Below are 72,089 nucleotides of genomic sequence, written 5' to 3'. Positions count from 1 at the left end.
CACACACCGCTTCCCAGGCCTTCTTTTAAATAACACAAATATGTTTCATGCAGCTACGTATCGAGCATATCGTCTAACGCTGACCTCTGTGTAGGCGTGAAAAAGGCCACTTCTTCGTTCCTGAGTCACCAGGAAAAAAAATGTGAAAATAAAGGCTTCAGATGTCCTTGGTTGTTCTGATGTTAATGGAATATTTCCACCTGGATTTCAGCAGGGTTCAAGGCAGCCTCAAAGGATATACCATAGAACAGGGGTGGGATTCACATACTGTGGCAACCGGTTTGCCCAGCACCGGAAATGCACACGCGCGCTATGCATGCAGCATCACAAAACACGGCAATTCGCTCACACGCACAGTCCACACATGTGTGCGATGTCAAACAACACGGCAATTCACTCGCATGCATTGTCCGCACACGCATGCAGCATCAAAAACACAGCGATATAGGACGGGATTGCATCCGGGCAGGTCGCCCCTACCAGTTCGCCCGAATCGGTCTGAACTGGCTGAATACCACCTCTGCCGTAGAACCTATGGACTTTTGTTGTATATTAGCAGCAATGTCTTCAGGTTGCAGTCAGAAAAGTCATGATGGTGGCCAAGATGCGGTAGTCAAAATTCTGCCAGAAATGCACCTGAAACAACAGGTGTAGCTTTAATCACACCTTGACCATTATCTTGAGTTTTTGGGCCGTACGGGTAGTCCTCAATTTATCACCACAGTTGAGAGCAGAATTTTAGTTTCTAAGCAAGGCGGTTGTCGCTGTGAGTCACACCCAATTATGCGACCTTTTTGCCATGGTTGTTAAGTGAATCACTGCAGCTAAGTGAATCAAGTGGTCATTAAGCAAATCTGACTTTTCCCCATTGATTTTGCTCGCTGAGAAGGTCACAAATACAGGTAGTCCTCGACATATGACCACAACTGAGCCCAAAATTGATGTTGCTAAGTGAAAAAAATGTGTTAGTGACAAAGTTGCAACGGTACTGAAAAAAGTGACTTAGGACCATTTTTCACACTTACGGCCGTTGCAACATCCCCATGGTCACATGATCAAAATTCAGAAACTTGACAGCCAAATCATATATATGACAGTTTGAGTATCCCGGGGTCAATTGATCACCTTTTGCGACCTTCTGACAAGCCAAATCAATGGGGAAGCCAGATTCTCTTAACAACCTTGTTATTCACTTAACCACTGTGGCAAGAAAGGCAGTAAAATGGGGCAAAACTCCCTTAACAACTGTTCTGCTTAGTGAACAGAAATTTTGGGCTCAATCGTGGTTGTACATCGAGGACTACCTGTACTGCAGTGGTTGTAAGTATAAGTCAAAGTCATTTTTTTCAGTGCTATTGTAACTTTGAACCGTCGCTAAAGTCGGTTCAAAGTCACGGACGACCTGTAGTTGAGCAAAAAGTGTGACAGTGCACAGCACCGACATTTTTGAATCCTCGCTCGCCTTGACACGCTCTTTAGGATGAAAATTTGACTGCCTGGCACAGGACCTCCGTCTCTCTATGTGTGTGTGTCTGTCAAATCTTTGTCTCAGGATTGCATTTTCACATTAGTTCTCACAAGCCGGCTGGATTAGCATGGGAGTTCTTGGCTAGAAAGGGTGTCTTGCAAACTCCGGCAAAATCGTTGTACAAGGTGCGTTGAATGGAGTTCTTTCACAATTGCATTCGTTAAAAAACTAACCGCAAGGAAACACAGTTTTCTACTCATACGCTGGCTTTTAAAGAAGAAGGAGGAGGAGGAGGAGGAGGAGGAGGAGGAGGAGGAGGAGGAGGAGGAGGAGGAGGAGGAGAAGGAGAAGGAGAAGAAGAAGAAGAAGAAGAAGAAGAAGAAGAAGAAGAAGAAGAAGAAGAAGAAGAAGAAGAAGAAGAAGAAGAAGAAGAAGAAGAAGAAGAAACAACTTGTGGGTGTACGCGGCAAATCTTGGCAAGCAGATGTTGGCTCCAGGTGTTCTTTCCAAAAACAATAAGGAAGAAAAGGACTGGCTGAGGATTGGTGGTAGTGAGGAAATATATATCCTGGTCTTTTGTTGTCAAAAGTGGATAAAATCATCAAGCGAGGGTGGGGGATGGGGGGGAATGAATGAAAAAGTGAAGTCGAAAAGCGAAGTGGAGAAGAAAGCCTCCTTTCCGAGCAGAAGCGCAAGGGTACAAGCAACTGTACCAATTGTTAAAAGTCAACACTGGTTGATTTTGGGCAGCTTTTCAAAAGACGGAAATCTTCAGCATGTACAAGCCCTTTGCAAGGTGGGAGGTTTCGGGTGGGGTTTTCCCACCAGGAGCCAAGATTTGACTCATGGCTCTTCATGCATGGCGTGCGACAAGAGTTTGAAGAGCTCTCGAAATGGGCTCACTTTTAAATCCACAGTCTAAAGGTTGTGTCTAGGAATTAACTCTGTGCTGTCCTAACGTAGAATCATAGAGTTGGAAGGAACCTTGGATGTCTTCTGGTCCTCCAACCCCCTGCTCGAGCAGAAGATCCTATACCATTTCAGATAAATGATTGTCCAGTCTCTTTTTGAAAGCCTCCAGTGATGGAGCACCCACAACTTCTAAAGGCGGGTTGTGCCATTGGTCGATTGCTCTCACCATTAGGAAATTTCTCTTTCGTTCTAGAGTTGCTTCTCTCCTTGGTTAGTTTCCATCCATCGTTTCTCATCTTGCCTTTTGGTGCTTTGCAAAATAGTTTGACACACACACCCTGTCAGGTTTCGATGTCATCTCAAATAAATTGCACTCCCAAACAATTAATCTTTGCTGAAATCTTCCATTTATTGAGTACGACAGATCTGGCCCCAACTTTGTCATAGCCGATACTAACCCTCTGACCCGCAAACCCTTCCCTTTCCGTTCCCCAATTCTCATCTTCTCATTGGCCATCTTCCAAGTCAGTCTCCCCAGCTTCTGACCTCACCCCACAGGAATCTTCCCTCCTCCCATCCCATCTCCTAAGGGATATTATCTACAGAGAAAATAAGTAGGTGAAAAGTCAAGCCTCGTCTTTTTATGGCAGCATCAGAATGCTGACACACCCCTCGTCTTCGTAGGAGCTCTCAAATTGGAACACTGCTATCATGTCTCCCCTACTCCTTCTTTTCATTAGACTAGACATCCCTAATTCCTGCAACCGTTCTTTGTACGTTTTAGCCTCCAGTCTCCTAATCATTTTTGTTGCTCTTCTCTACATTCTTTCCAGAGTCTCAACATCTTTTTTATATTGCGGTGACCAGAACTGGATACAGTATTCCAAATATGGTCTTACTAAGGCTTTGTAAAGCGGTAGTAAGACCACCCTTGGAACACTGCATCCAGTTCTGGTCACCACAATATAAAAAAGATGTTGAGACTCTGGATTGTTTCAGAATAATAGAGTTGAAAAGGAATTTGGAAGTCTCCTGGTCCAACACCCTGCTCAAGCAGGAGTCCCTATACCAGTGATGGCTAACCTTTTTGGGGAACAGAAGTTGGCAAACGGGCCGTTTTCGGCCTCCGGAGGACCTCCGGGGGGTGGGGACAGTGGTAGGTTTCTCCCGGTTCAGCCCAGTTCTGCCGAGCCAGTAGCAGTGACGATATGACGTCACCGAAATGGTTTTGCCCCCCCCGCCCCCCCCACCCCCCCACCTACCCCCCGCGTTATTCTTACCTTTTATTTGGCCCAAGCCCCAATCTATTGCTGCCTCCTGAGTCCCAGCTGATGGCTAGAGGGAAAAAAACTGTTTAAACTCTTGCCGCGGGGCTTCAAAGGGCCACCCTACAGCTGATCACTGTTAAAAGAAAACAAATGAGTAGACCGGTGCCTGCAAAAATACATGAGTAGATCAGTGCCTGCAAAAACAAATGAGTAGACCGGTATAGCTCTGCAAGCAGTTAAAAGCCTGGTAGACCAGTACCTCTGCTAAATCCTAAATAATTGTCACATGACCATCAAGCTACATCCACAAAATAAGCCACACCCATAGAACCGGTAGTAAAAAAATTCAGAACCCACCCCTGGGTGGGGAAGGCCATTTTTGCCCTCCGCAGACTCCTAGAGAGGCTCTGGACAGCAAAAAATGGGCCTTCCGGTCCCACAGGAAATTGGCAAATGGGCCATTTTCAGCCTCTGGAGGACCTCCGGGGGGGGTGAGAAAGGCCGTTTTCTCCCTCCCCAGACTCCTAGAAAGGCTCTGGAGCCAGGTGAGAGAAAAAAATGGGACTTCCCCACCACCCCTGAGGCCTTCCAGAGGCAGGAAACAGGCTATTTCCCTACTTCTGGTGGGTCCAGAAGACCTGAAAATCAGCTGGCTGGTGCGCACATGCGCGCCAGAGCTGAGCTCATGTGCCCACTGATATGGCTACACGTGCCACCTGTGGCACGCGTGCCATAGGTTCGCCATCACGGCCCTATACCATTCTGGACAAATGATTGTGCAATGTCTTCTTAAAAACTTCCAATGTTGGAGCACCCACAGTTTCTGGAGTCAAGCCATTCCACTGGTTAATTATTCTCACTGTCAGGAAATTTCTCATTAGTTCTAGGTTGGTTCTCATTCATTGGTTCTTGTTCTGCCTTCTGGTCCTTTGGAAAATAGGTTGACTCTCTCTTCTTTGTGGCGGCCCCTTAGGTACTGAAACACTGCTATCATATCACCCCTACTTCTTCTTTTCATTAGGCTAGACATATCCAATCCCCACCACCGTTCTTCATATATTTTAGCCTCCAGTCCAGTGGTGGGTTCCTCCCGATTCGGTCCGGTTCGGCCGAGCCAGTAGCGGTGACGATATGACGTCACCAAACCGGTTCTTCCCCCCCCGCCCTCCCACCCCCCCCACCCACGTTATTCTTACCTTTTATTTGGTCCCACCCCCAATCTATTGCTGCCTCCTGAGTCCCAGCTGATGACTAGAGGGGAAAAAAACTGTTTAAACTCTTGCCGCGGGGCTTCAAAGGGCCGTCCTACAGCTGATCAGTGTTAAAAGCAAACAAATGAGTCGGGTCATAAGTGCGAGGACTGGTCGTAAGTGCGAGGACCTTCCAGAAATGACTCTGACCAGCTAGCCATGCCCACCTAGTCACATGACCTCCAAGCCACACCCACAAAATAAGCCACGCCCACAGAACCGGTAGTAAAAAAATTTAGAACCTACCCCTGCTCCAGTCCCCTCATCATCTTTGTTGCTCTCTTCTGTACTCTTTCTAGTCTAGTCTTTCAACATCTTTTTTGTACCATGGCAACCAAAACCAGATGCAGTATTCCAAGTGTGGTCTTACAATTTGTTGTTGTTGTTGTTAGTTGCGAAGTCGTCTATTTCAAACCCCAAAGCTGCCAATGCAGGGAGATGCAAGGAAGAATGTGTAAAAAAAAAAAACAACAACGAACAAGAAAGGAAAACAAGAAAAAATATATATGATTTCATGCTAATTTTCTTTTTTGCTGAATTTGCAAACAGATGTGGAAATGGAAAGGAATCAACCCTGTACACTATTAAGACTGTTCAAGCAATTTTGCAGAGAAAGACACGAAATCAGATGGTTATGAGATATTGTTATTCTGTAATGCCATATCTATTGATGTCTTTGACACGTTTTTATATACCTTTTATTTTTATAATGGGTTTATAGTCAACCAGGCATTGAGTGCTTTTTGAAACCTGTGCTTTATGTTTCCATATATTCGGACAAAATGGCCATTAGCGTTAGTGAAGGGTTATAAAACTAATAATAGTTCTTATATATCGCTAGGTTTCTTATTCTGTAAGAGTAGTAACCATCCATTAATATTCTCTGACTAAAAGCATAGATTATTCAGATATTTTACAATGAGAAGAATGTAGAATTGTTTCTGTGAACAAAAGCCATTTTTAAATCTTAATTCAAGTTAAATTAATTAGGTAAATATTAGGCATACACACACATACATACACACTTACGAGGGAGGATGTTAAAAATTAAATGATAAATCAATCTTAAATATTTCTGATTTAGTGACCAAAATAAGGATATTGAGAAGAGAAGAGAAGAGAAGAGAAGAGAAGAGAAGAGAAGAGAAGAGAAGAGAAGAGAAGAGAAGAGAACAGAACAGAACAGAACAGAACAGAACAGAACAGAACAGAATAGAATAGAATAGAATAGAATAGAATAACAGAGTTGGAAGGGACCTTGGAGGTCTTCTAATCCAACCTCCTGCCCAAGCAGGAAACCCTACACCACTTCTAACAAATGGTTATCCAACATCTTCTTAAAAATCTCCAGTGTTGAAGCATTCACAACTTCTGCAGGCCAGTTGTTCCACTTATTAATTATTCTAACTGTTGTTAGAACTTAGAACTGTTGATGTTCTAAGGAAATTTCTCCTTAGTTCTAAATTGCTTCTCTCCTTGATGAGTTTCCACCCATTGCTTCTTGTCCAGCCTTCAGGTGCTTTGGAGAATAGTTTGACTCCCTCTTCTTTGTGGCAGCTCCTGAGATATTGGAACACTGCTTTCATATCTCCCCTAGTCCTTCTCTTCATTAAACTAGACATACCCAGTTCCTGCAACCGTTCTTCATTCAAATAAAACAAATATTTCATTTATTTGTTTACTTATCAAACCTGTATGCAGCCCATCTCATCAAAGGTGACTGTAGGCGGCTTACATTGAATAAATTGAACTGAATAAAACACAGAATAATGCATTAAAAGGAGTACAGATTTTAAATTTAAAAATCCCATGAAAATACAAGCAGGATGGGGGTGGGGAACAAAGAGTGCAGAGCAGTGGTGGGATTCAAAAAGTTTTACTACCAGTTCTGTGGGCGTGGCTTGGTGGGCGTGGCAGGGGAAGAATACTGTAAAATCTCCATTCCCTCCCCACTCCAGGGGAATGTTACTGCAAAATACCCATTTCCTCCCGATCAGCTGGGACTCGGGAGGCAGAGAATAGATAGGGGCAGGGCCAGTCAGAGGTGGCATTTACCGGTTCTCTGAACTACTCAAAATTTCCACTACTGGTTCTCCAGAACTGGTCAGAACCTGCTGACTACTACCTCTGGTGCAGAGAGGAGCTGGGATGTGTCTAGACATGGGTCTTGTGGACTTCAACTCCCAGAATTTCTCAGCCAGCTATGCTGGCTGGGGAATTCTAAGAGTTGAAATCCACACGTCTAAAAATTTCCACATGTCTTAAAGTCTTAAAGTAAAGCCCTATCCTACTCCATTAACCACCCTCAATGTGCCACACACCCATTAGAGCTATAGGCTAGTTGGCACAGCCATGTCTTCAAGACCTTTGCAGGATTTCTAATCATCCCTTCAAGGCCTTTCAGAAGGCCCGAAAGCCAAAATATTGTCTTAACTCCCTTGTTGCTACTGTTGTTATTATTTTCATTTATAAATCATCAAATCCGGAAGGACTCTGTGAAGTTTACAATAAATTCGCTATGTGCAAGTAGTCCTCAACTTATGACAAGTGGCTTAGCAACCATCCATACAACAACAGGCCTTTACTTGTGGGGGGTTACTTGTGATCAAGATTCAAAGTTCTAATGGCCAGGCCTTTCCCGCATTATTCATGCGACTGTATTTCGGGTGCTTAGCAACCGGACCGCATTTACATCCATTTTATTGGCGTGATAGAAGTATCGCACCAATAATTATTTTAAATTCTGCAGGATTTCTAATCATCCCTTGAAATGAAATTGACAAATTAATTCAGTGTGTTGAATGAAACGGCAACGGTTCAGCCATTTGATTGACTTTAACCCATGTATACATATAATTTTATTAAATCAATGGTTTGAATTGGTTCAGTTTGATGCCTCTAATAGACTCTTCATAAACCAATCAACTCATTCTATTAGATCAGCAATCTGAATCGGAACTAAGATGATTTAACGGAATAACAGTGTTAGAAGGGACCGTGGCAGTCCTCTAATCTAGGCCAACCCCGTGTTCAAACAGGAGACCTTATACTGTTTCAGACAAATGGTTGTCCAGTTTCTTCTTAAAAACCTCCTTCTGAAGGCAAGCTGTTCCACTGATTAATTGTTCTGTCAGGAAATTTCTCCTTAGTTCTAGGTTGCTTCTCTCCTTGATTAGTTTCCACCCATTGCTTCTTGTCCTACCCTCAGGTGCTTTGGAGAATAGCTTGACTCCCTCTTCTTAGTGGCAGCCCCTCAAATATTGGAAGACTGCTATCACCCCTAGTCCTTCTTTTCATTAAACTAGACTTACTCAGGTCCTGCAACCATTCTTCATATGTTTTAGCCTCCAGTCCCCTATAACACACGAAGCATCCAAAACATATAACATACAAAAGCATATTTGCACACCTTTGTGGAACCTGTACTGAGTTCATTCATTTTTACTTCCATTGATGGAGATAGGACTCCATCAAGTGATATGAACCTATGACACGTGACACCTGTCCTCCTGGCACTATTTTCTTTTCAAATCTGGGTCATGGCCAGTAGGGGCCAGCTTGGAAGCTATGCAGCCTGACTAACACTTAAATAAGGAGACCATCACAAATATCAGATTGTGTACAAAAGAAAAAAAATGCAATGGCAAACCACTTTCACATTGTTGTCGAGAAAACCACACGGTTATATTCATATGGTCACCAAAAATCAAGCTCAAATCGATGCTTTTTTTTAGCCTTTGTGTTCTCGCATTTCAAATCTGTCCGTTTTATTTGATAGAATGCTGCCATGACAATAGATTAAGGTAAAGGTAACGGTTCCCCTCGCACATATGTGCTAGTCGTTCCCAACTCTAGGGGGCGGTGCTCATCTCTGTTTCAAAGCCGAAGAGCCAGTGCTGTCTGAAGATGTCTCCGTGGTCATGTGGCCGGCATGACTAAACGCCAAAGGCGCACGGAACATTGTTACCTTCCCACCAAAGGTGGTCCCTATTTTACTACTTGCATTTTTTTACGTGCTTTCGAACTGCTAGGTTGGCAGAAGCTGGGACAAGTAACAGGAGCTCACCCCGTTACGCGGCACTAGGGTTTCGAACCGCTGAACTGCCGACCTTTCGACCGACAAGCTCAGCATCTTAGCCGCTGAGCCACCCCATCCCCTTATTACTACCATGCTATACAGATAGTCCTTGACTTTCCACCACAACTGAACCCCCAAATTTCCATTGCTAACCGAGACAGTTGTTAAGTGAATTTTGCCCCATTTTACCATCTTTCTTGCCATCGTTGATAAGTGAATCGCTGCAATCATTAAGTTAGTAAGATGGTTGTTAAGTGCATCTGGCTTCCCCGTTGACTTAGCTCGTCAGAAGGTCACAAAAGGGGATCACGTGGCCTGGGCCGCTGCAACCATCATAAATGCCAGTCCGTTGCCAAACATCTGAACATTGATCCCGTGACCACGGGGGGGAAGGGGGGTGCCACAACAATCATAAGTGTGGAAAATGGTCATAGGTCACTTTTTTTTCAATGCCGTTGTAACTTCAGACGGTCACTAAGTGAACTGTTCTAAGTTGAGGGCTTCCTGTACCGCTAATTGCTCTGATCTACAAACCAAAGTTTTGAAAGGTGAACCTGGGATTATGTAACTGATGAGAGAACCCGAAGGGACAATAGAAGAAGGAGCACACATGCCTGCAAGATCTACCAGGAAGAGGAGTGAGGACATGTACGCTAATCTACACAAACTTTCTATTCCTGTTCTCATTTATCTTTCCCTTGTAGATCAAAGAGCCTTTTTTTTTAATCCATGACATGACAGGGTGTTGTTCATTTCTGGTGCCACCTCAAAGCACTGGCATCGACTCAGAAAACTCTTCCCAGCCTACGACCACAGTGTCTGAAGAAATGACTCTCCCCATATGTATCTACCCATACCCTAAGGTCATCTTCAGAGGTTCTGCTGAGGGATGGTGAGGGATTACATGTACTAGGAGGAGACAATGGAATGCCCTCCCTGGAGAAACCCACCTGGCACCGACTTTCATATTCTTCCAAGCTTCGGGGCAAAGAAATGTTGATCCTCCCAGGCCTTTGTCAGAGACTGTATGGCGGCTGAGAAAAGAACGCCGTGAAGGATAGATCTCGTTTTGACAGTCTCTTTGGATTTGGAGAGTCGCTAGAACAATCATGTTTGTGGGAAGGGAGGACAACACACAGTTTGTGTGTTCGTCTTATCACATCTCTTCATTCAGGCGCTAGGTTTTTAATTTATTTATCAAATTAATAAATAATAAATTTATTTATATTATTTATTTTATTAATTTAATTTGTATACCGCCCTTCTCCCAAAGGGACTCAGGGTGGTGAACAGCCAAAATTAAAATACATACAATACAAAAGTTAAGATAATTAAAAGAGATTAAATCAATCGGCCACCCAATTTAAAACCCCAAGTCTATAAAATTTTAAAATCCCATTAAAAACCATTTAGGCTAGGCCGGCTTGCTGGAATAAATAAGTCTTCAGGGCCTTACGGAAGGTCCGGAGGTCCGGGATCAGTCGTATTCCAGGAGGTAGCTCATTTCAATTGACTTCTTTTTGTATGGTGGGAATCCAGACATTAGTGTATAAGCCCATACTGTACTGTAGGCGATCCTGAATAGAGTAGGTGCTATCCAATTAGATGAAAGGTTTCATTATCTTCTAAGGCAGCGGTCACCAACTGGTCATCTGTGGACCAATGGTGATCCGCGAGAAAATTATGGTGGTCTGCGGAAAAATTAATTGCATTTTTTATATTGCACTAAATCAGTCCTCAAACTATGGCCCCTGGGATTGATACGTGCAATGAACGTTTGTGTTGCTGCAGAGAGTCTCCCCCTTCGAGGTCTTTTTGTGTGGGTCGGAGGGAGGCAGAAATTTCGACTTGGGGTCTGCTTCAGCCTCCTGGTGTGGGGCTTTGGGTGAAGGCTGGATGGAAGCACCACTGGTGGCAAAGAGCCGGAGGACCTTGTTCCAGTGGGACTGCATCATGGCCTGGAACTGGCTGACCATCTCAGTCCATTGAGCCTCCAGGCGCTGGTACCTGGCCTTGCACTCCCACAGGTCTTCCCTCTACTTGGAAAGCCTATGCTCGTAGTCCTCAGTGAGGTGCTTCTGCTAAGCCTCCTTCTCGGTCAGATCCAATCTGAACTGAGCTGTTTTGTCAACTCTTTCTCATGGTGGCTGCTTAGCTCCAACCACTGCTTCCTGTTGGGGCCCTAAGGAGCCTGGGTGGGGAGGCGAGGAGTTGGCCATGCCCACCCAGTCACATGACCATGCCTACTCAGCTGATCGTTAGGTCATATTAGTGGTCCGTGAGATTTAAAATTATGAACTTAGTGGTCCCTGAGGTCTGAAAGGTTGGTGAGCCCTGTTCTAAGGGGAGCAACAAAATCATAGGAGGCCATCTTTAATAAGGGGTAAAACAACAAAGTCAGGATGTCAGTTGCACGCACACAAACTTCTGAGGGGATAGCAGTCTTCTTGACTTTGGTGGGCCCCATCTTGTGGACAACCCCACAGAGACAGAGACAGAGATTTGTTGCTCTTGTTCACAATCGATAGTTTCCCACAACACGTTTCCTCTGCTAGATCTAATGGGATGGCTTGATGTAACCAGGAGAGGCAGTCCTTCAGATTGTAATACATTCAGCTGTCCTCGATTTAAGACCACAATTAAGTCCAACATTTCCATTGCTAAGCAAAACAGTTAATGAAAACATGTCCCATTTTGCAAGCTTTCCTGCTCCTGGTTGTTACGTGAATTGCATGCAATTGTTCAGTTAGTAACACCACTGTTAAGTGAATCTGGCTTCCCCATTGATCCTGTGAGCAAAATTTGGGCGCTTGGCAACTGACTCATACTTATGACGATTGCTGTGTCCTACGATCATGTGATCACCTTTTGAGATGAGCCAGATTCAGTGAACAACCCGTGTTACTAATTTAACAGCTGCAGTGGTTCACTTAATAGCTGCGGCAAGAAAGGTTCTAAAATGGGACAAAACTCACTTAACCACTGAACCCACTTAGCAACAGAAACATTGGACTCGGTTGTGCTTGAAAGTCAAGGACTACCTGTACAGTGCATACTCCTCCCTCAAATCTGGACCCTTTTGGTTTTACGAAAAATAGCTTAAGCAAATAACTCCTTATATCGAAAGACAGATGCCAACACTTCTCATTGCAAAGTTGTTTTACGTTCATAAATATATCCATCCAAGCCAGGGATGAAATGTAAAATTTGTTACTACCGGTTCTGTGGGCATGGCTTGGGGGGGGGGGGGGTAATGTGACTGGGTGGGCGTGGCCAACTCTTTTTTTAAAAAACTTTTCAAAGCATTTTTTCTAATGCTTTGAAAAGCCACTGCCGATCAGGCAACTCAGCTGGGGTCGTCAGAGAGGCTTTTTAAAAAATGCTTTGAAAAGCCTCTCTGACGATCAGACAACTCAGCTGGGATCATCAGAGACTTTTCAAACCTTTTTTTTTACCACCTCTTCGGCCAAGTGGTTGCAGAAAAAAATGCTTTGAAAAGCCTCTGACGATCCCAGCTGAGCCGCGTGATCATCAGAGGCTTTTTTTTTTTTTACTTTTAAAAGCATTTTTTCGTCGGAAGAGGTTGTAGAAAAAATGCTTGTAAAAGTAAAAACAAAAAAAGCCTCTGATGATCATGCGGCTCAGCTGGGCATGGTGGGAGGGGAGGGCGCAGGGATTTTTGCTACTGGTTCTCCGAACCACCTGCCACCATCGCTACCGCATTGGCTGATCCGGTCCAAACCGGGAGCATTTCACCCCTGATCCAAGCCATTTGGCAATGGAGATCTTTGTGTGACCGAGCTAAATTTGATCAATGACACCAAGATTAAGTTCTTAAGTGCATCTCAGTTTGTTTGTACAATCAAAATGCATCACACTCTCATACATGTTCCGGCATTGTCTGTTTCCTTCTCTTCTCCAAAGGTTTCACACGTCAGTGAAAGCAATACACACGCACAAACAAACACACACGATGTGGTATTAGATACTATGACCATTCTTTTATGGAGATTTGGATAAAAGGCTGCACGGTAAGAAAATCGAAGCCCGCAAAAAGCACTTCCCTTTCCTAAATTATTTTGTAGCGTGCAGTGTCCAAAAACAAGGGAAAAACACCCATATTCCTGATGGCCCAGTTGCTTCTTCTGATCCCTGGAGAAAGAGAGAGAGAGATTACCAAGAAACCTGTTGCACTCAATGGGGATGTGTTAAACAACAGGGGTACTTTGGCTATTGTCTAATTTCATGCGCAAACAGATAAAATGGAGCCCTTTCTCCGAACAGAGCCATTCAGTTGTTTGGTGGAAAGCTCACACGGTGATTAAAATTGGGTCACGGAAGATGTCATTAATTATAGGTGACTGGTTTCCTCCTGCGAGGACAGCTCGGGCACCCGCCCCCCCCCCACATCTCCCCCCCTTCCTCCCCCCCTCCTTCCATCCCAGCTCATCTTAGAGCACTGTTGAACCTTTTTCTTCATTCATCTCAACTTGAGTTGATGGGAACGGCTTTTATTCCACCTCTCGGAGAGGTAATGAAATACTTCTGTTGTTCCCCTGTTCTTGGCCGAGCCGGTGCGCACAACAGAAAGAAGGAGGGCGAGAAGAAGCCCAAGGGCCCTGATTAATGGCTACTAATTAGCAATGTTAATGACCAGGTGTCCAAGAGCACGGCTCGCTCTTCGCAGCATGGGGCCCGATTCTCAATGGTGACCCTTCGCCTGAGCTGCCAATAATGCAACTCGGGCTCCCTCATTACACCCAGGGGAGAAGCAGGGAGGCCGAAAAAGCTTAAGAAGGGAGAGAGATCTCTTTCTTTTGGCTCTAGTGAATCTTCCATTAATTAAGGTCAGCATTTGGGGGCCCCTCTCACGTTCCACCCCTCCTCCTCCTCCTCTTCTGTCACCACTTTCCTTCTGCCCCAAAAGAGCTTAGAGGTGAAGATACGGAAGGAGAGTTGGGAGAATGAAAAATACTCCAGTTTGAAGTCTTTGAAGTCCCTCTGTTTCTCTGATTCCCCCCTCCCACTCCCTTTCCATCCACCAGCCCCTCTAAAAAGCAGGAGCTGATACCCCCCCCCCCCCCCAAGGTTTTGAATGTTCTCGTTCCCTCTTTTTTTTTTTTTTTTTTTTTTTTTTGTCAGCAGGGTAGGCTAACTAACTTGCCTATGATTCCACAATGTGCTTGCAAAATCTGGGAAGCAAGGGGTCATTTTGAAGCTGAAAACATTCGCAGGCCTGCGAAAGAAAGTTTGGAAAAGTAAAAGCGTTCAACAAGCGCTAAAAATGAAACCCCTGTGAGAAGTTTCGTATCCAAATAGATTTTATTCTTTAGACCGCTTCCATCTTCCCTTAAACTATTTTTTTTTTAATTTGATTTATATGCCACCCTTCTCCGGAGACTCAGGGCGGCTTACAATGCGTTAAGCAATAGCCTTCATACTTTTGTATATTTATACAAAGTCAGTTTATTGCCCTCACAAACTGGGTCCTCAATTTACCTACCTTAGAAAGGATGGAAGGCTGAGTCAGCCTTGAGCCTGGCGAGATTTGATCTTACTTTAATTGCAGACAGCTGGTGTTAAATTACAGTGCTCTGTCTGTTGAGCTATCCAGGCTCCTATTAACAGAATCCACAAAGGTCTAACGGTTGGTTGTCTCCAAGTTAATCAAGTTAGCAAACTTCCTCAAACCCAAAGTAAGTTAGTAATTGTAACAGTAACAGAGTTGGGAGGGACCTTATTTATTTGTTTATTGGTTGGTTGGTTGGTTGGTTGGTTGGTTGGTTTATTGGTTCGATTTATATGCCGCCCTTCTCCGGAGACTCAGGGCGGCTTATAATGCATTAAGCAATAGCCTTCATACTTTTGTATATACCTGCTTAGTAGGGCTTTCGGGCCACCCCCCCTAAGCGGTGTTCTTTTTTCTATATACAAAGTCAGCTTATTGCCCCCACAAACCGGGTCCTCATTTTACCTACCTCGGAAGGATGGAAGGCTGAGTCAACCTTGAGCCTGGTGAGATTTGAACTTGCAGTAATTGCAGGCAGCTGGTGTTACTTAACAGTGCTTTAGTCTGCTGCGCCACCAAGGTTCTTGGAGGTCATCTAGTCCAACCCCCTGCTCATGCAGGAGACCTATACTAGGGATTCGAACCACCGAACTGCCGACCTTTCTGATCGACAAGCTCAGTATCTTAGCCACTGAGCCACCTAGCCCGGTTACCCAGACCTAATCCACATATCAAAAGATAAGGTCTGCAAACACAAATAGAGGACATTAAATTGAGTCTCTCAGCAGAACTGTTCACAAGAATACACACACACACACACACACACACAGAGAGAGAGAGAGAGAGAGAGAGAGAGAGTCTTCAGCACGTAGACACTTCCACACCCCGGACAAAGCTCCCCCTATAAAAGTTTGCCACTGTACCCCATTTCTCTGCAGCCTGCCCCTAAAAGCAAACTGTTTCATTTTTAGGAATAAATATTTCTTCTTTCCTTACAGTTGTCTGGATCTCATTTTTTTATTTATTCTTGTGCAACCCCGGCTCAAGTTGGAACCACAAATTCTTCTGACACCCCCCTCTCAAAAAAAAACCCCATCTAACCAAACCAAATCCACTGATTTGGGGAACATCATCCCCAGTTTTAAAAGTACCAGCTTTTAGCGCACAATAATCTGATGGTTTAATCAAGCCCAGGTAAATTAAAGGGAAAACCAAATGCCCTTTCTTTACAAATAAACCTTCAGTTTTGGATGTTTCCTCTCGTTTGCTTTAAAATGAGACGTGGTGGGCTAATTCTGCACACAACTTCTTTGCTTTTAATTATATGCATGGCTGATTAGTTTTGCTGGTGTGGCATGGAATATTTGGGGTTATCCAAAAACTTAAGACTATTGCAGGAGCTGTTTCTGCCTTTCCCTTCTTTACGTCTCGTTCAGGCTCCAGGGGTCTGCAATCTTAAACACTCAAAGAGCCATTTGGACCCGTTTCCCACAGAAAAAAAAACACCGGGAGCCACAAAACCTGGGTGGCTCCCGGTGGCCAACTCAACATCACTCACTTTCACCAGTCAAATGACAGCCCCCCCCCCCCAGCCACGCCTACTCAACCGGTCATTAGGGCAGAGAACCGGTTGTTTAAAAACACCGGGAACCACAAAACCCTTTTGGCATCTCTCTCACTTCCTCCCTCTTTCCCTCCCCCCTCTCTCTCTCCCCCCCTCTCTGTATCTCTCTATGTCTCTCTCTCTCTCCTCTTCTTCATCCCCTGCCAGTTGATTGCAACCTGTAGCCAATTCCATCAGATTCTAACTTGTAATTGCAAGGGAGAGAGGGAGGGAGGGAGTAGGGGGGAGAGAGAGAGAGGGAGGGAGGGAGGGAGAGAGAGAGAGAGAGAGAGAGAGAGAGAGAGAGAGAACATTATTTTCTAATACTTATGTCTAGTATTAGATGGACACATTTTTATAAGCTGGGAAGCCAAATAGGTCATCTCAAACATCTCTTTATGTCATTTCTAGAAAGATTGTGTAGGTGTAGTGGGTTTTGTTTTTTTTTTTTCCTTTAATTTATATGCCGCCCTTCTCCGGAGACTCAGGGCGGCTTAGAATGCGTTAAGCAATAGCCTTCATACTTTTGTATATTTATACAAAGTCATCTTATTGCCCCCACAATCTGGGTCCTCATTTTACCTACCTTAGAAAGGATGGAAGGCTAAGTCAACCTTGAGCCTGGTGAGATTTGAACTTGCAGTAATTGCAAGCAGCAGATGTTAATAACGGTGCTTTAATCCACTGTACTACAGGCTCTTAAAGGTTAAGGCGTTCTGCTTGCTTGCTTCTCAGTCACAGGAGCCCTCTGGACGACTCTGGTTCTTTTGTTTTGGTTGAACCTATCTCACAGGAGAAGCTCAAATATTTTGATCACCAGAGTCTGATGACATTTCCAACATATCATATTACCATATTCATTTCATTTTATTAGATTTCTATACCGCCCTACTCCCGAAGGACTCAGGGCGGTGCACAGCCAAACAATAAAAACACATACAATACAAAATTTAAAAATAGAATAAAATCAAATTAAATAATTTTGGCCCCGACAAATTTAAAACCCCAAACTTTTAAAACCAATTTAAAATTGAATATATAAATACTAAAAGAAATCTAATAAAATGAAAATGAAAATGAATTGTGAATGTTTTAACAGCGGCTAGAATTGTTTTTGCTAAAAATTGAAAAGGTGAGAAGATACCACCTACTGATGATGATGTTATTAAGAAAATTATGGACTGTGCTGAAATGAGTAAGCTGACATTTGAAATTAGGGAACAGGAAGATAAACAATATTATTTGATTTGGGATTTGTTTTACCAATGGCTAGATAATAAAGCATGGGGATGAAATATGAAATTAATGTAATGATAAAATATATGAAATGTTTTCTCATGTTAAATAATGGTTAAATGAGTATAATAATATAAAGGGATATATAAAACTGTTAAATAAGAGAAATTAAATCATTGGTAATTTTGGATATGGGATTGTGCACAAAAGAATTTTAACCGATCGACACACTGTCTGTGATTGTATTTGAATGATGGTGGTTTTTTGTTTTGTTTTTGTTTTAAATAAAAAAAAAATTCAAAAAAAATTTTTTTTGATCACCGGATGAGAAGAGGGGACTCATTGGAAAAGACCCTGATGCTGGGAAAGATGGAAGGCAAAAGGAGATGAGGATGAGATAGTTAAATAATCTCATTGATGCAATGAAATTTGGTCAGGAGACATTGGAGGACAGGAGGGCCTGATGTGCTATGGTCCATGGGGTCTTGATCAGTGGTGGGTTTCTACCAATTCACCCCAGTTCGGGCAAACCGGTAGTGGTGGTGGCGAGAGGCTCTGCCCACCTGCCCGGATGTCATCATGGATGCTCTGCGCATGCACAGAAGCTCCGCACGCAAGCGAAGCAAGTATGCACACGCTCACAGTTCCGAACCAGTAGCGAAGGTAAGTGGAACCCACTACTGGTCTTGAAGAGTCGGACACGACTTTGCGACTGAATAACAATCTCACAGATTTGTTGATGCAACTGAATGAAAATAAAGATCCCTTGAGGTGAACTCGGCTCTTGCTGAGTTCATGGATGTCAGTGTAATTGTGAGCTGGGATCAGGGGTGAAATCCAGCAGGTTCTGACAGGTTCTGGAGAACCGGTAGCGGAAATTTTGAGTAGTTCGGAGAACTGGCAAATGCCACCTCTGGTTGGCCCCAGGGTGGGGTGGGAATGGAGATTTTGCAATATCTTTCCCCCCAAGAGTGGGGAGGGAATGGGGATTTTGCAGTATCCTTCCCCTGCCACGCCCACCAAGCCATGCCCACAGAACCAGTAGTAAAAAAAAATTGGATTTCACCACTGGCTGGGATAGTCATAACAACAAGTCAGCCAATGGGAACTGTTTGGTGACTAAGAAACGGGATCTGTTGTGAGCTATGGGTAGACGGCTCAGAGCCTGGGCATGGCTTAACTTTGCTTTACTGGACTGTATATAAATGCAATCCCAGCAGAGTTGCCTGATCAGCAGAGGCTTTTAAAAGCATTTTTTTACACCCTCTTTGGCCGAAGAGGATGTAGAAAAAATGTTTTAAAAAAAAAAAAGCGTCTGATGATCAGGCAACTCAGCTGGGATCGTCAGAGGCTTTTAAAAGCATTTTTTCTACAACCTCTTCGGCCAAAGAGGTTTTTAAAAAATGCTTTTAAAAGCCTCTTACAATCCTAGTTGAGCCACGCGATCATCAGAGGCTTTTTTTTTTACTTTTAAAAGCATTTTTTCGGCCAAAGTGGTTGTAGAAAAAATGCTTTTAAAAATAAAAAAAAAGCCTCTGATGATTGCGCAGCTCAGCGGGGCTTGGGGGGGATGGGCAGGAATGTTTGCTGGGGTCGTACCACATAGTAAACCCCAAATCCTTAGACAATAGTACCATTGTGCATTCTCATAACGTACAGGTAGCGCTCAAATTATGACCAAATGGAGTTTAACCAGTATGATTGTAAATCAGAACGGTCATTAAACAGGTTGGTCGCACGGATTTTATAACCTTTTTTACAGCAATCATTAAGTGAAACTGGTGGCCATTAAGTGAACGTAGAGATCATGTAAAGCAAATGATTGTAGGTTCACTAAGAGAATTCTCTGAGGCTGAAAAGAAAAGAGAGTATCTTAAAACTTCACTGAGAAAGAGAAATGGATGTTTCAAAGTCAGGATTATCTCAAAATAGGGCAGCTAGTCCTTCAATTTTGCAATCCAGAAAAAAAAACCAAGGTTCAACAATTCACTCCACTTTTAATACGTCCGTTCATAAACTAGGGTGGGGTGGGAGGATTACCCATTTAGTTGCCCATTCTGAATCCCAACCCTCACTTCTGGAAATGAAACCTAATTAAAAGAACTTTCTATGGCTCTCTCTTCCTTAATCCTGCTCTGCACTTAAGGATTTGACAAATCCCTTATTCTTTCATATCACTTCCCTTTGAAGGAACAGCACTGGAAAGTGTCTCTTGAACATTTCTCCTACTCTACGTGGCGTTTCTAACTCAGACTTTACGTTACAGAACAAGGCAAGGATTGAAAAACTCTAGGTTCGCATCACAAAACAGTTCTATTTCTTAGCTCTTTTATTTCCATCTTCTGACTGGCCGTGGATGAAAGTTGCGCTTCAAGTTATTTTTGTTTCATCAGCAGCTAAAGGAAGGAAGGAAGGAAGGAAGGAAGGAAGGAAGGAAGGAAGGAAGGAAGGAAGGAAGGGGGAAGGAGGGAGAGGAGGGAGAGGGAAGGAGGGAGGGAAGGAAGGAAGGAAGGAGGGGGGAGGGAAGGAAGGAAGGAAAGAGGAGGGAGGAAGGGAGGAAGGAAGGAAGGAAGGAAGGAGGGAGGGAGGAGGGAAGGAGGGAGGGAAGAAGGGAGGGAAGGAAGGAGGGAAGAAGGGGGGAGGGAAGGAAGGAAGGAAAGAGGAGGAAGGGAGGAAGGAAGGAAGGAAGGAAGGAAGGAAGGAGAGTGGAGGAAGGGAAGGGAAAAGGGAGAAACATAAAATAATGAAACTGGGGAAACCGCTGTTTGTTCATAACAAGATTAAAGTAGCCTCCCTCAATAAATTGAACATTGTTCCCAGAATTATAATCTGGAGATAGATAAAACAACCATAAACTATAAGGGGAGGAGGGAGGGGAGGGGAGAGGAGAGAAGGGATGAGAAAGAAGGAAGGAAGGAAGGAAGGAAGGAAGGAAGGAAGGAAGGAAGGAAGGAAGGAAGGAAGGAAGGAAGGAAGGAAGGCCCAAATCTTTTGGAGTGGAAAAGGCCCAAATCAGTCTATATGTTGAGCTTGATTTTTAAGACCTGGTACTTCCCGTCCACTTACGCACAAAAAAGAAGAATAAAATAGTTTCATTTCAGCTGATGATTTTTGATGACAAAAATGAGCCTTGGGGTTTCTGAACTCGTCTGTGCTCTTTTGCCTACCACCTGGCTTACCTGTTTGTCAGAAATGCTGGCTTGTCAAGGATTCTCCCCAGGAGGAACAGATGCTTCAGCCAGACTTTGCGGCCATGAAAGACACTCATCCAAAAATATTCCCCTGCCTGGACCACGATCTGCTCCACTGGTGTCAGAACTAAAAAGTTAGATGGAGTGACAGTTGACATTCCAGCTAATTGCTACCTGTCAGAATATCCCAGAATTTTCTTTGCTTGAGTGACAAAGGTGGATGTGTTCAGGTGTTGGATTGACTTTTAGACATTGTGATTTGCCACATCTTAAGCTAGGGCGACTGTAAGTGCAATCATTGAATGGTCAAAGTGCTTGAATAAGTCTACCACTAAAATCAAGACTTCACCTGGACATGAGAATGATAAAGCCATTTTTAACTACATATAATCCCAAGAGGGTTGAAATGTGGGGTCCTTGGTCCTCTCTGAGCTTGGTGGTTTTCTTAGAGGTGTTTCTGTCAGGTTTTGAGGTTGTCTCGAATAAATTGCATTTCAAACAAAGACTTTGAAGAAAAAAACTCCTATTTATTGAGCACGACATTCTGACCTGACTCCAAACGAAGCCAACACTGACTTCCAGCCCCAAAACCCTCCTTTTCTGTTCCCCACTCCCCTGCACTCATTGGCCATCTTCCAAATCATTCTACCCCTAATCTACTCCAACTCAAAGGAATTCCCCCCTCCCATCTCATCTCCTAGGGGATATTATCTTCAGGGAAAATAAGTAGGTGAAGAGTCAAGCATCCTCTTGCCAGCTGCCCCCTCTTCTCCTCCTTATGTCAGCACTGGAACGAATGTAGTTTGAAGTGCTGACAGTTTCATTGCCCAACTATGTAACGTCATCAGAATATTGATGATGTTAGCTAGTTGAGTATGAATGCAACCATAGTTTTGGATACCTTGAAGATTCCACCAAACGTGCAGAAATCGGTTTGGGTTTGGAGAATCCAGTTTTGCCACCAGAGTGACCAGTAACCATCCATGAAAAGGAATCACACCTAGCATTTTTTGTGTGTTTTTTACCAGGGGCATCTGCAGCATTTTGTAATTTTGGCCTTTTGGCAAAAGTAACATTGCATCATAGGGACATGGTGGCTCAGTGGCTAAGATGCTGAGCTTATCAATCGAAAGGTCGGCAGTTCAGCGGTTCGAATCCCTAGTGCCGCATAATAGGGTGAGCTCCCGTTACTTGTCCCAGCTTCTGCCAACCTAGCAGATCGAAAGCACGTAAAAAAATGCAAGTAGAAAAATAGGGACCACCTTTGGTGGGAAGGTAACAGCGTTCTGTGCGCCTTTGGCATTTAGTCATGCCGGCCACATGACCACGAAGACGTCTTCGGACAGCGATGGCTCTTCAGCTTTGAAACAGAGATGAGCACCGCCCCCTAGAGTCGGGAACGACCAGCACATAGGTGCGAGGGGAACCTTTACCTTTAACATTGCATCGTTTCACAGTAAGTCCATCCCTTTTCTATATGCATGCAGTGACACATTGCATAAACAAGTTTGTGTTGCAAAAGAACGATATTGCTTTCTTCATTCCACACCCCCTTCTTCCACCTACCCCCACCGTCAATGCTTCTCTGCTCGATCTTTCAATCATCTCCTGTCTATAACATCTATATTTATATCTATATGTCTCTGCTTTCATCCCCATCAAAAAAAAAACCAGTCATTAAGTTCACCTTGCAATACCTGTGCATTGCAATAATCCAGTCAAAACATATTAACCAAAATCTATCCTCTAAATCATGTTGGTGTACATGAGTACATGAGTGTCTACGTTCACTTTAAAAAGAAGCACTTCTTAAAAAAAAAAAAAAAACAACCACCATCTCTAATTTCACATTACAGGCAAGGGTGTGGCTGGAGGTTCGCAGGGGTTCGGGAGAATCTCTAGCTAAGATTCTGTGCAGTTTGGAGAACCCCCAAATCCCACTCCTAACCCTAACCCTAACCCCTCCCACCTTGCCCCGCCCCTCCCAGGAGTCCCCACGCAGCCTGTTATGATGCAGGTAAGTGCAGGGTGCACACGGAGGCTCGGGGAGGGTGAAAAACAGGCCTACTGGAAGTTCGGGAAGGCCGGAAATGAGCCTCTGGAGCCTGGAGAGGCGGTTTTCGCCCTCCCGGAGGCTTGAGAAAAGCCTCCAGAGCCTGGGGATGGCAAGCCCCCCTGCCCCCCCACCGTGGTATAGGAGGCTGACTAGGCCACGCCCACCATGGCCACGCCCACCCAGCAACCAGGCAGAGAACCCCTTGCTAAATTTTTTAAAGCCCACCCCTGAATACAGGTAGTCCTCGACGTATGACTACAATTGGGACTAGAATTTCCATTGCTAAGCAAGACAATTGATAAGCTGGTCACACACACACACACACACACACACCAATTTTACAACCTTTTTTTACCATGGTTGTTAAGCAAAACATTGCAGTTGTCAAACGACTCTAGCTTCCCCCATTGGCTTTGCTTGTCAGAAGCTGTCTGGGAAGGTTGCAAATAGAAATCACATGTTCTCGGTACCCTGCAAACATCATCAATGCATATTGGTTACCAAGAGCCCAAATTTGGGTCACATGACCATGGGAGATACTGCGATGGTTGCAAATGCAAGGACCAGTCGTAAGTCGCTTTGTTCAGGGCTGTTGAAACTTTGAATGGTCGCTAAGAGTTGTAAGTCGAAGATTACTCGTAGGCTGCGAAATCTTACAATTCCATAGATTTCTGAAATAAGCTGACTGCCTGGCTTTCTGAGCACGGGAGAATTATTTTGGGACATGTAAAGACACAATTAGAGCACATTCTTTGAATTTTCTCAAAATGGACAGCTTCAAAACCAAGTTGCTGAATTGCTGATACAAAGTACTCAGCGGTGGGTTGTGGAGGATAAAGGAAGGGAAGGGAAAGGGAAAGGGAAAGGGAAAGGGGAAGGGAAGGGAAGGGAAGGGAAGGGAAGGGAAGGGAAGGGAAGGGAAGGGAAGGGAAGGGAAGGGAAGGGAAGGGAAGGGAAGAAGACTGAAAAGAACGAAGCATGAAATAATGAATGTATTCCATGTTGCTGGGCAAACCTCTGTATTGGGTGCATAATAAGATTAAAGGGAAGGGAAGGGAAGGGAAGAAGGGAAGGGAAGGGAAGGGAAGGGAAGGGAAGGGAAGGGAAGGGAAGGGAAGGGAAGGGAAGGGAAGGGAAGGGAAAGAATGAAGCATGAAATAATGAATGTATTCCATGTTGCTGGGCAAACCTCTGTATTGGGTGCATAATAAGATTAAAGGGAAGGGAAGGGAAGGGAAAGGGAAGGGAAGGGAAGGGAAAGGAAGGGAAGGGAAGGGAAGGGAAGAAGACTGAAAAGAATGAAGCATGAAATAATGAATGTATTCCATGTTGCTGGGCAAACCTCTGTATTGGGTGCATAATAAGATTAAAGGGAAGGGAAGGGAAGGGAAGGGAAGGGAAGGGAAGGGAAGGGAAGGGAAGGGAAGGGAAGGGAAGGGAAGGGAAGAAGACTGAAAAGAACGAAGCATGAAATAATGAATGTATTCCATGTTGAAAACTAAATTAAATGGAAGCTGGGCAAACCTCTGTATTGGGTGCATAATAAGATTAAAGTTGCTCCCCTCAATAAATTGAACATTGTCCCCAGAATTATAATCTGAACACAGAAAAAACAGCCATAAGTCATTTCCAATGTTAACTCAAAAGCTTTCTTGTGGCAATTCTACTCAAATAAAATTTGTTGAGTCTTCTGGATGTTTTTAGAGACTTGTCTGTTAATAAAACTAAACCATTCTTCTCATCTGATCAGCCCAAGCAGGAAATTAATAGGGTCACAATTAATTCAAAGCACCTTATGTGCTATAAAGGACAGTGCAATAGAAATGTGAAACTGTCTTGAATTTTCTGTCTGGGCAAGGTCACAGATGATTTTTGCAATGGTGTATTGTTAAAACATCTCTCAAAGGCCATTGATGGCAAGGCACTGAGACTAGTTAATGAAAATTCTGGACAGAAATGAAATTAATTAAAGAGGAAAGTCTATTACAGAAACAACCACTATAGAAATAAAGGGATTTGCTCCCATTTAGTGGCTGGCCAGGTCATGGACTTTCTATTTAATAGCTAAGATAGCTCTCTCTCAGTCTTTGACATCATCAAAAATTGGGCTGATAGGTCATGATATTTTGAGTATGCTTTTCTTCCCAGAAAAAAATAAGCTTATCAACTAGGTTTAGCTGAGCCAAAGAACCATTCCAAAGAAGTTTAACAGATTAACAGAGTTGGAAGGGACCTTATAGGTCATCTAGTCCAACCCCCCGCCTAAGCAGGAGACCCTACACCATTTCTGACAAATGGCAGTCCAATCTTTTCTTGAAAGTCTCAAGTGATGAAGCTCCCACAACTTCTGGAGGCAACTTCTGTTCCATTGGTTGATTGTTCTCTCTGTCAGAAAATGTCTCCTTATTTCCAGGTTGAATCTCTCTTTGGTCAGTTTCCATCCATTATTCCTTGTCTGGCCTTCAGGTGCTTTGGAAAATAGCTTGACCCCCTTCCTCTCTGTGGCAGCCCCTCAAATACTGGAACACTGCTATCATGTCTCCCCTGGTCCTTCTCAAGCTAAATTCAGCCAATAATTTGGTGACCTCCCAAAAATCTCCAAATATATTTTGCAATATCTTTCCCCCAGGAGGGGAGGGAATGGAGATTTTGCATTATCCTTCCCCTGGAGTGGGATGGGAATGGAGATATCTTCCCCTGCCATGCCCACCAAGCCACGCCCACAGAACATTTGGATTTCACCCCTGATACAGACACTCACAAGCTTTAATTCTGGAATTTGTATTAAAAATCAATTTAGAAATAACTACCAGGAACAAAATTAACCTAGGTAAGGGAGAGAATAAATAAGCAAGTTGGCAGAACAAGTATTCAAATTGACCCCATTGAGTGATCACTTTAAACATTAATTATTTCACATATTTAATTTAATTTAATTTAATTAATTCAATTTATATGCCACCCCTCTCTGAAGACTCAGGGCGGCTCACAATACATTTTAAAAAATCATTATAAAAACATTTAAAAATTAAAAACATTAAAAACATTAAAAACTCATTCATCCAGGAGCCTGGATAGCTCAGCAGACTAATGCATTGTAATTTAATTCCAGCTGTCTGCAATTAGTAAGTTCAAATCTCACCAGGCTCAAGGTTGACTCAGCCTTCCATCCTTTCTAAGGTAAGTAAATTGAGGACCCAGTTTGTGGGGGCAATAAGCTGACTTTGTAAAAATATACAAAAGTATGAAGGCTATTGCTTAACGCATTGTAAGCCGCCCTGAGTCTCCAGAGAAGGGCGGCATATAAATCAAAAATAAAATAAAATAAAATAAAATAAAATAAAATAAAATAAAATAAAATAAAATAAAATAAAATAAAATAAAATAAAATAAAATAAAAAATAAAAAAATAAAAAAACTCATTCATGCCATTCATGGCCGGATCTCGTCAGATCACAAGAGCAAGATCAACAGCCCCAGGACTGCCGGACTGTAGCCCTGCACACTTACCTAGGAATAGGTCCTTCTGCTGAATTGTGAATAAACAAACATAGAACTGCAGTCTAAGGCTTCCAGTCCTCATTAGAAACATAGCATTTTTCAGAATTCTCAAGTTTTGCCTGGGCCTCAACTATTCACTGGGAGTGAATACAGCAATTCTTCGGTTTAGAAAGAAAAGTGGCTTTAAGTACATCAATTATTTGGCCATTTGCACATGTGTTCCTGAACTTGGGATCCTCACAGCTCGAGATCATTTAATGCAAAAGAGGTATGGCAATCCTGCTTTCCATAAATTGCTGTGATAATCCAATTCACAAACAAACTTAACTGGGGGTAAGACTTATCAGATATATATTGATGGTCGTGCTCATTTGGTTCTATGAGGAAGTTATTTGGTCAATACAGCTTCAGGTTCAAAAGGTTGTTTTATTATTTACAAATATATACATGCATACAATAATGAACAAGGTGTCCTGTTGTATTTTTTTACCCTAACTGTATGACTCAGATGTTGAGAGGAGAGAGAAGTTTACGTGTTGTCTTGCTGAGATATAGTTGAGAGAGAGGGAAAAAGGGGGAAGATATCCAAGTGGTTTCTAGGTAAGAGTCCAATAAGAGAGTTCATTGGCTGATATAGTAACATGTGATGTCTGTAAAGACTTAACCCCTTCTAGTCTCTGGTGCATCATATGCAGGCAATATCTGACAGTTGCTTGCAGTCACTATGAGTGAGTTGACTCAGCCATATAAATTTTCTTAATAAATGAATATATCTTGCGATGGACAGGTCTAATTTCCCCAAAGGATCATTCAGTCTGGAAGGAAATACTTTAAATGGAATTTAAAGAAATAAACCCTTAGCATCAGAATAAATATACACGTATGATATAAAGATGCTATGATTCTTCTAAAGTTGTGAGGAAGGAAGCTTTCATTTTTAGGCAACACACGCATGTGTCACAGGTCAATGCTGGTTTCTGCAGAATCGTTCATTGTTCTCTTGATGGTAGAATAGAACAAGCCTTTTGATATGGAACGACTTAACCCCTTCTAGTCTCTGGTGCATCATATGCAGGCAATATCTGACAAGACTGAAGGAATTTTGCAGAAGCCGTGAGACTTTTGAACCAGATATATCTTCCCACTGAATTCAGGTTTGCTAGCTTTAATGTTTCCGTTTCAACCAATGATTCTCCCAAAACCAGGAGGAATCTGGTAGAAGCTTTTCCAACTAAAACATTTTATTCAAAGGCTTAAGGTTTTGTCAGCGGCTCCCTAGGTAGCTCAGTGGCTAAGACGCTGAGCTTGTCAATCAGAAAGGTTGGCAGTTCGAATCCCTAGTATAGGTCTCCTGAGTGAGCAGGAGGGTTGGGCTAGAGGACCTCCAAGGTCCCTTCCAACTCTATTACTGTTGTCAGTAGTAACTAATTTCCTGAGATACATAGAGTGGCTACCAGTGTTTCTCAGCCTTGGCAACCTGAAGATGTGTGAACTTCAACTGCCAGAAATCCCAAGACCTCATAACTAGCTGGGGATCACAAAGGTGCTTTTTCAAGAGGCAACTGGACTTTCTGGTTTTTCTTTGAAGATGTTTCTCTTCTCATCCAAGAAGCTTCTTCAGCTCTGAAGAAGCTTCTTGGATGAGAAATGAAACGCAGGATTTAATTGAAGGGAGAGACAGTTTATGCAGATACAGGTTAAACAGCATCTTATCTCTTAACAATCATGGATCAAAACCTCATTGTTTTGGAGTTGAGATCTTCCAATCAGTAACCTGCATTCAATGGTAGAATTAAATACTTATTTTTTTTTTCTGTATCAATCACTTTGAAGTCTTCAATAGATTCTCCTGGGAAGCTGGGAAGCTACAAAGCTCTGATATTGCTTTGTCCTTGTCCTGAGACCCGATGTCAAATTTGGCCTGTGAATTTCTCTTGTTTGTTCTATAGTATTCCTTGCCTTATGACTATAACTGAGCCCAGAATTATGGTTGTAAGTTGTGCCAGTTCATTAAGCGGGTTGTCACATGACCAGGTGGGTCATGTGGCAACTGGGTACTTGCGGGACCGCCTACTACCACCAATAGCCTCCCACCGGCCGGTACGCTCTCATAGAGGGGCTCCTCCGGGTGCCGTCGGCCAAACAATGTCGACTGGCGGCGCCCAGGGGGAGAGCCTTCTCTGTGGGGGCATCTACTATCTGGAACGAACTCCCCCCGGAGATACGGAGGATCCCGGATCTGCGCACCTTCCGCCGCGCTCTAAAGACCTTTTTATTTCACTAGGCGGGCCTGGCCTAACTTTCTCCCTCTTTTTAAACATTTTTAATTTTTAATTTTTTAGTATTTTTAATATTCAAAGTTAAATTTGTTTTAAATTGATTGGGGTTTTAAATTTGTCTGGGCCAATATTATTTAATTCGATTTTATCTCTGCTTTTTAAATTTTGTATATATGTATTTTATTGTTGGCTGTTCACCGCCCTGAGTCCTTCGGGAGTAGGGCAGTATACAAATTAAATCAAATCAAATCAAATCAACCAACCTGATTTTAAGACATTTTTTTGCACAGGTCATTAAGCTGTGTGTTGTTGTTGTTTTGCTGGAAACTGGTTGCCAGTTTCCCAATTTCCAGCAAAAAGCTGGTCCCACAATGGTTTATGATGCTTAACGCATTGTAAGCCGCCCTGAGTCTCCAGAGAAGGGCGGCATATAAATCAAATTTTTTTTAAAAAAAACTGCACTACGCTACATATGGCTACCATTTTGTTCCCCTTGGAATTTCACAAAGCCTACCTGGTTTCTGAATGTCATGAATAAATGCCTTGCCTCCGATCCAGAGCTAGAGGCAGGGGGGCTGGGCAAGCCAGCCCCCAAGGTCCACCCTAACCCAATAACCCCTCCTTACCTTAGCCACGCCCTGGGGGTACTTAAGGGTCAGCCATGCGGTCCTGCCTCAGTTCCAGACTTGTACCTGCAACGATAAGATGTATATTTAATAAATAGTAATTGATCTAATGAAAACCTGTCTATGGAGTTATTGGGCATGATCCTCGAACGCATTTAACACTGAAACACAACCGTCTCGTTCCTGATTGAATCCTTTATACTTTATTGCAGGAATTGGGTATGTTTACTTAAATGAAAAGAAGGACTAGGGGTGACATGATAGCAGTATTCCAATATTTGAGGGGATGTCACAAAAAAGAGGGGTCAACCTATTCCCCAAAGCACCAGAAGGCAGGACAAGAAGCAATGGATGGAAACCAATCAAAGAAACCCAGAATTGAGGAGAAATTTCCTCACAGAACAATTAATCAGTGGAACAGCTTGCCTCCAGAAGTTGTGGGTGCTCCAACACTGGAAGTTTTTAAGAAGAGATTGGACGACCGTTTGTCTTAAATGATATAGGGTTTCCTGCTTGAGCAGGGGCTTGGACTAGAAGACTTCCAAAGTCCTTTCAGCTCTGTTATTCTATTAAATTCACCTCAGTTGCTGAGCTCTCAAAATGTGGTTATGTGATTGTGAGGGGAGAGGTGACTGTTAGAACTTTGAATCTGGGTTGTAAGTATTTTTCTCTCGGTCTGTCATAACTACAAAATGGTCTTTAAGAGGCTGGTTGTAAGTCAAAGACTGCCAGAGGGGCAGAATCCAGAGGGGCATTGCTAACAGATGATGACATATATATTAGAGAAACGTACCTAGGAATTGTACCATGGATTCTCTGCTAGGTTTTATACTCCATAGATCATGGTAGAGCAATGTCACTGATGTCATTAAGAAACTGTCTGGCAGTTTGAGAAGTGCCATTTATTCCCTGATTGATCAATTATTTTCTTGGTGAAAACACAAGAGTGGTTTGTAGGATCAGGACCATACGCTAAGTTGCAGCACAGAAGAATTATTCGATTTCCTCTAAAAATTAAAATACAGGAGTGGTTTACCAGGGCCTTCACAGGCACAAAGAATCAGAAATATATATTTGTTGCAGTTAAGATTCATTGCATCAATAAGGAACTAGTCTACTAAAGTTCAAGGCTAAATTGGTGCCAGATAAGAGTCAGCATAATTCAAGAGGGGTTGGACTTGAATTGTTTGTGGCAACATAAGGACTCTAAGCTGATGACACATTTAACTCCACCCCCAGCTCTGCCTAATCTTCTCCTGCATGCCTTTTTTGTGCCGTATGAATTAAATCCTTCATCATTGTCATTAAAGTGTTGATCTGCATCTGATTTATTCCTTAATCAGAGCCATTTGACATTGACCTGGGTTTATGAAACACAACTTTGCTCCGTATCTATCCAGAGTTTAGATTTGGATTATTAAGGGTAAGATCTTTGGGATGAACTGTTTAATGGCAGCACCCACAGGAATGTTGCTTTTCAATTTATTTATCAGTTTTGGAAATGTTGATTTTCACCAAAAAAATATGGAAATCAGATCTGATTCAACGAAGACAAAAGTGCTTTATTCACTTTGTGGGTAATTGCTTTTGGGATTCTGTTGAATAGAAAATGAAAAGTTTTAAATAGCACTGAGTATTATAAGAGGTTTTTGAACAAATGGTTGATTCTATTTAAAGAGAGAAAGAGAAACGGCAGTGTCCCCTTTTTTTTTTTCCAGCGACTGCTTTAGGAATTTTGTCAAGCATGCCCTTAAAATAGAACTTTTTACAAACTGTTTTGAAAAATAAAATCCACTGAAGGAGGAAAAACTCCGTAAACAAACCAACCAGTATATTTCCTACCACCAAGACCATCACCTCCACTATCTCTCTTTAGTCACACTTGTTTTTGAACAACATGGAAAATTTATTTCTCAATAGAGATTCCCTAAACTGATATTTATTTATTTGTTTATTATTTATTTAATCTAACTTTTATACCGCCCTTCTCCCGAAGGACTCAGGGCGGTGCACAGCCAAAGATAAAACAAACACATATATAAAATTTAAAAGCAATTTAAAAACATATTAAATAATTTGGCCCCAACATCATTAAAAAACAAAGCAACCCGTTAAAATTAATGTTTAGGCCAGCCCAGTTTGTTGGAACAATAACGTCTTGAGGGCGCGGCGAAAGGTGCATAGGTCAGGCATCATCCGGAATTCATTCCAGAGGGCGGGTGCCCCCACAGAGAAGGCTCTCCCCCTGGGGGTCGCCAGTCGACATAGTTTGACAGACGGTACCCTGAGGAGTCCCTCTCTGTGGGAGCGTACTGGCTGGTGGGAGGCTATCAGTATTGTGACCAAGTTTTATTTTGCACACCCCAGGGGTCAAAGGTCAAGATAGCAATCGTGACAGTGTGGTCAAAGTTCCACCTGCTTTTTACCCCAAAGGTGCTTTTTTTCAAAAGGCAACTACATCAGGGGTCCCCAACCCCTAGTCCATGGGCCAGCACCGGTCTGTGGCATGCCAGAAACCGGGCCATGAAAACAAGTGAAGCCCCACCCACAGGATGCAGGCAGCATATGAAACCACACCCCCTCTGGTCCATGGTAAAGCTTCTCTCCACGGAACCAGTCCCTGGTGATCAAAGGGTTGGGAGCCGCTGAACTAGGCTTTCTTGGGTTTTGTCTTTGAAAATATTTCACTTCTCCTACTATTTCCTAGAACCGAAGAAGCTTCTTGGATGAGAAGCGAAATATTTTCAAAGGAAAAACCCAAGAAAATCCAGTTGCCTTTTGCAAAAAGCATCTTTGAGGCAACCATGACTTGGATGGTTGAGAATCCCCATACAGACCTGCTTTTTATGTGCGTCACACACATGTAACACACATGGAAATGAGACAGAGCTTCCATCACACCATCACAGCCATCGTCTTGTCTTTCGTGACCACACTGCACAAAACACTGGTTTTGCATTCTTTACTGAATAGAATAGAATAGAATAGAATAGATTAGAATAGAATAGAATAGAATAGAATAGAATAGAATAGAATAGAATAGAATAGAATAGAATAGAATAGAATAGAATAGAATAGAATAGAATTCTTTATTGGCCAAGTGTGATTGGATACACAAGGAATTTGTCTTTGATGCATATGCTCTCAGTGTACATAAACAGAAAAGATACGTTTGTTGAGAATCATAAGGTACAACACTTAATGATAGTCATAGGGTACAAATAGCTACAGTAGGCATGCATGATATACTTTACTGTTTCATTTAGTTCACTCACACACACACACGCACACACACACACAAATAAATGTGGAAGAATTAGAGAAAGAAGGAGTAGGAACATGCATGACAGTATCATAGTTCCAGGTAGATATTTGGAGTTGTAAGAAATACAATGTAATGGTAGCATTTCCAAAGCCATACAATGTTATGATGGATTGCTTTTGCTTTTACGTTCTGTGGTGAGGGCACGAACAACAAAACCTATGCGTCAGCTGGGCCCTCCCACCCCCAGCGTTATTCTTACCTTTTATTTGGCCCCACCCCCAATCTATTGCTGCCTCCTGAGTCCCAGCTGATGGGCTAGAAGGAAAAAAACTGTTTAAACTCTTGCCGTGGGGCTTCAAAGGGCCGCCCTACGGTGTTAGGGCAATCAGTATTACGATCAGTGTTAAAAGGCAGTGTGGTGGTAGACCGGTGCCTCCAAAAACAAATGAGTAGACCGGGGCCTCCAAAAACAAAGGATAGACCGGGGCCTCCAAAAACAAAGGATAGACTGGGGCCTCCAAAAACAAATGAGTAGACCGATACAGCTCTGCAAGCAGTTAAAAGCCTGGTAGACCAGTACCTCTGCTAAATTTATTTATTTACTGTTTATTTATTGGTTCGATTTATATGCCACCCTTCTCCGGAGACTCAGGGCAGCTTACAATACATTAAGCAATAGCCTTCATACTTTTGTATATACCTGCTTAGTAGGGCTTTCGCCCTCCCCCCCCAAGCGGTGTTCTTTTTTTTATACAAAGTCAGTTTATTGCCGCCACAATCCGGGTCCTCATTTTACTTACCTCGAAAGGATGGAAGGCTGAGTCAACCTTGAGCCTGGTGAGATTTGAACTTGCAGTAATTGCAGGCAGCTGGTGTTACTTAATATCACTTTAGTCTGCGCCACCAAGGCTCACATGACCATCAAGCCACACCCACAAAATAATCCACGCCCACAGAACCGGTAGTAGAAAAAATTAGAACCTACCCCTGGCTTGTATCCTTACAATTTATATTGATATTGTTTCCTGATTGCTAATTTGTACTCTATGACTATCATTAAGTGTTGTACCTTATGATTCTTGATGAATGTATCTTTTCCTTTATGTTCACTGAGAGTGTATGCACAAAACAAATTCCTTGTGTGTCCAATCACACTTGGCCAATAAAAAATTCTATTCTATTCTATTCTAAATAGAAAATAAGAAATATAATTAGGTCAGCTTTCCTTGGGTATGCAGGACAACCTTACCACTTAGTGCTGCTCCTTCACACTCTGGATGAAACAAGATTGTGATAAGTCGATCTTATAGATGGAGTGGGACAGGCATCCCTGCTTAGAAAGCTAATGGTACGTGTGTCATAATGCCATTGTGTAATTCTCTTGAATTAAATAATTTGCATGATGGTTTATTGAGACCTGAGAGGTCATCAAGGCTTGAACTGAACACACATGTGGGCATGAACTGGGATAAAGTAACCTTGATGATGTGATAAAGGGAGGCAGTCTGATATGGTGGTTAAGACATCAGGCCTTAACCAACCAGGAGACAGTAAGTTCTAGTCCCGTGATGGCGAACCTATGGCACGCGTGCCACAGGTGGCACGCAGAGCCATATTGGTGGGCACGTGAGCATTGCCCTAGCTCAGCTCCAGCACGCATTCGTGCGCTGGCCAGCTGATTTTCGGGCCTTCTGGGCCCACCGGAAGTTAGCAAATGGGCTGTTTCCAGCCTCCAGAGGGCCTCTGGGGGGGTGGGGAAGGCTGTTTTCACCCTCCCCAGGTTCCTAGAAAGGCTCTGGAGCCTGGAGAGGGTGAAAAACTGGTCTACCGGGTCCACCGTGCCATCACATGCCAAAAGCGGGGGGAGGATGGGGGGGTCGCGGGCATGCATTGGGGGGCAGGGCGCATAGAATTATGGGCGTGGGCATGCATGCACGTGACCACCCCACAGTCACCCCGCTTTTTGGCACGTGATGGCAAAAAAGTTAGCCATCACTGTTCTAGTCCCATTTTAGGGATAAAGCCAGCTGGATGACCTTGGGCCAGTCACTTTCTCTCAGCCCTAGGAAGCAGACAATGGCAATCCACATCTGAAAAACCTCGCCAAGAAAACTCCAGACAGACTCTGCGAATCGAGCACGATTTAACGGAAGAAAACAACACCTGATAATAATCGTCTACAAATTTCCAGGCACATCGGTGCAAACCCCATGGAAGAAACCCTGCACGAACAACAAAACCTATGCGTCAGCCAATTCTACGCCCTGCAAAGCCCCCCCCCCACCTCCCTCCCAAAGTCTTGAAACCTAATTAAAAGGCTTTGTCCCTTATTTGCAGAAGATCTCATTATTTATGCTCGGAGAGAGGACCGGAATACCACTAATAAAATCAGCCCTCCCTCTGGCCAGCCCGGCAATTACAGTGTGAATTGCCGGAGAGGATTAAATGGAGGGCTCTCTGGGTTGGAAGGGGAAAATGATAAGCCCAAACTCAAGAGCAGTAAAAACAGCTGTTTGGACTCTCTGCACCTGCTAGTGAACAGGCTAGGTTTTTTTTTTTTTTTTTTTTTTTTTTGCCTCCAGACCTAAACAAGCTATTGTCTGTAACTCCTGCCTCCTTTTTCATGGAGACTCCCAAGCTAAGACTTGAAAAGCCCACCCCGGCCTTTCCACTCCAAGTTGTGCTTGAACAAAAAAAAAAAAAATCTAGTAAAAGAAGCTCATCTAAAGAAGAGAACCCTTCTCTCAAGGAGACCTGGACTCAAGAACTCAACGTAGGTCCATCAAGTGGAGAAGATGAGAGCCCCCCACCCCCCACCCACCCCCAACTCTCCTGTTTTTAATTCAGAGGCAAAAGACAACGCTGGATCTAATCTCGGCCAACTTTCGAGGCACACAGGCGAAGGGGAAGAAGCCTCATGAATGAAAAGAAAAGGGACAATTCCACCACCTACCCCCTCCCCATTTCATGCTTGTAAGTCCTGCCAATCAACCTAAAAACTCAACCCAACGTTGGGAGAATAGCAATGAGAGCCTCCCGACAATCAAGCACACTTTTTTTAAAAAAAAATAAAATAAAATCTGTTTGAAGATGCAGAAACTTTTGCAGGCATCTCCACTCGCCAACTAAACTGGAGCTTAATTAGGGGGGGGGAAGAAAGAAAGGAAAGAAAGAAAGAAGGAAGGAACGAAAGAAAGAAAAACTTGGGTTGGGAGAAACTTAAGAGGATTTTTAATTAGTCCACATGGGAAGGTTGTGGGGTTTTTTTGTTTTGTTTTTAATTAGGTGGCTGAGCTACAACCTTCGTTTGAAAGCCAAAGTTTGTAACTTTGCAAAACCTGGACGCAACTTTCTCTCTCTCTTTTTTTTTTTTTTTTTCTACAGCGTACTTGTCAGCTGCTTGTCTCAAAAACATATTGAACAGAGCTTGAGTGTACAGGCCATTCCAAAGAAGATGGACTAAGAAGCTTTTAAAAATATATATACGTATACCGATGCCAAAATATGAAGTGGCATAACTAATTGGCTTTGAAGGCTATGCAGCTGCATCCACTAAATAGATGCAAGAGCCAATCTCCTATTATGTGCAGACTTTCTTGATGTTGAGCAACAAATGTGCACCTAAAAAGGAGGGCTTAGGTGGAAACCAAAACAATTGCAGGGTTTTCTGAACCTCACAATCCAGATGTGCGATGTTTTAACTCCTATGAACCTTGCCATTCTGGACAACTGACATAAACCATGTCAAGAGACATGTGCATAATCAGAAGTGAAACTAGGAAACGTCTGTAGCTAAAAAAATCTCCCAGCAATCACAAAAAACGAAACTTTGCACATAGAAGAGTCTTGTTGCCAGGAATAGATTTCTTTAAAAATAGAGATGAAGCCAGAAATATTTTTATTAGGGATACTTCCAGGGACTTAAGATAAAAAAAAATACAATATTTAATTATACATATTACAACAGCGGCAAGAATAATATTCGCACAAAATTGGAAAAATAATAATATACCAACGGAAGAAAATTTGATTAGACAAGTTTTGGAGTGTGCAGAGATGGACAAACTTAGAAAAGAAATACAAGAAAAGGAGGAAACAGAATATTTTATGGTATGGGAGAAATGGTATGAATGGTTAGAGGAGAGGGATAAAAGGCAAGGAAAGAGTAAAGGAGGAAGATATAGGAGGTGAAATGCAGTAACATACGAACAGAAATCGAATGGACACAGAATGTATGATCGCTGTTGAGTACAGTGTTATCTTTATGTATATAAATCAATATTAGAACTATATGTATAAAGGGCAAATTGAAGTAAGGGAGAAAAATGGATATGTAAGAAATGTTTACTGATGCGAAATTGTTGAAAAGAAGAAAATTGTAAAGATTTCTTTTTTCTTTTTTGTTTTTAAAAAACTGTTATCAGAACTGTTAAAATTATTTTTAAAAAAATTAAAAAGTCATTGTAGGATTGCAAAAATAAAATACCAATTTTCAATAGCACCTTTGATTGAAAGAATGACTCTAAGCCCCAGGTCATTAGAAAATAAACAATAGAGAATAAATATTATCTTTTAAAACATTGTTTTGCCCAGAAAAATAAGTAGACAAAGAATGCCCCTTAAAAACACGGGTATTGTCAAAAAAATCAAGATGGCGGCTGAAACATACATTCAAAGGGGTGAAGATATATTCATACAATCCTTTTTTTTTTTATCAAAACTTATTGGTATCCAGTATGTTTATGGAGATTCTCAGTCATCCAGGTCATGGTTGTCCCAAAGGTGCTTTTTCAAGAGGCAACTGGACTGTCTGGGTTTTTTTTTAAAGACGTTTCATTTCTCATCCGAGAAGCTTCTTCAGCTCTGACTGGATGGTGGAAAATGGAAGGATTTATATTCCTTGCAGACAGCTGGTCATTTGCGTCCTTTTAAAGGGTCATTGAGACCACTTAGAGGTTTATCTGTGTCCTCGGGGTCACCTGAGTTGTGCAAATGGGTGTGGGGCCTTCTTGGAACTGCTGAAAGGACTGTGTTGTAGACTGGAGATAGATGACAGAGGGTGAGCGTGGTTATCCAACATCTTCTTAAAAACTTCCAGTGTTGGAGCATTCACACCTTCTGGAGGCAAGTTGTTCCACTAATTAATTGTTCTGTCAGGAAATTTCTTCTTCGTTCTAGGTTGCTTCTCTCCTTGATTAGTTTCCACCCATTGCTTCTTCTCCTGACCTCAGATGCTTTGGAGAATAGCTTGTCTCCTTCTTCTTTGTGGCAGCCCCTGAGATATTGGAACAGTGCTATCATGTCTACCCTGGTCCTTCTTTTCATTAAACTAGACATACCAAGTTCCTGCAGCGGTTCTTTATATGTTTTAGCCTCCAGTCCCCTGATCATCTTTGTTGCTCTTCTCTGCACTCTTTCTAGAGTCTCCACATCTTTTTTACATCATGGCGACCAAAACTGGATGCTGTATTCCAAGTGTGGCCTTACCAAGGCCTTATAAAGTGGTACTTCATGTGATCTTGATTCTATCCCTCTGTTTATGCAGCCTAGAACTGTGTTGACTTTTTTGGCAGCTGCTGCACATTGCTGGCTCATATTTAAATGGTTGTCCACTAGGACTCCAAGATCCCTCTCACAGTTACTACTATTGAGTGAGGTACCACATATACTGGACCTGTGCATTTTGTTTTCCTTGCCTAAATGTAGAACCTTACTTTTTTCACCATTGAATTTCATTTTGTTAGGTAGCACCAGAGGTGGGTTTCAGCAGGTTCTGACAGGTTCTGGAGAACCGGTAGCGGAAAGTTTGAATAGTTCAGAGAACCGGTAAATACCACCTGACTGGCCCCACCCCCATCTATTCTCTGCCTCCCGAGTCCCAGCTGATCAGGAGGGAATGGAAAATTTACAGTACCCTTCCCCTGGAGTTGGGAAGAAATGGAGATTTTACAGTATCCTTCCCCTGCCATGCCCACCAAGCCACACCACACCCACCAAGCCATGCCCACAGAACCGGTAGTAAAAAAATTTGAATCCCATCACTGGATAGCACCCAATGTTCAAGTCTGTCAAGATCCTTCGGTATCTTAAGCCTATCTTCCAGAGTGTTGACTATTCCTGCTAGCTTGGTGTTGTCTGCAAATTTGATGAGTTCCCCATCTATCCCCTCATCCAAATCATTTATGAAGATGTTGAAGAGTACTGGGCCTAAAACAGAGCCTTGGGGTATCCCATTGCATACTTCCCTCCATGTAGATACAGTTCCATTGAGGACTATACGTTGAGTGCGGTTGGTCAGCCAGTTATGAAACCACCTGGTGGTGATGCTGTCTCACCAACATTTTTCTATTTTATCTAGTAGTAGGCTATGGTCTACTTTATCAGATGCCTTATTGAAGTCCAAGTAAATTATATGGACAGCATTCCCCTGGTCCACTAATTTTGTCACTTTGTGAAAGAATGCAATAAGATTAATCTGGCATGATCTGTTTTTGACAAACCCATGTTGGCTTTTGATTATTACTTGGTTTGCTTCTAGGTGTTCAGTGATTCGTTGCTTGATTATCTTTTCCAAAATCTTCCCTGGTATTGAGGTCAGGCTGATAGGTCTGTAGTTTCCTGGATCTATTTTTTTTTTCTTTTTTTGAAGATGGGAACTACATCAGCTAGGAAGTGGGAGACCATGAATTCAAGTCCCATATTAGCATGAAAGTTGGCAGGGTGACTTTGGGCCAATCACTAGGAGACGGTGAGTTCTAGTCCTGCCTTAGCCATGAAAGGCAGTTGGGTGACTTTGGGCCAGTCAATCTCTCTCAGCCCAACTCATCCCACCAACTTGTTGTTGTGGGAAAAATAGGAGGAGACAGACGTGTTCGATATGTTTGCTGCCTTGAGTTATTTGTAAAAATAATAAAGGTGGGATACAAATAAATAAATAAAAATAAAAAATTATGCTCGTTCCACATTTATTATTTGGGAATATGGATTTCTATCATCTCTCAGTTTCTTTGTCTTTTTTTTTTTTTTCTTTTATGCTGCAGAAGGTTCAGGGAACTCTTAGTAGATAAATACAATTTCATTTCTTTACCTTTTCAAAATAAAACTTGACAAGTTCTTTTCCTTCCACCCAAAAGGAGATCTTCTGATATGGATGAAGTACAGTAGGAGAGGGACGTCTGGCACTTCACTTGTTGCAAAAGAATGCTCTTTAATTTCGATGTTTAAGATTTTCAAGTAAGTCGCGTTGAGCATTGCCGTTATCCTGAGAGGAGATGCTTGAAACATCGCTGTGCATCTTTGTAATTAGTTTTAGACTCCTGAAAAAGTCAAGCAGCATTTCAACAATTACTTTCCTTTTTCCTTTCTGTTAAAAAAAAAAGGACCAAAAACAAAGGTTCAAGGTATACATCTTCCAAACAGCTTTATGTAATCAATAGACAGAATGAAGTATTTCAACATACTTTCATTTGTGTCTCAGATGAAAAACAGCTTTGAGGAGCAGAGAAAATGATGTTCTTAGAATAACAGAGTTGGAAGGGACCTTGGAGGTCTTCTAGTCCAACCCTCTGCTTGGGCAGGAAATCCTACACCACTTCAGACAAATGGTTATCCAACATGTTCTTAAAAAACTTCCAGTGTTGGAGCATTCACAACTTCTGGAGGCAAGTTGTTCCACTGGTTAATTGTTCTAACTGTCAGGAAATGTCTCCTTAGTTCTAGGTTGCTTCTCTCCTTGATTAGTTTCCACCCATTGCTTCTCGTCCTACCCTCATGTGCTCTGGAGAATAGTTTGACTCCCTCTTCTTTGTGGCAGCCCCTGAGATATTGGAATACTGCTATCATGTTTCCCCTAGTCCTTCTCTTCATTAAACTAGACCTACCCAGTTCCTGCAACCGTTCTTCATATGTTTTGGCCTCCAGTCCCCTAATCATCTTTGTTGCTCTTCTCTGCACTATTTCTAGAGTCTCCACATCTTTTTTACATTGTGGCGACCAAAACTGAATACAGTATTCATATCTTTTAAAATTCTTTAGATGATCGTTCAGGCCAATGTGGTAAAATGGGTGCAAAATTTCAACTTCCAAATGACTTCAACCAATGGTCTACTGCACATCGAGTCAAAATAACCTGGAAAGAAAATTCAGAGACACACAAATATACAACAGAAATTGTGTTATCAGCCTGGCATGTTGAAGACAAACTCCTTTTGCTTGCACTACCATTTGAAATTGCCATAAATTGCTAGTCTTCTGTTCAGGGAACATATAATCTGCAAGTTCCTTTCTGGGGCTTTACATTTCCCTCTAATGATTAAAATTGTCTTTGTATCATAGGAGACATCAAAACAGAATTAACATTACTTAAACAAATTTTTAAAAAGGAAAAGCCTCTAAACTGTTCCTCCAGGGAATTCAAAACAAGCCTTATTTACATGTTACACACGTCAACATTGGTACCTCAGTTTCTCCCACATATTAAGGCTTGTCCTCAAATTATCCAAGATCTGCTGCAAACAAAATTTGGGACAAATTTCAGCCACTGAATCACAACCTTTGCTTTAGATTTGTTATTCTCAAAGACCAAACTGATATCTCCCTCCCTCATTACTCATTAAAAGGAAAATGTCCTTCGTGTTTCTACCTACAATCTCATTAACCATTCTATTCAAATAGATTTCATTCAGTTAGTTGACAAGGATGAAGATACTTAATGTTATCATTTGAATCCAACCTGATCTTGAATGAAAGCAAAAAAGAAAAAAGAAAAAAAGAAAATGACTACTCTAACTACCATCTTCATTTTTATACATCCTTTTTTTCTGGAAAAACTTAATTATTATTGTTAACGTAATAGACAATAACTCCTTCCTAAAAATATAAATGCTGCTCTGGATTTACATCACTGTTACTTATGGAAAAATAGGCTAAAACGACACCAGATCTCTTTGTGCTGATGGTATTTCCATCATTTTCTATTTCCAGGCGAGGAAGCTAAATTCTCAGTCATGAGTTTATGGCAGGTCTGTGCTGTTAAAACTCAAGATTCCTGCTGCCTAAACAATGAATCATCTGAGGAGCTATTTAAAGGGAAATTTGAAACTACACATTTCCAATATAACTTTGGACAGTCATGGGGTTTTTTTTTTTTTTGGCACTCCAAAAACCTTTTGGAAATTTCAGTCCACATTTTGTTTCCAAGAAAGAGATGTAAAAAGATTCATCCAAGCTCAAATAATTTGAAATACACCTATGCCGGAAGCCAAGAGTTTCTTCCTACATACCTATTCGCTCAGTGAGTAAATCCCTTTTGAGTAAGCAACTTTATGCAAAGTGGAACAAGAAATCAAAGAAATAGGACACCAAATAAAATAAAGGATAAATGGGATTAGAAAAGGAAAGGAACTAGAGTTATTAAGTTAAATCAAATTTATATCAACACCACAGAATATCAGAGTTGGAAGGGACCTTGAAGGTTCCTTGCTCAAGCAGGAAACCCTATACCCGTGATGGTGAACCTATGGCACGTGGGCCACAGGTGGCACGTGGAGCCATATTGGTGGGCACATGAGCTCAGCTCTGTTTTCGGGCCTTCTGGGCTCACCAGAAGTAGGGAAACAGAGGGCCTTGGGGGTAGGGAAGGCTGTTTTCACCCTCTCCAGGCTCCTGACAAATGGTTATCTTCTTAAAAACCTCCAGTGTTGGAGCACCCACTTTGCAGAAATTGGGATTTGTCTAGTCTAGTGAAAAGAAGGACTAGGGGTGACATGATAGCAGTGTCCCAATATTTGAGGAGCTGCTACAAAGAAGAGGGGGTCAACCTATTCTCCAAAGCACCAGAAGGCAAGACAAGAAACAGTGGATAGAAACTAATCAAGGAGAGAACCAACCTAGATCTAAAGAGAAATTTCCTTACTGAAAACAATTAACTAGTGGAATGGCTTGCCTTCAGAAGTTGTGGGGCTCCATTACTGGAAGTATTAAGAAGAGCCTGGATGGCCACTTATTGTTCTGTCCTCGTCCCACACACGCACCCCCACAGACGGCCAGGAGTTAATAAGCCACACGACAAAATCTTTGAAGATAAAGCTGGCAGCAACCCAGTGGCTAGCTGCCAATTCAGACTTTACTCACACAAAACAAAGATTAGACTGCAAGCATTCCGATAAAGCAGGCAAAGTTTCAACAATACAAGGATTAGTCCAAATGCAGTCCGACAAGGCAGGCAGAAGTCCAGTAACACAGAGATCATGGATTATTTCTAGTTTTTGCTTGTCACAAACTGAACTGGCCACCACACCCACATATATACCCTGTGGGGTGTGGTCCAGTGACTCAGCTAAGCACGTCTTCCCCTCTGCTGCGCACGCTTCTCCCTGCACCGCTGCCGAGAGTCCAGCCAGCATTTATCTACTTCATCGCTGTCCACCTGTGGCTGCGGGGACGTGCTTGGCTCTGGGCCTATCTCTTGGCCTTCGGTGTCCTCCGGAGGCATTGCCAGAGAGGAGGGTCCTGGAGAGGGAGGCCTTGCCAACTCCTCTCCCTCACTCTCAGAGTCTGCATCTGTCGATAGCCCAGCCTCAGGCAACAGAGCCACAACACTTATCTGGAATGATATAGGGTCTCCTGCTTGAGCAGGGTATTGCACTAGAAGACTTCCAAGTTGCCTTCCAACTCTGTTATTCTGTTTAGTTTTTTCTTTTCAAATTATGTCCATTTTCCTCTTGACAGTATAAAAAATTATCTTTCCCACATTCAATACTTCTCACCATCCTTGTATACTGTACTTCATTTTCTAAGATCATAAATAATCAAATGAACACTTTTAAATTTACATTTATTCCTTTGTCATGTGTCATTATGATCAGATTTATACTTAAATCATGTATTTAGAACAGACGTTTTCCCTTCTGAATTACATTTATTCATAATGCTGCACAATTTTTCCAAAAACTCAAATCTGATTTTTCTATTGTCAACAGCCACTAGAATGCAACACACACACAACTATTCCCAACCTATGGGTTCCTTCTTTGTAATGTTTCCTCAACAATTAACTAGATGACACCAATTCTTACTTTTTAGCCTTTTCATTCATAATTAAAACTGTACTCTGCATGTATTCATCAATTGCATTCATCTATTGCATTCCACCTATTACACTTTGCTCTTTCACGAACACACAAAATATTATTTTTCTTTCTTTAATCCCATTTAATAATTCATGCTTAGTACCATTTTGTCCTCTAGGAACCTAACAGGTCATACTCTTCCCTATGTCACAATCATAGCGTAGATATTTATCTCCACTACCCATTAGATCTAGTGCATAATATAATAGTGATTTTTAGTAGAAATAGACTATTTTCTTATCACATCTACTTTTGCAAGAACAAAAGCAGAGAGTTTTAGTAAATTTGGCCAACAATATCCAGCTTTAGTTCAAACCAGGGGTGAAATCCAGCAGGTTCTGACAGGTTCTGGAGAACCGATAGCAGAAATTTTGAGCAGTTCAGAGAACCGGTAAATACCACCTCTGGCTGGCCCCACCCCCATCTCTTCTCTGCCTCCCGAGTCCCAGCTGATCAGGAGGAAATGGAGATTTTGCAGTATCCTTCCCCTGCCACGCCCACCAAGCCACACCATGCCCACCAAGCCATGCCCACAGAGCCGGTAGTAAAAAAAAATTGGATTTCACCCCTGGTTCAAACATAACATATTCTAGAAACAATTTGCTTGCCCTTCATTCTCTTGCCTACTGGCCATGGCGATGCTCATATAATACAGATCGTGGTTGTCCCAAAAGTGCTTTTCAAAAATCAACTGGACTTCCTTGGTTTTTGTTTTTTTCCTTGAAAACGTTTTGCGTGTCATCCAAGAAGCAGAACAGAAGAAGCTTCATGGATGAGAAGCGAAATGTCTTCAACGAAAAAAACAAGAAAATCTGATTGCCTTTTGAAAAATCAGCTTTGAGTTCTTTTGCCTAGGTTCCACCATCCAGGAAACACCTAAAGCATATTGACTAAAGGCACTCAAGGTGACCCCACAGAAGTAAATTGTGACCAAAATAATCAATGTATTGTGGGTATTTAATGCACCCCCAAATCCTATTCCTTAGAACAGCACACCTGTGGGAACACATGAATTGCTGTTGCTAAGGAAACCTTCCTTATTCAAGAACCTTTGTTACCAAGGTTACAGCTCCGACTTGTTCTTGAAGCACCATTGATTGATCTACCTGAAGACCTCTTCCCATGCGATGAAATAAAAGTTTCCATCACAAATATTACCTCTTTATATCCTAAAAATACATTGCCGTTGAAAAAAAAATCTATTCATTCGTCGGAACTTGTTAAATTTTCTCTCCCGTGGGGAAGGCGATGGTGAATCTTGGTTAAACCAGGAGCCAAAAAAAAAAAAAGGATAAAACCGCATAAAATGGTGGAAAACTAAAGATCACTTTAAGTGTTCTATGAAAAATGGTGTTTGTTAGTTGAAAGTGTACTTTGATGTAGCACCACACTGTGCTTCGTGGATGAAGAGAAGGATCTTTAAAGACAATATTGCTGGGAAGAATCTACCAAGTGAGTCTATAGTTTGAATTAGTACGGTAATCCCACATGGATCAGTCGGCACAGAACAGTGGTGATTAAAGGAGAGAATAAAATACGAAATGTGTACATTTGAGAGAGAATGAGAGAGAGAAATAGAAATTTACAGCTATAGAAATATATAGGTTTTTCTTACAAAGTGAGCAACAATCACCTCTAACTTTGTCAATCATTGTCCTTTAGAAACCGTGGTTGTCTTCTCCTTTGGAGGTCCAGCTGCCCTCCTCTTTTATCTGAAGCTCTCCAACGGCTACAGCATCCATTGTGTGAGCCAAGAAATAATATAAGGCTCTACTGGTTCTTGAGGTCATAAGTGGAAACCAGGATAAGAAAGGGTCTAATCTCAGACCACGTTCTTGAAAATGTGAAAAATTGCTTCTTTCAATAAAGAAAGGACTTCTGACTTCTGGGAGCTGCAGATTTTTGCTCAAGTTTAGCTTATTAACAAGATGCCAGAAACTTTATCCCGTTTTCTCCTTACATGGTTATCTTTCAACTGGTATAATCCTGCCCAACCAAGAGATGTGTGCAATGTTAAGAACTGATTTTAATCAGGCTGGTAACATTTTGCACCAAAACTATGGTTTGACTACTACCCTGGAAAAATTAGCACACTGTTTTATAAAGCAATCTTCCCCAGTCTTAAGATTTCCTCAACATCATCAGCAACTTGAAGAGCAGAGCATAGTGACAGTTCCATACCAACATATCCAGATGCCACCAAACATCCATTGTAATTTTGAATGGTTGCTAAGCAACCAGTCATTGAATGAGGACTATCTGTAGATGTAATACAGGAAGAAGAGATCATTTGTTGTAATTTAAGAGATGATGGACATTTACTAAAATAGCTTATACTTGTTGTAATGAAGATGGGAAGTCATTTCTTCATACATTTTTTACTTTTCTTTCTTGGTGTTGATGACTTCTCTGTTCTAAGCCCACACAGACTTCAGAGGATAATTAGAACTGCAGAAAAAACAATTACTACCAACCTGCCTTCCATTGAGGACCTGTACACTGCACGAGTCAAAAAGAGCGCTGTGAAAATATCTACAGATCCCTCGCATCCTGGACATAAATGGTTTCAACTCCTACCCACAAAACGACGCTATAGAGCATTACACACCAGAACAACTAGACACAAGGACAGTTTTTTCCCGAACGTCATCACTCTGCTAAATAAATAATTCCCTCAACACTGTCAAACTATTCACTAAGTCTGCATTACAATTACTATTAATCTTCTCATCATTCCTATCACCCATATCCTCCCACTGATGACTGTATGACTGTAACTTGTTGCTGTATCCTTATGATTTATATTGATTGTTTTTTAGTATGATTTGATTGCTTATTTGTATTCTATGACTATCATTAAGTATTGTACCTTATGATTCTTAATGAATGTATCTTTTCTTTCTTTGTTCACTGAGAGCATATGCACCAAAGACAAATTCCTTGTGTGTCCAATCACACTTGGCCAATAAAGAATTGTATTTTATTGTACCTCAATCCTAGTCATGTAACCCACAGCAGAAAGTACTGTATTTTAGATGCACTTTTTTCCCTCCTAAAAGAGGCTGAAAATTTGGGTGCGTCTTATACTCTCAATGTACCAGCGGTGGGTTGTCCCTGGTTCTGACCGGTTCTATAGAATCAGTAGTAAAACTGGGCACGTGCACGAGCGAAGCGAGCGCACGCGCGTGATCCCATTGCGAACCGGTTGTAAAGATAAGTAGAACCCACCCCTGGAATGTACCCTGATTCCTGAAAATAAGACATCCCCCGATAATAAGCCCAATCAGGCTTTTGAGAGCATGCTCTAAAATAAGCTTCCCCCAAAAAATAAGCCCTCCCCGAAAATATTTAAACACAGAGCTGGAAATCAGGTAAAACAGCAAGAGGAGCCCCATCTTGCTCCACGCATCCAGAAATAATAAGACCTCCCCGAAAATAAGGCTAAGCGCTTATTTCGGGGTTCAAAAAAATATAAGACAGGGTCTTATTTTCGGAGAAATGCGGTATTTTTTTCAGCTCTAACAAGGTCCTAGCGAGTGAAGCGATCTCCGTGGTTTGCCTGCTTTTCTCATTGCTTCTCTCTCCAAACATCAGTTGTGCTTTAGAAGCTGTTTTTTATCCCCAAGCAGGGGATAAAAACCAGCAAACTAATGTGCTGAAGCTGACCAGACAGAGGATGCTAGCCAGATGAATACCTGGTAGGCAGATTTTTTTTTTCCTATTTTCCTCCCCCGAAACTAAGCTGCGTCTTATACTCTGGCGCATCTTATATAGTGGTGGGTTGCCCCCGGTTCGCACCGGTTCTATAGAACCGGTAGTAAAACCGGTGGAGGCTCCGCCCACCGACCCCGATGTCATCAAAATGCTTCTGTGCATGCGCAGAAGAGCACGCACATACATGAGTGAAGCAAGCACGTGCGTGTGGCCCCGCTGAGAACCGGTAGTAAAGGTAAGTAGAACCCACCCCTGATCTTATACTCCAAAAAATACGGTATGCAACAGACCCAGGGCACACCTACGCACTAACCTATACAGATGCAACCTCAGGGAGAACAGAAATGCACAAACATTATTACATACTGACACAACATGTTACAAGTAGTCCTCAGTTCGATTCAAAGTTACGATGACGCTGAAAAAAGGTGACCTTTCTTGCTACAGTTGTTAAGTGCATCATTGCAGCTGTTGAGTTAGTAACACAGTTGTTAAGTGAATCTGGCTTCCCCATTCTGACTTTGCTTGTCAGAATTTCGCAAAAGCTGACCGCATGGCTCCAGGACACTGCAACGGTCATAAATATGAATCAGTTGCCAAGTGTTCAAATTTTTATCATGTGACCGTGGAGATGCTGCAATGGTCGTAAGAGTGAAAAATGGTCATAAGTCACTTTTTTCAGTGCCCTTATTTCGAACAGTCACTGAATGAATTCTCGTAAGTGGAGGACTACCTGTAGATCGTATCACAGCTCCTGTGATGTATATGAGCTTTTATCTGCCAATTAAATTAATCTCTCCTGAGTGCAATTTGCTACTTTGGGGGATAAAGTTTCACACAACCAGACCGATGAATTTCCTTTCTTTCTAGCCCTGGCACATTCGGTCTCTCTATCTGGAGATCAAAGCTCCCTCTAGAAAGTTGGTAAATAGAATATTCCAGCTTTGATGCGAGCATGACTCCCCCCCTTGAACACCTACACCACGAGAGGGACGTGTTTCTTTTTGGTAAATCCATGTAACAGACACGCAACTCCGTCCACTGAACAATGACTGGCAAAGAAGGGCAGATTTCAGAGGGGACTTAATGAAAATATTTCGCTTTGTTCTTTCTTAGCACTCTTACGGGGCTTTTTCTGGCGGTGATGAAGGATCTGTTCTCTCCTCCTCCCTCTATCTTTCCCCCTCCCTTTACAACTCCCACAACTTCTAAACTAGACTTTCCAAAAAGCAGGTAACCTATAACCAAATCCATTGTGATGCTAAAGAGTTCTCTTTAGCTGGATAGCCTACGATTCCTTACGATGACCTTTCGCTCCTGGGAAGTCGTTTTAAATTCAATCCACGGTAAAGAGGGGGAGGAAAAAAAATATCCCGCGAATACATTGGCTGCGAAAGGTCACAAGTGAACCGTGTTTTGATGGTATCTGCCGCTTTGGTGGCTTTGGTTCCCAATATACATGAGCATCAAGGAAACCTGAATTGTCTCTTTGTCTCACCAGACAAGGAGCCTGAGAAAACAGCATATGGGAAAAGATACTGGGTGAAAAAGGACTGAGGTGGAAGGGAGAGGATGGGATTTTTTTTGGGGGGGGGGGGCTCCCAAGTTCCATAACTGAGAACCCTTGGTAGAAGACTTGCTAGAGGGCAAACGATAGCTGGGCACTTTTGGGAAGAATGAGAAGGTGACAATAGAAGAGAATATATCCGGGAATTGCGCATCCGGTGTCCAAATGAAATCAGAGATGCTGACACAAACTTGTAGTTTTAGAATAGAATAGAATTCTTTTATTGACCAAGTGTGATTGGACACACAAGGAATTTGTCTTTGGTGCATATGCTCTCAGTGTACATAAGGATAGTAAAATACATTCATCAAGAATAAAAAGATGCAACACTTAGTGATAGTCAAGGTTACTAATAAGCTATCAAATCGTACTAGGAAACTAATAAAAACAATATAAATTGAAAGATACAAGCAACATGGTTATAGTCATAAGTGGGAAGAGATAGATACTAGGAAGAAAGAGAAGAATAATAGTAATACAGTCTTAGTAAATTATTTGACAGTGTTGTGGGAATTAGTTGTTTAGCAAAGTGATGGCATTCGGGGGGGGGGGGAATGTCCTTGTGTCTAGTTGTTCTGGTGTGCAGTGCCCTGTAGCGTCTTTTTGAGGGTAGAAGTCGAAACAATTTATGTCCAGGATAAATATTTTCACAGCCCTCTTTTTGACTCCTGCAGTATACAGGTCCTCAATAAAAGACAGGTTGGTAGCCATTGTTTTTTCTGCAGTTCTAATTATCCATCGAAGTCTGTGTCTGTCTTGTTTGGTTGGTTGGTTTGGTTAATAAACATATTATTATATTTATATGAATAAATATATTTTACAACAATATATCCAACAAATTAGATAGTCAGGGAAAATAGGAGCATCCTGAGGTAAATCACAGAACACACAGAGCGCGCAGAAGAAAAAGGCGGGAAAAAAGGGAAACTCCCCCTCCACACTCACAGCAACCAATCAGAGCGGAGATTGCCTCACGCGGGAGCCAGCACTCTTCAACCCATTAGCCACAACTGTGTGTTCTGGCTCACTGCACAACTCCATTGCTCCAGCTACTAAATTTAAATATCTTAACAGAATATTTGTAACTCAGGGTTGCACTCTGGGGTTCTCTAACCTTGGTGGTTTTCTTGCAGACCTTTCATTATCCAACTAGGTAGGGGTGAAATGCTCCCGGTTCAGACCGGTTCCAGTCGAACCGGTAGCGATGGTGACCAGTGGTTCGGAGAATCGGTAGCGATGGCGGCACAAGGCTCTGCCCACCCACCCGGTCGTCATTACTTCCTGGGTTTAACCAAGAAGTAACCTGTTTTTTACCCTCTGCGCATGCACAAAAGGGTTTGTGCATGCGCAGAGGGTCCGCACGCGCACGTGATGCACACGGCGCATGCACTTCTGAACCGGTTGGGAAGGTAAGTAGATTTCACCCCTGCAACTAGGTAACATCAACAGTCATGTTGGGTAATGAAATGTCCAAGAAAACAACCAAGCTCAGAGAGCTACAAGGACTCCAAAAGAAAGTGAGTCAGTTAGATGGTAAACTCCTGGAACAACTTTCCCCAATGGGAGCTCTGCCAGCTGTGCCAGATGTCAGCTCCCAAAATCCCAATTAGTATTTCTGTCATCCATGCCATCTAGGGCATAATAGCCGTAAAGCATCAATGCAGCCTGATGGCACCATGACAATAATAGTTTAGACCAGGGGTTTTCACAGTTGACAACTTTAAGTTGTGTGGACTTCAACTCTGGAATTCCCATGTTGGCTGGGGAATTCTGGGAGCCATACATCATAAAATTGCCAAGTGTGAGAAACACTAGTTTAGACAGACCAACTTCTTGATTTATCATAAGGCAATCTTTTATAGAATGGGTCAGAGGTGAAATCCAGCAGGTTCTGACAGGTTCTGGAGAACCGGTAGTGGAAATTTTGAGCAATTTGGAGAACCACCAAATACCACCTCTGGCTGGCCCCAAAGTGGGGAGGGAATGGAGATTTTGCAGTATCCTTCCCCTGGAGTGGAGTGAGAATGGAGATTTTGCAGTATCCTTCCCCTGCCACGCCCACCAGGCCACGCCCACCAAGTCACACCACGCCCACCAAGCCACACCCACAGAACCGGTAGTAAAAGAATTTGGATTTCACTACTAGGAATGGGTGCTGTTTCAGAAGGTAGGGCTGAAGATATACGGGTAGGTAGATTAGATAATTTAATTCGTAATGCAATTTATCAAATTTGTTATGGTCGCCCATTCCACCAGATTGTGGGCAGCTTTCAAATTTCTTTTTTCAAAAAGTTAAAACACACAAAAAAGCCTTAAAGAAGCAGCCCAGACTGAAACAACCAGAACAACGATGGTACAAATATGACAATGGGTCCTACCAATGTATTAAGAAAAACATTAAATTCAGAGTTAGGAAGTGGGAGAGGGCTTAAAGGGTTTTCTGGCACTCCAGAAAAGTGGGAAGTGACATAGATGATGGGTAAGTAGCTAAGTAGGTAGGTAAGTAGGGGATGATAGATAGATAGAAAGATAGATAGATAGATAGATAGATAGATGGATGGATGGATGGATGGATGGATGGATGGATGGATGGATGGATGGATGGATAGATGGATGGATGGATGGATGGATGGATAATGGAGAGAGGGAGAGAGATTGCTAGAGAGAGAATGTCAGGTGCAAAAGACCCGTAAAGGTCCAATTAAACTAATTTATTGCTATTCCTGCCTATGCAGAGGAATCTTCTCAATTAAAGGTTAGCACCTGCTTGGAGTTAGATAAGGATCAGCATTGAATTCAAGGAGAAGGGGAGGAATTTGGTTTGCTTGTGGCTACATAGGGAATCTAGGCTGATACCTCTTTTTTTATTATTATTTTTATTTTTTATTTTTATACAAACATACATAAATAAAACCATCTTCATTTGCAAACAGTGTGTCAGTTGGTTACAAGTCTCTTGTGCATCTTCACCAAATTCATAGCTTACAATTTACAGTTTCCCTAAATTCCCATATCATCGACCTAATATACAGTATATCTATATATTATTATCCTCATTAATTATTCCTTTGATTATGACTATTTCTTCTCTCATTATTATTCAAAATATTCTTAAATTTGAGTTAATTTTTAGTCAAACGTTCATTTCATCCTCCTAAATCTGTCTGCTAATACATCTTTATATTTTATTTCACATAATTCTACAGTTCTTGTATTGTGAAGATCTCTAGGCTGATACCTCTTTTAACGCAGCCTCCAAGTGCTGCCAATCCTTCTCCTACAGAGTGAGATAATAGATAGATAGTGTTTTCCCAACTTTAGACCTTCCAGAATTCCTTGCCAGTGTGTTTATTATTGACAATTCTGGGCTTCATTTCACAGAGCTGAATAGTGCTTAGATTGGGGAAGGCTGTTACAGTAGATTGCTCTAGCACAGTATTTCTCAACCTTAGCAACTTTAAGATCCAGACTGCGGAATTCTGGGAATTGAAGTCCCTACATCTTAGCATTGCCAAGCTTATTGGCAACTGTTATTTAAGACCAAATAAAATCAAATAAATAACTAAACACGGTTGCTTTAAAGATCTTGTAAGGTCTGCAAAAGCATCTGCCTATAATTGTACAGATGCAATTGTATAATTGCATCTGCTTAGCTGAGAGTAAACCTCACTGACTGCAAAGGGGCTCAACAGAATTGTTTTCACTATAGTTACATTCACAAATACTCTTGAAACCTAGAGTGGCTTGGCTTTTAAAACTAGGGAGATATAATGCTCATAGACAAACCTATTGCAACTTGAATTCCAGATGTAGCAAAGGAAACAATTGATTGGTTCTATGATGAGCTCTAAAAGACCTCATGCATTCCTGCATGCCAGCCCACCCACCAAGATGCAAGATGCAAGATGCTTTCAGTGTTTCTGGGGCATGATTTGGGGCCGTACATGATGCGGGTGCATGGCAAGCTCAAAGGAATATTAGGTTCTGAACCCCAAATGTTTACATTCTAAAGATCAGGAGGACCCATCCTCCTGTAAGGAAATATAAAAGGCAAATAAAATAATTAAGAGTTTCCTGGAAATTTTTCAGTAAGTTCTGGTAGCAGACCTAAGGTTGAGTTATTGTCAACCCATTTACTGTATGTTCTAGTGTAGATACCTATGTAAAATATACACACGTAGAAGTAACACATGTTTACAGTAGCAAAACTGGGCTAATAATCATATGATTATTAGATGATAGCAAGGAGTAAGCATTGTCTGTATCTCTTTGCTGCCCTCAGGTCATCTATATGTTTGCAGCCCAGACCTGGTGGGCCCTTTAATAGATCACATTTTCCCACAAAGCTGTTAGAAATGGCCCAGTCATATATCTGCATCTTTTCTCGTGGTTTAGGTGCCCCTCAGCATCAGAAAATGTGGTATTAGGAATTCCCATGTCTGTTTGGGGGAAGGTCAGGTCAGGAGGGCAATGTTCAAAACTCTTGAGGACTCAGAAAGAGAGAGCCTTACTCGAAGAATACCCTAAGATTCTGGATCAGTTCCTCATGTCACTTCATTCATGCATAAAGACCACCCTTGTAAGTCCTTCACACTCAACAAGGACATCGGATTAGGGGTGCCTGCGGCTAGTTGGGTCTCTCCCATTCAAAGGGGAAAAAAATAAATAAATAAATTGTACTGTAAATTTTCGCATTCATAAATTAATGTTCCCCTTTGGCTCTTTCCTTTGCCCTTTATGACTTCCCTTCTCCTCTCCCAGATCCCCAAAGAAAGTCCTATTGTCTGCGAAAAGGCCTGACAGTTCCCATATATTAACGAGGAATGACACATCCAGCCATTTTTCAGCCGAACGCTGCATATGTCAAAAGTATGTGGGCAAAAAAAGGCTTCAGCTTTGAACATGAAGAGTCTCCTTTTGCATCATTTCCTGAGAAGGCAGTTGTGCAAAATAAAACGCAACTCCTTGGGAGATCTTATTTTCCCAAACTTGGGGTTTTTTTAAAAAAAAAATGTTTATGGAATTGGAAGTGTCTCCCTCTTTAAAACCACTGAAGTCTATGGGACATAAATTACTCATGATTGACTTGTATAATGGGTTTTAATGAGACTAAACCATGCTTTAATTGGGTTCCAGTCCATATTTATTAAGATCAAATGAGTTCAAGATAGTGTCATATACATGTGGGGGGATTTGGTTTGAGATTAATGAGTCCTACCACACCCCAGTTCATTAAGATTTCAAACTCTCCCCAATGGAGACAAAATCCAGAATGTTTTTTTTTCCTTTCCTTCTTTCTGACCTACAATCATGTGTTTGCAACAGGCAGGAATTTAATGGATTTGATTTATTCATGTAGGCACCACCCAAAACCAAATTGACTCTGAGCAGTGTACATTAAAACCAAATTAAATAGGAAATGCAATATAATTAACATTAGACTAAAAGAACCAATGGCCAGTCTGGATAACCGCACCCATAACCCCAATTCAGGGTGAAATCCAGCAGGTTCTGACAGGTTCTGGAGAACTGGTAGGAGAAATCTTGAGTAGTTCGGAGAACTGGCAAGTACCACCTCTGGCTGGCCCCAGAGTGGGGTGGGAATGGAGATTTTGCAATATCCTTCGCCCAGGAGCGGGGAGAGAATGGGGATTTTGCAGTATTCCACCCACCAAGCCACGCCCATCAAGCCACACCACGCCCACCAAGCCACGCCCACAGAACTGGTAGTAAAAAAGTTTGGATTTCACCACTGCCCCAATTCCATCTAGCTTAAGGCATGAGAGAACTGCCAGATCTTTAAGGTTGTCTGGGCAGCCATCAGGGTTGGAACCAATAGCTATGAAAGGGAATATCACTCCAGAGGGCAGATCCTTCAAGAAAGAAGACAACTTTTTGTATCGCAACAGCAATAGCACTTAAACTTATATACCCACCTCATAGTGCTTTATAACACTCTCTGGGTGGTTTACAAAGTCAGCATTGCTCCCTAACAATCTGGGTCCTTATTTTACCTACCTCAGAAAGATGGAAGACTGAGTCAACCTTGAGCCTGTCAGGATTGAACTCCAAGCTGTGGGGAGAGTTAGCCAGCCATACTGCATTCTGATCACTGGACCATTGGAGCTCCTCAATAGATGGCACTGTTGTTGTTTTTTTTTAATTTGATTTATATGCCGCCCTTCTCCGGAGACTCAGGGTGGCTTACAATGCGTTAAGCAATAGCCTTCATACTTTTGTATATTTTTTACAAAGTCAGCTTATTGCCCCCACAAACTGGGTCCTCAATTTACCTACCTTAGAAAGGATGGAAGGCTGAGTCAACCTTGAGCCTGGCGAGATTTGAATCTGCAGTAATTGCAGGCAGCTGGTCTTAATAACAGGATGCTTTAGACCACTGTACTACCAAGGCTCTTGAATTTAATTTAATTGAAAAGATCCAGAGTGGACCAACCTTCTTGGCTCATACTTGTAAAGCAACACCATGGAAGATAGATGGTTCATCAGATAACCAGCCCCTCTGCTTTATAGGTCATAACCAGCATCTCAAATTACATACTGTAACCAGTAGGGTTTGTGTAACAGAAGTGTCACATAAGTATACTGAGGCATGCCCATCACTGCCCGTGCCACTGCACTCTGGACCAATTGAAGCTTCCAAGGCTATCTCATTGTCTCCAAAGCATCTGAGGGCAAGACCAAAAAGTAATGGAGGGAAACTTATCAAAGAAAGATCCAATTTAGAGCTAAGAAGAAAGGCCTGGGAGAGCTAAGTCATAAAGGCTTTTCTAAAAGTGAGTAGAGTTTGCATCTAATGCAGGGGTGGGCTGCTGGGGGTTCGCAGGGTTTCTGGAGAACCTCTAGCTAAGACTCTGTGCAGTTTGGAGAACCCCCAAATCGCACTCCTGGCTGGCCCCACCCACCCTGCCCCTCCCAGGAGTCCCCACACACCCCGTTTTGGATTCAGGTAAGTGCAGGGTGCGCACAGAGGCTCAGGGAGGGTGAAAAATGGGTCTCCGGAGTCTGGGGAGACCGTTTGTGTCCTCCCAGAGGCTCAAGAACAGCCTCTGGAGCCCAGGGAGGGCAAAAACAATGCCCCTTTCCTGTGGTGCAGGAGGCTGACTAGGTCACGCCTATCATGGCCACGCCCACTCAGCAACCGGGCAGAGAATATCTGTGGGAAGTTTGTTCCACAGAGTACAAGCAATCCCAGAACAGAGAGACTTTCAGATCCCATAAGATGACAACACTGAAAACAAGGAACCTGGAGCATGGCCTCCCTATGGGAGTATGTGGGATGGAGAAGATGTTCTTGGAAGAAGAACCTTCTATCAGGTTCGCCTGATACGCCAGTTGCACCCCTTTCTGGATCGGGACTCCCTACGCACGGTCACTCAAGCACTCGTCACTTCTCGTCTGGACTATTGTAACGCTCTCTACATGGGGCTCCCCTTGGGGTGCACCCAAAGGCTCCAACTGATGCAGAATGCAGCTGCACGGGGGATTATGGGAGCGACGGGGCGCTCCCATGTGACTCCTCTCCTGCGCGAGCTGCATTGGCTTCCGGTGGACTTCCAGGTGCGCTTCAAGGTGTTGGTGATCACCTTTAAAGCGCTCCATGGCTTAGGGACGGGGTACTTATGGGACCGTCTTCTGCCACCAATTGCCTCCCACCGGCCAGTTCGCTCCCACAGAGAGGGCCTCCTCAGGGTGCCATCGGCCAGACAATGTCGGCTGGCTGGCGACCCCCAGGGGGAGAGCCTTCTCTGTGGTGGCACCTACCCTCTGGAATAATCTACCCCCAGAGATACAAGTGATCCCAGACCTCCGGACTTTTCGTCGGGCCCTTAAAACCTACTTCTTTCAGTTAGCCGGGCTGTCCTGATTTTATGGTGGGTTTTTAAAATTTGAAATTGGTTTTAAATGGAAATGTTTTAAATTATGGGCCAAATTTATATAATTATTTTAAATCTATTTTAACTTTTGTGTATAAAGTGTTTTACTTTGGCTGTTCATCGCCCTGAGTCCGAAAGGAGAAGGGCGGTATAGAAATCTGAAAAATAAATAAATAAACTAGATCTTATGCTGCTGCCTTTTTTTTTTTTTTGCAAGAATGCACATGTTAAAAAAGGGATATAAACAAACATACAAATCTACCTCTTTTTTTTTTTTCCTTATTTCCTAGAAGGGAACCTCAGGATGATGTTTCCATGGCACATTGCCTTTATGGAAGTTTTATTTAACACACGGATGGCTGTCGACTTGGAATTTGCGGCAATGTGTTTTTAATACTGTCAATAAATGTCTTTCCTGAAGACTCATGAGGGTAATAATGGAAGCTGTTAACAAAGTGTGAAAAGGACAAGGCCAGCAAAGGTTAATTATATGGCTGCCTGCTAATGACCTCTCCAGCCCTTGGTTTTAAAACCTTCGCTACTTGTAAAGATCCATCACGTGAGCAATTTCCTGTCTGAGGTTGCCTTTATGGAGAAGAATAAAAGCCAGGCTTTCTTGTGAAAAAGAAGCTACCCAGCAGGGGTGGAGTTATTATTTTTAAGCTGATCTAAACACCTGGGTTCCCTGGTAGAGCCTATTAAAGTTCTTCTATTATGTCTAAATATTTCAGTAATTCCCAGCCCCACTATAGATTAGGGTATTAGCCTTAAAGGAGGGAGATTCTGGATACCTTGGAGTGGAAGGGGGAGAAAGGATGTAGCTTTTCTTCTGTAGAAGTTAAAGGCAGGTGGAGTTGGATGTGGTATTTTTTTGCTTGTTTGGATGCCCAAATTCATGGTTAGCAAACCTAGGAAGAAAGGAACTAGAAGAGTTTCATAGAGTTCATATCCCAGTGTCAGGGATAAAGTCAACCCTGGCGACTTTAAGACGTGTGGACTTCAGTTCTTAGAATTCCCCACCTAGCCATGTTGACTAGGGAATTCTGGGAGTTGAAGTCTACATATCTTAAAGTCACCAAGGTTGAGGAAATACTGTCATAACCCATTCAGGATGATCTCCCTGGGCTAGTCTGCTTTCTATAGCATCAATATCCACTGGTTGATCGGGAGATAAAATTAGATGTTTGTTGCTTGGAAATCCAATTTCATCTCTGTTGCACTCAGAGGTGGCCACAACTATCAGGATGCCTTCCAAAAGCCTGGAACTGAAGGATGACAACTTCAGCATAGGACTTCCTAGAGCCAGGACAAGAAGCAGTGGATGGAAACTAATCAAGGAGAGAACCAACCTAGAAACTAAGGAGAAATTTCCTGACAATGAAAACAATTAATCTGTTGTGACTCCGACCCCCGAGGCCGACTTATCGGAGGGAGAAGGCTCCGAACATGGAGAAGAGGAGTTGGCCAGGCCTCCCTCTCCAGGACCCTCCTCTCTGGCAATGCCTCAGGTGTCTCCAGGAGGAGAAGAGATTGGCCAGGAGCCAGGTATCTCCTCGCAGTCGGACAGTGCTGGAGATAAGTCTTGGCTGGATCCACGCCAGGGTCAGAGAGACAAGCGCACGCAGCAGAAAAGAAGGTGTGCCAGGGATTAAGCTGAGTCACTGGACCACACCCCACAGGGGATAAAAGGGGGTGAGGTGGCCATTCAGACTCTGTGATGGACAAAACTAACTACTAGCGAGTCACATTGTATCTTTGAAACAACATTATCTGCCTTGGATTTAATACGGACTGGACTTGACAATTCTTGAACTGTGTGCATCTTGTTTGGGTTTATCTGTCGGAGGAACAACCCCTCCCTCTATGAGTAAAGTTCTTGGCAAGCAGCTACTGGGTTGCTGCCAATCCTCTTATCGAAAGAATTTGTTGTCTGCCAGTTTTATTTAACCCCTGGCTATCTGTTTGTGTGCGTGTGTGAGACGGGGACAGAACATAATCATTGGAATGGCTTGCCTTCAAAAGTTGTTGGTGTTTTATCAGTGGAGGTTTTTAAGAAGAGATTAGACTACGGTTTCTCTGAAATGGTATAGGGCAGTGATGGTGAACCTTTTCGGCACTGAGTGCCCAAACTGGAACACGTGAAAACCTGAAGACCAGCTGGCCAGCACATGCATGCCTGTTTTTTGGCCATTTTGGGCCGTTTTGAGTCCTTCGGGAGTAGGGTGGGATATAAATTTAATATATTATTATTATTATTATTATTATTATTATTATTATTATTATTATTGTTGTTGTTGTTGTTGTTATTGTTATTATTATTATGGGGGGCCATTTCCAGGCCATTTTTCGGGCCGATTTGACCGGAAAACGGCCAAACAACGGCCTGGAAAACGGCCTGGAAACAGTCCCAAAAATCAGAAGAGCAGCTAGCGGTGGCACGCGTGCCCACAGAGAGGGCTCTGCATACTACCTCTGGCACACATGCCACAGGTTTGCCATCATGGGTATAGGGTTTCCTGCTTGAGCAGGGATTGGACTAGAAGACCTCCAAGGTCCCTTTCAATTCTGTTATCCTAATTACAGTCATAAATCAAGGACTACCTGCATGCCAGGAGTGAAATGCTCCCGGTTTGGACCGGATCACCCGATCCGGTAGCGATGGCGGCGGGTGGTTCGGAGAACCGGTAGCAAAAATCCCTGCACACCACCACCACCACCACCATGCCCAGCTGAGCCGCCCGATCATCAGAGGCTTTTTTTTTTCACTTTTAAAAGAATTTTTTCTACAACCTCTTCCAATGAAAAAATGCTTTTAAAAGTAAAAAAAAAAAGCCTCTGATGATCGGGCAGCTCAGCTGGGATCCTCAGAGGCTTTTCAAAGCATTTTTTTCTGCAAGCTCTTGGCCGAAGAGGTGGTAAAAAATGCTTTGAAAAGTCTCTGACGATCCCAGCTGAGTTGCCTGATCGGCAGAGGCTTTTCAAAGCATTAGAAAAAATGCTTTGAAAAGTAAAAAAAAAAAAGTTGGCCACGCCCACCCAGTCACATTAACACCCCCCCAGCAAGCCACGCCCACAGAACTGGTAGTAACAAATTTTACATTTCACCCCTGCTGTATGCTACAACAAGGCAATTCCTAGCTACTTCTGATACTATTCTAGCTGCTGTCCTGTACTAAGCCGCTGGATTTAGTACAGGTGTTTGGGATATTTGTTCTCAATCTTAGTAATTCCATGTTGATAACCATTCTTTCTCCCCTTTCTTGTACGTCAGATGTCAGACCAATTCACAGTAATCTGCATGACATTTGCAAACCTTTGCCAGGTCTCCAAAATCTCTGGATTCTTTTCATGTTTCAGCAGCCCCTTTAAGTGGCTTTGCTTTCCCAGAATAAGTTTGCAATCTCTTTGCTAAGAGCAGGTGTCTAGTACAAAGCTCTTGTTTCATTCCTAGTCCAATCTGATCTTGGTTTAAGTTTATATTCTGTTTCCTACACCACTCCAAAAAGAAAGCCAACTTTGTGTCGTGGCTCACAACTCTTTTTATTTTAGTATCTCCTTCTCCAAAAATGACAGTGGCATTCTTATGCTCTAGAAAATGACTTAGCCTGTCATGGAAAACTTCAGAGGTTGTATTAATGCTTGTTGGTAGATAGTCGGCAAAGCTGTTTTGCCGAAACAATATGCCAAACATAATTCCTGATATCACACAATTTAAAAAAGAAAAATGGCACATGATTGAAAGCAAGACATAGCATAACCTAATCAAAGAAATAGGGTGGCATTCCAGAATCAAATGACTAAAATATTATGCAAAATCAGGTGTAAATTATACAAATTCCAAATGCATTTATATTCATACTAATATGGAGAACCTGAGAGCCATTTTGGTGTAGTGATTAAAGCACAGGCTAGAAACCAGAAGACAGTGAGTTCTAGTCCCATTCTAGCAGGGGCTGGTTCCAAATCCCGTTGCTACCAGTTTGTTCGTACCCGCTCGGAGCCTCCCGCTGCTGCTGCTACTGGTTTGCCTGATCCAGTGTGAACTGGTAGCAACCCATCACTGCATTCTAAGCATGAAAACCATCTGGGTGATTTTGGGCCAGTCACTCTGTCGAAATCCACCTTGCAGGATTATTATTGTAGGGAAAATTTATTTATTTATTTACTTATTTATTAAATTTTTATACCGCCCTTCTCCCGAAGGACTCAGGGCAGTGTACAGCCAAAATAAAAACCAACAATATAAAAGTTAAAAACAATTTAAAATTATTAAATAGTTTGGCCAATCATCTAAAATAAAATAACCCATTCCCATAAAATTTTAGGCCAGCCCTGCTTGATGGAATAATAGCATTTTAAGGACGCGGCGAAAGGTACGGAGGTCAGAAAGCCAACGAATCTCTGGGGGCAGCTTGTTCCAGAGGGCAGGTGCCCCCACAGAGAAGGCTCTCCCCCTGGGGTTTGCCAGTCAACACCGTCTAACCAACGCACCCTGAGGAGACCCTCTCTGTGGGAGTGTACTGGTCGGTGGGAGGCTATCGGAGGCAGAAGGCGATCTCGTAAATATCCAGGTCCTATGCCATGGAGCGCTTTACAGGTGGCAACCAACACCTTGAATCGCACCCGGAAGACCACTGGGAGCCAGTGCAGCTCGCACAGGAACGGTGTTACATGGGAGCACCGAGTCGCCCCCGTAATCACCCTCGCGGCCACATTCTAGACCAGCTGGAGCCTCCAGGTGCTCTTCAAGGGGCGCCCCATGTAGAGAGCATTACAGTAGTCCAGACGGGAGGGAAAATAGGAGAGGAAAGAGCATTATGTGTATTTATTGTGTTGAGCTATTTTTAAAAATAATAAAGGAGAGAGGAGGGGAGAGAGAGATGTGTGTACGTATATATACATAATTTAAATCTTTCTGGAGACCACCCTGTGTTGAAGGAGGGGGGGGGTTTCATCACTTTCTAAAACTTTCTGTAAAACTTCCTTCTTCTTCAGAGAATTGATGCAGGTTTTCTTTTATTTTTGCCCCAAATTAAGGGACAAAAGGCCCTTAAAAAAAAGGAAGGCCAAATTAAAAAAAAGGAGAGCTTTTTTGTCTCCACAAAAAAAAAAAAATGCCAAAGAAAGAATTTCCTCCCAGAAACAAGCCAGATGTGCTTAAAATCAACTTGAAGAGCACACCGTCCTAATGAAAGATACCTGGACAAGATACCTGGCAAGACATCAGCTTGCTTCACCTCCATCAAGCAACCAATTTTGTTGTTGTTGTTGTTGTTGTGGAAGGTGGTAGGCCAAAAAGAGGAGAGAGGGGAAATATACACATTGCTTGCATGTTTTCCTTTGTTGTGTTTTTTTTAACTTTCAGGAGGAAGGGTTTCCTTGCTCACAAATAAATAAATAAATAAATAAAACGGTGCGGCAGAGTGTTCACTAAATAAATGGGAAACATGGGCAGCTGAGAGAAATCAATTTAGCTGAACAAACAATGTCCAATGTAATGAACTATTAATTATCCTTTTATGGCATGCCAGTCTCAGTGATTACAGAGCTGTGCAGTTTAATTTGACGTTTTGAGCGGTGCCTTGCTCCATGAGCTGCATATAAAGCCCCAGCCCAAGACGTGGGAAAGACAAGGTTGGGCGCAAAACCATCAGGTGATGCGCACGTGTGCACAGCATTCATCTAGAACTCAGGGAGCACCTGTAAATAAAGACTAGGGAGGGAAACAAGGGTGCCCCATCTTAGATTTGGAGGAGTGCTTTGGTGAAAGGATCCCCGACAGCTACGCACATCCATTAACCCTTCTCTCATTGTCACTGCTGCTGATATCCATCACTTTCCTGGTTGTGATTGATTATGCTTAACATTCAGGTCTTGATCTCCTTACTGGGTATTCAAAACATGTTAGGACAAAAAAAGAAAGGTCTGGAAAGGCCAAGCGTTGGGGGTATCATTGGTCAATTCTGAGATTCCTAATGAGATTCACATCCTTGCTGAGAATCCAGCTTCTCCCATTACTACCACTACTACTACTTTCCTCCTCCTCCTCCTCCTCCTCCTCCTCCTCCTCCTCCTCCTCCTCCTCCTCCTTCTCAGAATAACAGAGTTGGAAGGGATCTTGGAGATCTTCTACTCCAACCCCCTCTCAAGCAGGAAACCCTATGCCATTTCAGACAAATGGTTGTCCAGTCTCTTCTTAACATCTTCCAGTGTTGGAGCATCCACAACTTCTAGAGGGAAGTTGTTCCATTGATTAATTGTTCTCACTTAGGAAATTTCCATCCGTTACTTCTTGTTCTTTCTTCAGTGTTTTGGAAAATAGGTTGACCCCCTGTTCTTTGTGGCAGATATTGGAACACTGCTATCAAATCACCCCCCTAGTCCTTCTTTTCATTAAACTAAACATATCCAATTCCTACAAACGTTCTTCATATATTTTAGCCTCTAGTCCCCTAATCATCTTTGTTACTCTTCTCTGCACTCTTTACAGATTTTGAAAATGTTTTTATATGCAGTACAGTGGTGGGTTGCCCCCAGTTCGCACCGGTTCTATAGAACCGGTAGTAAAACCGGCGGGAGGCTCCGCCCACTGACCCTGATGTCATCAAAATGTTTCTGCGCATGCGTGCGCAGCCCTGTTACGAACCGGTAGTAAGGGTAAGTAGAACTCACCCCTGATGCAGTATTCCAAATATAGTCATCTTCTGCTTGAGTTCAGAAATTGTTCAAAACCCGAATGGCTTATTTATACAACTGAGCCAGGAAAGAATCCATCTGCTCTGCACAGATATTCTGGATTATGTAGAAAAATAGCTGGCAGAGTTAAATGAGTCATCAGCCTAGAATCATCGCCATCCCACGTACGGTGCAAATGCAACCCCTCTTGAATTCCATTGACCCTTATCTGGCACCAATTTAGCACTGAACTTTAGTTTGACTAGATTCTTGCATATGGGTCTGAGCAATAAATCTTAACTGCAACTTAATGTATGATCGGGATTCTTTGCGCCTGTACAGTTTTTAAGGAAAATTACAGTAGTTTGCTCGGGGGGTAAAACTTATCCACAAATTGATGGAGCTGAATTTTTTTTTTTTTTTAATTTGATTTATATGCCGCCCTTCTCCGAAGACTCAGGGCGGCTTACAATGTGCTCAGCAATAGGACAATAGAAATGTCACATGGATTGATCCATTAAGTAGGAGAGAAGAACTTGACTGGCACCTTAGGGTCCCTGACATCCTTAAATTCGCTGGGGACAGCTGTGTGTCCTATTTTGGAGATAATAGTCCTCTGTCTAAGGATAGTCTTATTGAAAGCCTGTCCAGTTGGCTTTAAAAACAAAGGATCTGCAAGGAAGAGAAGCAGAGGTGTCTTGAAGTTGACTATCCAAAATGAGGTCAGGTAGCTCCTTGGGGAGCTGAGTGAAGGCACCCTATCATAGTCTTCCACATTAATTGCCTTTATAAGTTTTGAAATGTATATCTAGACATATAAATTGGCAGCTGCACAATTTGTCAAATTTGTGCTGTCTTTCTTTTGGTGATGAATGTATTTGGTGATGCGTGTGTAAGTGACTGCCATCCTATGTGTTATTTATTCCCCAATACAGATTATAATTAAAAGCCATAGACAGATAAGAAAACAATACAAGGCAATATAATACTGTACAATCCGGTGGTTTTTGTTATTAAAGATGTATCTCTAGGGGTTGGCGCTGCAAATGTGGTTCATTAATATAATGAACTTACAGGTAGTCCTTGACTTGTGATCATTCATTTAGTAACCATTCAAAGTGATGACTGTGCTGAAAAAAAATGACTTACAAAGGGTCTACATCAGTGGTGGGTTGCTCCCGGTTCAGCCTGGTTCGGCCGAGTCGGTAGCGGTGACAATGTGACGTCACCGAACCAGTTCTCTTTGACTGGGAGCTGGGCCCTCCCGCCCGCCCCTGCTTTATTCCTACCTTTATTTCTCAAAAGCGCGTGTGCGAAGAGAACCGGTGGTAACACAAGAGCCTTGATAGTACAGTGGTTTAGTGCACCCTGTCATTAACACAGCTGCCTGCAATTTCTGCTGGTTCGAATCTCTCCAAGGCTCAAGGTTGACTCAGCCTTCCATCCTTTCTAAGGTAGGTGAAATGAGGACCCAGTTTGTGGGGGCAATAAGCTGACTTTGTATAAAATATACAAAAGAATGAAGGCTATTGCTTAATGCATTGTAAGCTGCCCTGAGTCTCCGGAGAAGGGCGGCATATAAATCAAATTAAAAAAATAAAAAAATAAAAAAACACCGGTTCGAACCCACCACTGGTCTACATACTTACAACCGTCGCAGTACCGTGTGATAAAATTTTGGACACTTGATAAGCAGCATGTATTTACAATGGTTGCAGCATCCCAGGGTCACATGATCAACACTGGTGACCTTCCAACGGGTCTTCTGATATTTAAAGTCAACGGGGAAGCTGGATCTGCTTAACAACCATATGATTCATTTAATAATCGCGTTGATTCACAATGATTGCAGCAAAAAAAGTCATAAAATCTGGTAGGAGTCACTTCATGATCACCTTACTTAGCAACGGATGTTCCAGACCCAACTCTGGTCATAAAGAAGCACAGTGGCCTACTTGGTTAGATTCCCATGGTTGGAAGTTAGCAAGCTGGTGTTCGAGACCCGAGTGCTGCCGTGGAGCACGGTGAGAGTTCCTGACCTTCGCTCCAGCTCCTGCTGGACATGAAAGGAGCCCTCAACTTGGCATCCCTTGGGCAACAGTGATGTCACCAGCTAATCCTTTCCCCTCAGAAGTACCTAAGTGCTTCTGATAAGAGTACAATGCAATTGTGGTCATAAACTGAGGATTATCTATAATTGAAAAGTTTGGCTTCACTGGCAATGAAATGACAGCCAACATGAAATAGTCCAGACAAATAGCATGCCCAGATGAACTAATTCTACTTTAATGTAAGGATACATTAACGGAATCTTTTAACAGAATATTAGCAGAATAACAGAGTTGGAAGGGACCTTGGAGGTCTTCTACTCCAATCCCTTGCTCAGGTAGGAAACCCTATACCATTTCAGACAAATGATTCTCCAATCTCTTCTTAAAAACCTCCAGCCATCATGTATTGGAGAATCCTTGTGACATTGTTCACACAATATATTAATCAGATGAATTAAAGATCAAGTGATACGTACCTATCGCATGATAACTTTGATTAGTGTTAAACTCTGTTTTCCCTATTGGTCTAGTGCAGCATTTCCTAAACTTGGCAATGTTAAGACCTGTAGACTTCAACTCCCAGAATTCTCTGTCCAGCAGGGGGAATTCTGGGAGTTGAAGTCCATGCATTAAGTCCATGCGTTGAGAAACACTGATATAAAGTGATATAAATCTGTCTAAAATAACTGTACCCTTTTTTTTTATTGAAAAGTTTTACAGAAAAAAGACACCCCAATATTCCCCCCACTCTTTCCCTCCCCTCATCCCACCCTCCCCCCCAGACTTCCCAGAGCAAAATACAAGGTATTTCAGTTAACAATCATAAGCTAAATTAACCTATCAATCCTTAGACTACTAAATCCCCCCCCTGAAACCTTAACTCCACTATAGTTAACATAATACTTCTAATACTTAACGTTCATTCATAAGCTATTTGATATTTTCTTGTCTGATACTTATTTTGAATATAATCAATCCATCTTCTCCATTCCAATACGTATCTTTCTTGTGTATAGTCTTTCAAATACGCTGAGATTTTCGCCATTTCTGCTAAGTTCGTTACTTTCAGTATCCACTCTTCAATAGTAGGCAAAGAGTCCTTCTTCCAGTATTGCGCTACCAACAGCCTAGCTGCTGATATTAAGTTCAAAATCAATTTAGTCTCTAATACTGTACAATCCGTCGTTATACCCAGTAGAAACAATTGAGGAGTAAATTTCAACCTTTTTTTCAAAATATTCTGCATCACCCACCAAATTTTTATCCAAAATGCCTTAATTTTCTTACAGGTCCACCATATATGATAATAGGTTGCATCATCACACTCACACCTCCAACATTTAGCTTGCAAGTTCGAGTACATACATGATAATTTTTTAGGATCTAGGTGCCATCTATAAAACATTTTGTAAAAATTCTCTCTCAAATTTTGTGCTTGTGTAAATTTAACATTTCTAACCCAAATCTTTTCCCATGTTTCCATCATCACGGGTTCCTGAAAATTTTGTGCCCATTTTATCATCCATAAATCCTTAACCAATTCCATTACCCTGTACCCTTTTTGAATGATTCAGGACAATTTAGATAGTTGGCCAATGTAATACTCACCTGTAGAGAAAAGCAGCCATTAGAACTATTTTGGCATCCTGTAGAGCATAACTAACTGGGAAACTCTGGGAGTTGAAGTCCAGAGGTCTTAAAGTCACCAAGGTTGGGAAACCCTCATCTAACATGTGGTATGAATCCAAGCCATTTAATGAGCTTATGATTTCTACATTTTGTAGAACCAGAAAGTGGATTAAATTGAGTAATGAGATTACGCTGATTCAAAAGCAGGCAGCCTTTTAGTTCCATGTTGGTCATAACTGCATCATCATGATTTCATTGTCCAAGTGCAGATGACTATAATTTATTCAGTAGTTTATGAAAAAAAAGAAAACCAAAGTGAAAACAAGGATTGCAATTGGGCTCGGCTCCAAAAAGATATAACAACATCGTTCTATTTGTTGGACAAAGTGTTACTTCCTTATTTAAAGAAAAGAAAAGGGGGGGGAAGAGAGTGGTTGGGAGGGAAAAAAACTCCAAGGCCTTGAAATCTGTGTCTTTTAAAAAAAAAAATAATAAGAAAGAGAAAACCTGAAGTACTATCTCAGCGGGACATAATGGACCCCGGCAAACAGTGCCTTGTCTGAGAAGCCGTAGATTAATGTAACAAAAAATACTATTTTTGTGGAAAATGGTATGTGTGTGGATTTTTTAAAAAATAAAATAAATAACATCGTCAACAAGCCATTTATTGCTAATAATATGTTTGGATATATTTTGTTTTCTTTTGGAGAATATAGAAAGAACTGCTAAGATGGAAGAAAATAGGGTTTCAAACACTATAATTGATTTTTTTTATATTATTATTATTGCTTCGCTTGAAGGTTGATGGACAACTCTTTTTATGAATGCTTTTCTTAAAAGTCCTGAAGGAGAGCAAGGCCATTATCCAGTCAGGATAACAGCATAATAAAGAATCACATAAACTTAGGAAAACATTGTCCAAATATTAAGCATTTTTCACAGAACAAAGAGATGGGATGGGGGACTCATTTCTCTGCTTTATTTATCTTCTTTGCAATATGGGCTCTATTTATTTATTTCATACAATGCTTATACTTCCCAAAGCAATCAGCTCCGAAGAGTTAACATGAAAATACAAACTTGCAATCTATAACAAAACCCCGTATTTTTAGGCAAACATAGTAAACATGGTTGACTAGCTGGAAGGTAGTCTAAACATGAAGATGCCAATCACAACAGGAGATCAAAACCTTTGTAAATGTGGCATGGGAAAAGGGATGGGGCTTCAATCACATGGTTGTGGCTGCCATCTTGACTTTTTTAACTCTCTCCTGCAGACATCTCTGCTGCCCAGCAGTGTTCCAATATCTAAAGGGGCTGCCACAAAGAAGAGGAGGTCAACCTAGTCTCCAAAGCACCTGAAGTCAGGACTAGAAATAATGGGTGGAAACTAATCAAGGAGAGAAGCAACCTAGAACCAAAGAAAAATTAATCAGTGGAATGACTTGCCTCCAGAAATTGTGGGTGCTACAACACTGGAGGCTTTCAAAAGAAGACTGGACAACAATTTGTCCAAATGGCAGGAATAGCTAACACCCTAGAAGATAGGCTCAAGATCCAGATGGATCTTCACAGACTTGAACACTGGGCCCTATCTAACAAAATGAAATTCAATGTAGAGAAAAGTAAAGTCCTACACTTAGGCAAGAAAAACCAAAAGTACACATATAAATTGGGTGAAACCAGGCTTAATGGCAGTGACTGTGAGAGGGATCTTGGCGTCTTCATGGACAACCAGCTAAATATGAGCAGCGGCAGCCAAAAAAGCCAATGCAATCCTAAATTGCATTAACAGAGGGATACAATCAAGATCAAGTGAGGTACTAATATCACTCTATAAAGGCCTAGTAAGACCACACCTAGAGTACTGCATCTAGTTTTGGTCACCACACTATAAAAAGATGTTGAGACTCTAGAAAAAGTGCAGAGGAGAGCAACCAGGATGATTAGGGGAGTGGAGACTAAAACATATGAAGAACGGTTACAGGAACTTGGCATGGCTAGTCTATTGAAAAGATGATAGCAGTGTTCCAATATTTGAGGGGCTGCCACAGAGAGGAGGGGGTCAAACTCAGTGGTGGGTTTCAAAAATTTTTACTACCAGTTCTGTGGATGTGGCTTGGTGGGCATGGCATGGCTTGGTGGGCGTGGCTTGGTGGGCGTGGCAGGGGAAGGATACTGTAAAATCTCCATTCCCACCCCACTCCAGGGGAAGGTTACTGCAAAATCCCCATTTCCTCCCGATCAGCTGGGACTTGGGAGGCAGAGAATAGATGGGGGCGGAGCCAGTCAGAATTTTTACTACCAGTTCTCCAAACTATTCAAAATTTCTGCTACCGGTTCTCCAGAACTGGTCAGAACCTGCTGAAACCCACCTCTGGTCAAGCTATTTTTCAAGGCACCTGAAGGCCAGACAAGGAATAATGGATGGAAACTGAACAAGGAGAGATTTAACCTGGAAATGAGGAGGAACTTTCTGACAGTGAGAACAATCAACCAATGGAACAGAAGTTGCCTTCAGAAGTTGTGGGAGCTTCATCACTTGAGACTTTCAAGAAAAGATTGGACTGCTATTTGTCAGAAATGGTGTAGGATCTCCTGGTAGAGCAGAGTCTTGGACTAGATGACCTATAAAGTCCCTTCCAACTCTGTTAATCTGTTAAAATGGTATACGGTCTTCTGCTCAAGCAGGGAGTTGGACTAGAAGACCTTCAAGGTCCCTTCCAACTCTATTATTCTATTCTATTCAACTATCCACTTCAAAATATTAACATTTGAGATCTTCTGGAACACCAAGAGTTGAAGTACAGCAATCAACCCATTACAGAAATATGGACTGGCCACAAAGAAGATCTATTTCCTGTCCCATTCATTTTTGACAAGGAGAGGACAATTATCAACGGGTCATGTATAGACTGGTGTTTCTGTTTTATTTTCAAGCCTCTGCATTCTTGTGTGTGTGTGTGTGTGGTTGTTTGAAGTAAGGCACCCAAACTGCTGGCTCCAAATAACTGCAGAAATAAAGGCATCGATTGAAACCATACTGGTAATAAACCTGCACTGTGAAATATTCACTTCAAGCCCACTTCTTCCGCTCAGTTGTTATGAAAGTCAGTGCGTTCTTTAACATGTACATTTACAGAAAACAAGGGAAACTGCTTGATGGTACATTGGAGGAGCCTGTTCACACAGTCAAGGTCAGATGAATTGAAGGTCTGTTCAAGGTCAGCCAGCAGTTCAACTAGCTGTTGTCAACACTCAGTACCTGAAGCCAGATAGTACTTAACTTCATGGAGAACTCCTCGTCTATCACATTCTCAAGCACTAAAGCCTAATGCATAACTTGTTGAGATAATACATGAAAAAGCTGATTTTATTCTATACATGTAGTTGTGACTATCCATGGTGATATTTAGGTCTGAAAGAACACCATTTTATAGAGACATTGTACAATTTTATAAGGGGCATGACTTGTTTGTGCTCATATACATTGATAATTGATAATTATCATTGATAACAAGAGCCTTGGTGGCGCAGCAGACTAAAGTGCTGTTAAATAGCACCAGCTGCCTGCAATTACTGTGAATTCAAATCTCACCAGGCTCAAGGTTGACTCAGCCTTCCATCCTTTCGAAGGTAGGTAAAATGAGGACCTGGATTGTGGGGGCAATAAGCTGACTTTGTATAAAAAAAGAACACCGCTTAGGGGGGAGCGAAAGCCCTACTAAGCAGGTATATACAAAAGTATGAAGGCTATTGCTTAACGCATTGTAAGCCGCCCTGAGTCTCCGGAGAAGGGCGGCATATAAATCAAACCAATAAATAAATAAATAAATAAATAAATAAATAAATAAATAAATAAATAAATAAATAAATAATTAATATCCTTCAGGTTCTTCAGCTACCTTTCTCAAATGCAGTTCTCAGTTCAAAACCCACATAGAAAAATGTATATCTTAGGGAAAGCTGTGTATAAAAATGAAAAATTATAGATGACATTGCATGTAAAATTTGAGTAGCGTTAAAGGAAATGATACCGGCACACCAGAAAATGCAGAAATTTATCCAAGTTGACACAAACTGAGTCTACCATCTTATTTTTATTTATTTATTTATATCCCACCTTTATTTTAAAAAAAAAAAAATTCAAGGCCGCAAACGTACCTAGTACTCCCTCTTCTTCCTGTTTTCCCCACATCAACATTCCTGTGAAGCGGGCTAAGAGAAAGTGATTGGCCACCTAGCAGGCTTTCATGCCTAAGGCAGGACTAGAACTCAAAGTCTGCTTGTGATTGGCCCAAATCATCCAACTGACTTCCATGCCTAAAATGGGACTAGAACTCACAGTCTCCCACTTTCTATTCCTGACGTTTTAACCATTAGACCAAATTGTTTGTTATGGCTACATTGCTTATCAATGGCAATCCCCATCTCAATTGCTATCTTAAATCAAGGATTATCTGTAATATAATATCTAGCTCTGTGGAATTCCTGCTAAGAATGATTGAAATGTGATTGGCCCAAAGTCACCCAGCTGGTTTTTATGCCTAAAACAGGACTAGAATTCAGAGTCTCCTAGTGATTGGGCCAAAGCCACCAAGCCAGCGTTCATGCGTAAGGTGGGACTAGAACTCATAATCATCCGGTGATTGGCCCAAAGACACCCAGCTGGCTTTCATGTGTAAGGCGGGATTAGAACTCACAATTTATTGCTTTCTGAATTGAAAAAGCTTCTTGGATGAGAAGCAAGACATTTTGAAAGAAAAAAATCAAGAAAGTCCTGTTGCCTTTTCAAAAAAAAAAGCACCTCTGGAACAAATTGTAAGTGGGCCCATAGTAGCATAACTGATATCAATACATGTAGTCCTCGACTTACAACAGTCCATTTAGTGGCCAATCAAAGCCACAACAGCACTGAAAGAAGTGGCTTATGACCAGTGGTGGGATTCAAATACTTTAACAACCGGTTCTCTGCCCTAATGACCAGCTCGGTAGGCATGGCTCAGTGGTCAGGTGACCATGTGGGCGTGGCCAATTCAACATCAGTCACATCTATGGGCGCTTCGCCTTAGCTGTTACAATGTAATAAGGGCTAAGCAGAGAGGCAGTTTCTGTAAGCAGAGCAATAAAGATTAGTCTAGAAACAACACCAGAATGTTTCCTTCCTGCCTTCCTTACAGGATTAGC

Source organism: Pituophis catenifer, unplaced genomic scaffold (assembly GCF_029215685.1).
Source record: "Pituophis catenifer annectens isolate HBS135680 unplaced genomic scaffold, rPitCat1.0.hap2 SCAF_6, whole genome shotgun sequence".
Classification (NCBI taxonomy): Eukaryota; Metazoa; Chordata; class Lepidosauria; order Squamata; family Colubridae; genus Pituophis; species Pituophis catenifer.
The sequence above is the reverse complement of the archived record's forward strand: the minus strand, read 5'-3'. Positions refer to the sequence as shown.